The 60,948-nt window shown below is 40.0% G+C and overlaps 2 protein-coding genes and 1 pseudogene across 2 annotated transcripts; 2 read left to right on the top strand and 1 right to left on the bottom strand.

Annotated features, from left to right (window-relative positions):
- The first annotated feature begins 430 nt into the window (after positions 1 to 430).
- On the top strand, positions 431 to 35,090 carry LOC107504120 (prolow-density lipoprotein receptor-related protein 1-like). The gene is given in 33 exon segments (XM_036228313.1): positions 431 to 569; positions 1,708 to 1,847; positions 2,850 to 2,967; positions 5,067 to 5,192; positions 5,774 to 5,977; positions 6,638 to 6,709; positions 6,712 to 6,805; positions 7,119 to 7,287; positions 8,137 to 8,371; positions 9,165 to 9,290; positions 10,727 to 10,951; positions 15,497 to 15,808; positions 16,478 to 16,690; positions 18,035 to 18,229; positions 18,739 to 18,843; positions 18,846 to 18,947; positions 20,534 to 20,772; positions 21,607 to 21,736; positions 21,958 to 22,099; positions 22,101 to 22,140; positions 23,119 to 23,303; positions 23,887 to 24,107; positions 24,499 to 24,682; positions 25,697 to 25,904; positions 25,996 to 26,151; positions 26,331 to 26,531; positions 27,318 to 27,549; positions 27,552 to 27,854; positions 28,274 to 28,399; positions 29,503 to 29,613; positions 31,042 to 31,278; positions 32,821 to 33,298; positions 34,799 to 35,090. Coding segments are annotated over 33 exon segments (5,949 nt in total). The 3' UTR covers positions 34,980 to 35,090.
- LOC118609826 lies at positions 14,783 to 14,901 on the top strand (annotated as a pseudogene).
- A 5,130-nt stretch (positions 35,091 to 40,220) lies between the features above and the next one.
- CLDN23 (claudin 23) lies at positions 40,221 to 43,227 on the bottom strand. Its single transcript, XM_016133113.2, has one exon. It carries the CDS (start codon positions 42,749 to 42,751, stop codon positions 41,873 to 41,875), a length of 879 nt encoding a protein of 292 aa, XP_015988599.1. The 5' UTR covers positions 42,752 to 43,227; the 3' UTR covers positions 40,221 to 41,872.
- Between the last annotated feature and the right edge of the window lie 17,721 nt (positions 43,228 to 60,948).

Genomic DNA, 60,948 nt, shown 5'->3' with positions numbered 1-60,948 from the left:
CCTGGCTGTGTGCCCCACAAACACCACAGACACTGCAGTGACCTTTAATTTAGGAGGGAGAGGTTGGTCGTCTGAAGGGCCCACCAGGTGAGTCTTGTACCCCCCCCCCCCCCCCCCCCGTTTCTCGAGGCTCTCTATTTCTTTATCCTGGGTGGCTGGGAGGGTAGGGGGACTCAACTGATTAATTCGGTGTCTTTCCCTCTCCAGTTTTCAAATGGCTGGGAAAGGGAGCTCTCGGTACAGCCTGAGCGTGGGGCATTCCCTCCCTCCGAGCTCTTCCTGACCTCTACGTCCACTCCGAGTGAGATTCGCTTTCTAGTCCTGGTCGCTTATGGGCCCGGTGCTTAGGGTTTCCCAGGCAGCAAAATGAGCCTCTTGCAGGCCAGGCACCCTGGAAAGCCCTGCCACGCTCCAGAAAACCCTCGGGAAAATGGGGCTTGGGCCTGAGGTGCACTTAGAAAGCCACTTCCTGCAGCGGTTGGTACCATTCAGGCTTCTGCAGATCGCAAGGCAGAGGAGAGCTGAGTTGGGGTCCAGGATGACTGAGACACCCACGGTTTTCAAAGTCGGTAGCTGGTGACATAGCCAGGTGTAGGAGGTGTCCAGAGTTTATCTAACCATCTGACCTCTAGGCCTGCCTATTCCTCCTGGTGCTCTTAATGGCCCCCCGCTGGGCAAAAGGTAGGCTTTAAATCATTTTATCTTAGGCAGACTCTTTCTTGGTCAAGGTGCCACTTAACACCTGAGTTGTGTGTGTTCCAGGAGGAATGCTAACTACGGAGATTTTTGCCTGGCCTGGTGGAGCAGCTCTGCTGCTGCAGGAAGCCCTTGCTCTGTGGGGTCTGTTTGCACTCCTCCTGAAATAGGATTAAAGCCATTTGTGGTTTTCACTAAACGGTGCCTTCCAATGCCTTCTGGTATGAAAACATCTCTATAACGTCTAATTTGGAAAAGCACGTGACCACTGTGCTTTGTATACTGACAGACTATGAGAAAGCGACCGTAAATTTAATACATAAGTGACTGTTAATAAATACATTTCTTGTTACTTCCTAAATTTGGAAAGTTATGTTTGAGACCCACCTGCAGATAATGTATAGAATCTATATGCACATTTGGTCTCCAGGTGTGACTCACCTAGCAGTGTGAGTCTTTGAGGGCTGACTACAACCTGGTTGAGATCTTTCTGGAAGGATCTGCTGGAAGAGGGAGCAAAGAATTAATGCTTTTATGAGCATTTGCATGGTGGGTACTGTGCCAAGTGGCTCTGCGCTCATTTAATCCTTGAATCTTCCTTTTAGGATTCCTTATTTACTAGCTTCATTTTGTGGACAAGAAAACTGAATTAAATCTACAATATTAAATATTCAGATTCTAATATTTTTAAAATAAGGTATAAATCTAGTTTCTTAAGAGAAAACTTCTTTAGGGCTAGTGTTGACTGACTTTCATTCCATTTTATTTAGAGCTATTTAATACTTGTTCAGTTCAGTTTTAATACTATTTTAATCCAGTGCCCAGATGTCTTAACATCTTTGTTTTCAGGTCTTAAGTCCAAATTTTCTGAAAATTCTGCTTAAAAAAATTATTTCTTACCTAGAATTTCTTGTATTATAAAAATATGGCCACCTTACCCACCATAAGAGTTGTCTATTTCTACTCTACCCATCATTATTAGTGAACAAGAATGCTTAACTTCCTGTACAGCTTCCTGTCCAGAAGGCATGATTAGATGTGACAAAGAGAAATGCATCCTAGAATCCCTGATGTGTGATGGGGGAGTAAACTGTGCAGATGGTTCTGATGAGCCTACTACATGTGGTAAGAAACCAATCGCTTGGCTTTATGTGGGAGAAGGGAGAAAGAGAGTAAATAACTCAGTGCCCTAGTTACCTTTGGGGTTCACCCTCTGAGAAAACACTGGGACTAAAAGTCTTACGTAAGCAGTCATCCTTCAGAGATGGATCCCTTACATTTTACAAGTTCTACTCCTTGGCTTTGGTCTCCTGAGTGTGAGCAAATGTTATATGGGCTGTCAAAAGTTTGAGAGTTATTCTCACAGTGTAGCTTTAGGGAAACAGACTAGCTAAATGCCTCAAACTGAATTGTTCCTAAAATTTTGAAATAAAGGACACAGACTTTGCCTCTGAGAAACAGATCATTTGTCCAGACAAATGGCAAATTTCCTAAGAATTAACAGAGAAAGGGCTGAGGAAGACTACTTCCAGGGGAGGAGGAAGACTACTGAGCAAGCAGCTTCAGCTTTTAAACCCTGTGGTTCTTACTGCAAAAATCATTTGGGGCAGAGATCATTTTGCCATTTTTCTCCATTTTTTCTCCCCTGAATTTTGTCTTAGACATGTATGATGAAACCTCATTAATACTGTTAAAAGCTGTGAAAAAAAGCTTTTTCCTAAAGGAACAAAGAGATAGTAAGAATATAAACAATGAGACAAAGTACAGGTTTCTGGTTCTGTACAGATAAGTCATTAGTAAAATATAATGTCACTTTCTAAATTAAGGGTCCCAGTGGCCCTTTAAATTCTATAAATTCTAGAGAAAATAGAGAAGAGGTTGATGGTCCCTCCGGGGGGAAAAATATACCAGTACTTGAAATTGTCCAGACTGAAATGCTTTTCTCCTGCTCCGTGATTCCTAACCTTCCCTTTTCTACAGTCTTCCCCCAAAGCCTCCAGGTTCCTAAGAAAGAGGTTAGGTCAACGGTTATTCTTAACTAGTCATCTATTCCTCATACAAGTATAGAGGGTTTTGACACAACATGGTTTGTAAAGCATTTGTTCTGTACTGTGTTCACCTGTACTACTGATCACTGTCCTGTCTCTACCAAGTAAAAACTGCTCTCTGGCCGATGAGGCTGTGAGGGGTAGTGCAGTGACACAAATTGGGGTGTCCAGTGTTCATGTGGAACTGGATGGCAGTTACAGCTGGACGGTCAGAGCTGTGGAGGTCAGAATTCACTTGGTTCATCTTTTTAAAAGGTTTTCATTATATTAAAATATGCATATCATAAAACTTACCATTTTAATCATTAAGTGTACAATTCGGTCTTATCAACTACATTCACAGTGCTGTGCAACCATCCCCAATATCCATTTCCAGAACTTTTTCATCATCCCAATAGAAACTCTGTACCCATTAAACAATAACTCCCCAGGTACCTCTCCCTCATTCCCTGATAACCTCAATGGACTCTGTCTCTATGAATTTGCTTATTCTATAAGTGGAATTGTATATTATATTTTTCCTATTGTGTCTGGCTTACTTCACTTAGCGTGCCTTTAAGGTTCATCCATGTTGTAGCATGTATCAGAATTTCCTTTTTTTAAGACCAAGTAATATTCCATTGTATGAATATATCACATTTTGTGTACCCATTCATCTGTTGACGGACGCCTGGATTGTTTCTACCTTTTGGCTGCTACCATGAACATCGGTGTGCAAGTATCTGTTTGAGACCCTGCTTTCAAATCGCTTGGGTATATGTACCAGCAGTGGAACTGCTATATCACATGGCAAATTCTGTGTTTAACTTTTTGAGGGACTATCGAACTGTTTTCCACAGCGACTGTACCATTCGACATTCCCACCAGCAGAGCCCAAGGGTTCCGATTTCTCCCTTCGCGCCAATGCTTGTTATCATTCTCTTTTGTGGGACTTGCATGTCAGCAGTTGACTAATGAGAAAATGTTCAATTTAGCATCTTTCTTTTATGAGGTTTCAGGTTTTCTATCATGGAATACCTATACTTGCTACTTCACGGCCATGCCTGAGGTCTATGACAGCAGGGATGGCAGGACAGATTCCGAAGTTAGAGGTCATGATATGTTTACTCTTGCTTGTCCCTCCTTGCTGACTTTCTCTAAGTTGCTCAGTCCTTCGAGTCTCATTTCTCCCCTTTGTAAAGTGGGATTACGGTGCCAGAATAGTTAAAATAAATTTCAGGTATCTTCGCAATTCAGTAATAATCTGAACAAGTTATGGATATTATTTTGTAGCATTTGTCCATAAAAATATAGGACAATATTTTAGGTTAAAATGTGATTAGGAGGGTAAAAAATCGTCTTGATGCTTTGGCCTAAAAGGTAGATCAACTTTGCCACCCTACACCTGGTCGTTGACCCCTATTCAAAAGCTCCCTCTCTCTTCATGAGTTCCACCTGCAGTCCTACCCGCTTAGGTAGGAAGGATGTAAGAAGAAAGGCCCTGGTTTATTAGTTAACATCCGAGTTATGTTCAACAATGACTTTTATATTAAGAATTCATCAAGTATTCTTAATGAGCCTATTTTGAAAAGACAACTAAATTTATTAATTCTTCATTAGAAATATAAAGTCAGTGTCTGGTCATGACCTTGGAGAGGTCTGGGTTTTACACACATGCCTAGACTTTGCGGCATTCTTCTTGGGTTACAGCACATTATAGTGATTGATTGGCTACTGAACTTGACTTGTAGCCATATATTTTTCTCCAGGGCCAGTAAGGCATTATTCTACCTCAGGACCTTGTGGTTTTGGAGGAATAATGTTTTCCTGGCCATGCCTTTAAGGACCTATATTCTTTCCTGCTTAAACAAACAAAAAATCTTTCCTAGTCCTATGACTTATACTCTAAAGTGTCCCTGCCATCTGGCTTTAAAAAATAATAGTACCTTATCTAAATTATATCAGTTATATCTCTGAGCCTTAACTCTTTCCCATCATCTTGGAGGAGATATCCCATGACATAGTAGTGAACTCTAGGCTCTAACTTCGACATTCTGAATTAGGATCTGACTGGCCTGACAAGTGATACATTCCCAAGAGTGTTGCTAAGGTAACATGGATCAATATTCTGTACCAGTCAAACATCTGGAGTCCTTATATTGACATTTTCACTGTATATTCGTGTACGTGGGAATAATATTGAGGCAAGGACTATCTATTTCAGCACCTAGCGCAGTGGCTTCCACAAAATACATGTCCAGTGAACATCTGAAAAGTGGCTTAAGAAAAAAATACTCACCTGGGTTCCTGGACCTTCTCTAACTTTTGGCTCTCTCTTATTAGTTATAGATGAATGCTCTACGGCATATAGTCCTTGTGGCCAGCTATGCCATAATACACCAGGTTCTTACTCCTGTGGGTGTATTCAAGGTCACCAGCTCTATAATGGCATCTACTGTCAAGTTATAGGTGAGTTCTAATACCCAAAGCAAAGCCTAGCTCTTGCTCTATTCTTAGCAGTAATTATAGGTAAAAGTGATCTAAGTGGTTCACTTTAAGGTCCAGAATTAGAGATGACTTTATTCTTTCTAGAAAGAAGCTGCTGTTATAACATTCCTTGGAAAATTTGAGTGTCAGTTTCTATCAGTCTATAAAATGACTTAGTTATTCTATTGGCTATACAACTAGATGCTCCAGAAACCCAATCAATGTAATTTTAACTTGGCCTATGCTTCTTTAATGATGGGACACATAATTTTTTTGGCTGCTATGTATGAGGCTTAGAGAGGACTTCTGTCTAGGTAAGGGGAAGGGCTGGATCTGAAATCAAATAAGGCATAAAATCTCCAAAGATAGTTTTAATGAGCTGGAGTTCAGAGGAGGAGCTGAGATTTATGGTGGTCTACTAGATCTCCTCTGGATATGCCTTATTCCAGACTTCAGGAATAAGTAGATGTTGGCATGGAAAATAGGACAACATCTTTAGTTAAAGAGAATGGTGTGAAAGAGTTTCAAGGTAAGCCACTGCTTCTCTTCCACTTCTATTGCAGACGGTGCTGTTAAAATTCTTACAGCAGCAAATCAAGAGCTTGGTGTCCTACATCAAGGAACAGACATCTATGAGACTCTGATACCTATAAAATCAAGGCCTACTTCCATTGCATATGATCTTGAGAGAAGCATGTACTTTTGGGTGGATGAAGTCTTAAATGTATTTGTCCTTGGAAGGTCAAACTTTGTTCCTCTCTACCTAGGTATATTTTTTGACATTTAGAGCTCTAGCTTCTTAAAGCTCCTTAAATATAGTATAGGAAGCAAATGTATCCATCCAGATAGCTTCCTCTGTGACTCACTCATCATGAAAGTACATAAAATCCCAGTATGAGACACTATATAATTTGTATGCTCTACAGGAGATTTGTAGAGTATAGCTTGAGAACTCAATCACCATTAAGCAGTACAGAAAGTTTTGGGCTCAGGTCAAGGTTAGCCAGCCCCAAGGTTAGTCAGAATCACTAGGTAAGTAATCTTGAGCAAACTGTTAACTCCTTTGAATCACTCTTTATAAGATAAGGGTACTGGCACTTGCTTCACTGTATAAGTGTGGGGATTAACTGATAGCGGTGAAGAAGTAGAGTTCGTAACAATTCACCTGAGATAGCTGTAATAAAGATTGCCCCAAACGGAGGCGACATTCTCTTGCATTCTTTGGTTATGCTTCTGCCAAGGTCCTTCTTTTTCCCTCCTGCCCACTAAGTATTAGAAACACCTTTACAGTCATTCCCGGTGTCCTGTTTGCTTCACTGTATAGCTTGAAATCAGGAGCTGTAGGAAAGTTTTATCTGAGTCTTTTTCTCAAGCTAAGATGAGTGTAGAAGACTACAGGAACATAATACTCTCACCTGTGTCCCCAGAACTTAAAACAGTGAACAATGTCTCTTTGGACTGGTTTATGGGACAGTTGTATTGGGCTAGCAGCTTTGCAAGGTCATCTGTGCTGGTTTAAGAGATGGCAGAAGCTATGTCAAAATCTTGGAAAAGGATCTTGTGCCAGAGCAGCTAGTTGTGTTTCCTGCAAAGAAGTAAAGTGTTTCTTTTGGAATATATCCAAAATCATTGGTAATCTTGGATATTTATGTTGATAAGAGAACACTTCAACTTTTTCAACCTGGATTTCATTTGCTCCAAAAAGGTCTTAACTTTGAAATCTAAATGGAAAATAATAGAGCCAAACTTTTTTTAAAGTCTACCGAGTCTAAGAGCAGAAATCTCCAGTATTCTTAGGACTGAAATGATATGAGGCCTGTATGAGAGAGCTGAGGGAGCCCGGCTATTCAGAATAATGTACATGCAACTAGGGTATTCTCAAACACTTCATGCTTTTGCTTTTCTCAGGTACTTGTATTGGGTAAATCGAGGTCAGAAAGGCATGAGGACTATTGAAACTGCAGGGATGGATGGCTCTGATAGGAAGATGCTTGCAGTTATAAACATGGAGGAACCTGTAGGACTGACATTTGACTATGTGACTGGCAGGCTCTACTGGACCAGTAAATATAAAGAGGTACAGTAGAGAGGTCAGGAGGAAAAGGTAAATCATTTTGGTTAGGGCTTGGGATCACTCTGGGTAAGTACAAATTTCTCTTACGTCTTACATCAACTTGGTGAAACATCTTCTGACTGTGAAAACTGAGAAACCTAAGCTGTAATTGCCCAGTGTCTTTAGGTAGAGCCAGACTGTGTCAACATAGGCTAGGAGACTTAGTGTGACTTTCTTAAGCACTCTACAGTCAAACTTAGCATTGGACTTACCTGGCAGCATAGCTCATGTTCTATGTTGTACCTAGGATACAAAACCTTTTAAAATGGCAGACCATGTCTTGGAAAGCATGCAGATATTAGGTACTTCAGTGTCTTATAATAATTCTAGTTCTTAATATTACAGTTCATGTTATCTCCTTTATGGAAGCATCAAACTAAAGTACCACTATGACCTCATGGCTAAAAGCATAGGCTTGAGAGTCATATTTTTAAGCCTGTTATTTCCAGCTGTAATTTTGGCTACTTATGATGCCTCTTTGAGCTCCCAGTGCCCTTTCTGAAAAGAGATAAAATGCTTATTTCAGAAGGCAATTGGAGAAGGTAGTTAAAGGACTTGGCACAATGTCTGGATGTGACAATATGTTATAGTAGCTTCTTGTATGACATATCAGTGACCCCAATTGTACAAGAAACAGTCCAATCCACTGGGTTTGGCATTCGCTTCCATGAATCCTAAGATGAGTTTATCTCTATCATGTTGCTGTCATGTGAAGAAGATGTTTAGTCAGTGTCCAAGAGACTGAGGTGCACTAACATCATCAGCACCTCTTGCTAATGCTTCCATGCTCTCATGAGACTCTCTAACCCTCAGTCCATAGAGATGGTAAACGTGGAAGGCAGTGGGAGGCACACATTTCCTGAGATCTTCTTGGGAGATGAAGATCCAGTAGGACTAGCTGTATTTGAGAACTCTTTCTTCCGGACAAATAAAATACAGCTGCTTCTTACATCACCCCACACCTCAAAGGAGAGAGCAGTTTTGCTAAACACTTCCGTATCTTCTGTATCTGCTTTCTCAGTTCTCCACAAATCCCAACAGCCTAAGTGTAAGTCGACAGCTTGCTTTTGAAATGCTTATGAATCAGAATGCATACTAAACACTAAACAGAAACTGCCTAGATTACTACCTGGTCTGTTGTTGGAACTTGCTATTTTGAGGCAGGAGGAATGTTCTGGGTATGATTCCAGACTTACACAAGACTTCTAAGTAAGATAACTGAACAAAACCAACCCTGGGAAACTCATTCCAAGCATGTAGCTTCTGCTTGTCCAGTGTAGTTACCATATTTTTAATATTTAAAATATACCAAAGAAGGTAGGAAGATATTTACAAAAGGGTTAGAATAACTTACTTACTAACAATGTCAATTGATAACAGAAAATTAAACCAGCCCAGCATTCTGCTTATAGAAGGAAGTCAAATATTCACTGACTAGGAGTTAAAAGCTTTCATTAATCTGAAATTGTATGTCAGATTCAATTCAGATGATGCCTCTTAAATGGGTCTGAGAAACTAAACAAAATAGAGAGCCTAGACTGTTCTTCTAAGGAAGTCTTCCTATAAGCAAGTTAGAGAATCATTTTGCCTTAATTCTAAGGGAGAAGATACTGTTGGTTGAAGTTTCATTGGCTCGAGCTTATTATAGATAGGAAATTATCATTACCTGAATGATGGGAGACCATAGAATTTCAAAGGTCAGCACGCCTAACCTAGGTAACAAGTATTCGGGGACTCTTCTTAAGGCAAAAATGACTTAGCTTCCCCTGAGTGTTAAATTTTGAACTAGTATGCATAAATAAATCTGAAATCATATCTAACCTTTTTCTATTTTAAAATAGGAAGAGACCCAGAGCGTGTTCCAGGATCTTGTAGCCACTTATGTCTCCTGTCCTCTATCCTTCCCAAGGGCTATAAGTGTGTTTGTCCAGAGAGAATGTTTCTCTTACCTTCCAGTACATGTAGTGGTTAGTATGGTGGTTGAAATGGGTTCGGGTCAAGGAGGCACGTTCTGTGGTGGGCCTGAGAAGAATGTAGCTTCCGTTTTTGGATCAATCATATTTACACTGACAACTTACTTTGGTAACAAGTTTTGTTATCAAAAGACCTCAATTAGTTTTTTTCTGATGTTAAAATATACATACTATAAAATTTACTATTTTAACTATTTATAAGTATATGATTTAGTGGCAATAAGAACATTCACACTTTTGTGCAACTATCACCACCATCCATTTCCAGAAATTTTCATCTTCCCAAACTGAAGTTCTATGTCCCTGAAACAATAACCAACCATTTCCTCTTTCCCAGCCCTTGGCAAACATTATTTTACTTTCTGTCTGTATGAATTTGACTACTCTAAGTACTTCATAAAAGTGGAATCATACAGCATTTTTTGTTCTGTGACTGGCTTACTTCATTTAGCAAAATGTCTTCAAGATTCATCTACATCATAAAATAGAATTTCCTTTCTTTTTAAAACTGAATAGTATTTTTATATTTATAATTAATTTTTAAAGTATAAATAAAATTATGTATATATACATACACATACATACTACATTTTGTTTATTCATTTATTTATCCATCAGTAGATATTTAGGTTTTATTCATTTTAAAACAGGAAAAAAATAGCTTACACCACTCAGTTTTATGTGAAAAAATAACAAGTAAGTTGGTGTAAGAAATCCTCTATAGCCTTATGACTATCGTGTGTTCTGACTTATGTTTGCAAACAGAGCATCTCCTTCAAGGTTGTTAGCATAAGTCTTTCATGTTGCTTTCTATCTTTGAAATATTAAAGGCTATATAATCATTGAACATCTCTATTCAAATTACTTCTTTTAGAGAACATTGAGGTTTTAAGAATGAATGATGTAAATGTGTTTATGTTCTAATTACCTTTAAAAAAACACAGTTCAAGGGTAGCCACAGGATGCAATCATAGTGTAATAAGCTATAGTGCCAAACTCAAGATTTCACCTTAAATTGTATTTGGAACATTATATGTACAGTTAAACACCCAAGTAACTTTTCTTTAACAAGGCAATAGAGTTTTAAATTCTTTGTACTGAGATTTGTGTGATATAAGCAAGAACTTAACAACATTCAATCAAATGGAGTAGCACTCCAGCCCTAAACCCCATGATTCTGTGTTAACCTTTTAGCAGAAATTCAGAAGAATTTGTGCCTTGAGAAAGCTGAACAACACTTTCATTTACCCAAATGACTCCCTTCTCTAAGGAAGACAGGGTGTTTACGCCGCACGTGTGCTTCAGGAGTGAACTTGATTAAGTTCCCTTTCTAGTGGTGCCTCAGCTTGGAAAGGAGCATTGCTCACAGAGGGAGCATGAGGCTTACCTGACAAACGGTAAAACAGTAAATCTCTTCTTTTCCCTTCTAGAGTTAAAACTGGTGTTTTCTTCTGGAAAACTTCTCTATTTGTTGAAAGTCGGTTTTATGGGAACTGCAATAGAGAGAACCCTAGTTTAAGGGCATTCTAGGGAAATCTATCCATTGGATTTTGACTGGAAAAGAAACCTCATCTACTGGACAAATGCCCAGGGACAGCTGTTCTGCTCAACTGGCTATTCAGGAGAAAAGCAAGAGATTTGGACGGAGCATATGGGTAAGTTGGGGTGGCAGTTTTGGATTTTTCCTTTATTTTGACTTTAAAATTAGTTAGCCCAAAATACCTACCTGTTCTTGATCTGAAACAACTTTAATGCCAAAGAGTGGGTTTTAATTAATTTAAATGTTAAATGTCTCTGATTTATCCTTGTTCTTAGACTTTTAAAAGTCTACCTTGATTCGGTCAATGGTAAAGTACTAAAATTCTATTTTTCTGGCCTTAAGTCTGAGTAGGCTAGAAATGGACCTTAAATACTTCAATCTTGCATTGTAGATTTTCTTACACTAATTTAGAAGTAATTCGCAATGCAGAGTTTGGAGAGAGCTAGCAAGGTGTTTTCTTAATATGGTAGCATATACTTTCCCTCCACTCCCACACACTTAAATGCCACACATACCCCACCCTTAGCTCGCTGTACTCAGCCTAAATATAACATTTCTTTATAAAGGAGAACTGAGACTTAAGCTCTCCGGTTGAGTAATTTGATTTCTGAATGTCTGTGCCCTGGGTACTCTAATTACCAAGGGTATCCTTCACTGTAAGAAGTGCTGCACTGAAATACAAGGTCCCAAGACACCCTGCAGAGCAGTAGACCCTACCCAGGGTCCTGTGGGCAAGCACAATGACTGGCACATAGGAATCTCAGTATCTGACCTAGAGGATTTTCAGGAGAAACTGAAATGGGCGGTGGTCTTTGGGATACATCTGATGGCTACCTAGGAAACTCTCCATGGTGAATTTCTTCCCATTTAATTAACGTGTTACTTTACCCCAGCTAGCTGCTTCTTGCCAATTGGTTTCTGTGTTACAATTATTACATCAAGGATTTGTAAGAGGCTGACAATTTTACTTGAGTTTCCTCTTGTGTTGAATATTTAGTCCCTTTGGTAAGTGGCTGTGAAATTATGTAAAAATGTACGTATTGGTCTCTGCCCTGAGTTTCTGGCACAGAGTTCTTAAGACCTTTGTTATTTCCTGTGTGACGGAATCATCTGACAGAGCTCCTAAATCCCTTGAAATTTCCTGGGGGATAGGGGCATCTATTCTAACAAGGTGATTCTTGGTGGTTCCTAGATGGGGACTGGTCATCAGAAAGACCAAGCTATGATTAGAAGCAAAGAACTTTCAGCTCCACTCCCCATTCTCTGGAGAGGGAGAAGAGATGAAAATGGAGTTAATAATCAATCATGCAAATATGATGAAACTTCCATAAAAATCTTCAAAGTACCGGACACAAAGCTCTCCTGGGTTGGTGAATACATCCATGTGCTGGGAGGGTGGTGCCCACCAACTCTGTGGGGACAGAGCTCTTGTGCTTGGGATTCTTCAGATGTTCCCTTGTGTATCTCTTCATCTCGCTGTTCACCTGTATCCTTTATACAATAAACCAGCAGATGCGTTTCTCTGTGTTCTGTGAGCCATTCTAGCAAATTATCAAACCCAATGAGGGGTATGTGGGAACCTTGATTCAGAGCCAGTAAGTCAGCATGCAAGTGACAACCTGGGATTTGAGATTGATGTTTGAAGTGGGAGACTGAGCCCTTAATCTTTGAGATCTGATGATAACTCCAAATAGGTAGTGTTAAAATCTAATTGAATTGCTTGGTGTGGGGAAAAACTCACACATGTGGTTAGAAGTATGTGGTATGAGTAAAAGAGACTGTTTTTCCTATACAGTGGACAGAAGCTTGACAGAGCCAGGCAGACCTTTTATAGGTGGTAATCAGCTTGAGCCATTCTATCTAGACCTGTTTAAAGATCTCAGTGCCTCCTTAAAATCCATGAGCATCAGCTTTCAACTTATCCTGACATCAAAACACACTGACATCTGAGTTGTTTTTTCTTTGGTGTGTTAATCTTGTCCTCATATTAAAAATCTAGGCTGGAAAATACAGATGAAATTCCTAATCGAAAACAGGAAGCCTTCAAAATTCTGTTTTAGAAAAGTGTATGTGTCTTCAAGAACCTGTGTAGAGCTGCTCAAAGAACATTCTGTGACACTGACAATTGGGCTCTCAACCTTGAATCTGTGTAGCACCAAGGTTAAATCTAACTCCAAAGATAGCACAGGTTCTCTGCAGATGGCAGAGCCCACAAAGAAGAGAGAAGCTGAATCGAGTGAGGCCAGTCTGTTCCTAACTTGCCGACCTTATGTCACTTCTTTTCTGGGCAAGAGTGACTTGAGGAATGTGGGAAGAACTCAGAAGCAAAATTCTAGGCAAGTTCCTCCACATGTAAACATGAGAAATAGTGAAGACATGTTCTCACCCTAACACCCAGGAAGCAGGAAGATCTTGTAGCGCATTAAGCCCTATATGTACTGGCTACCACATTTTCCCACCCATGCCCCACTTTCATGCCTTGCCTGTTTGCCAACCTCTCTGGTAGTTGACATTTGAGTTCTTAATATAATACTCAGTGGTGTTCTGGGATATATTTAACAACTGACTCTCTAGAAGGGAAGAGTGTGTATATATACACCTACATATGTTTACAATAAAGCTTATAGATAAAAAAGATGGGTAACACACAATTTATAAATAATAAGAAATATGACATCTCGGTTGTAAATTTCATGTGGCCAACTGATTTTCACAGATTGCCTTTTCATTCTGAATTCTTGGACTCGAAGCCATTTTGTGCTTGCAGTTCAATCAAGAAACAACAAAACCTGATTATGAATACATGCTTGATTTCTAATTTGGCAAAGAAGTTGATGCCATTATTAAGTGAATGTAGTCTTGATGTGAATGTTGACACTTTCGTTTCTATAAATTAGTGAGATGAAAGTAAAGCAATGACTTAGTTCATCAATGACATAAATGACTTATTTATTAGTAGAATTGGGTAATAGCTTTTAAATATTAGAAAAATGTTTGCTTAAGTTTTTGTGGTGTTTAAAGTGTAATAACTATAGACATAGCACTTGCAAGTTTAATCTGCAATATTATTTTCTTTATCACTTTCTTAAATCTAGAGCAAGGGTTGTGAACCTCTTTCTATAAAAGACCAGATATAAATAGTTTAGGCTTTTTGGGCACTCTGCCATTGAATCTCAAAAGCAGCCACAGACAATATGTGAGTGAAAGGCCATAGCCGTGTTCCACTAAAACTTTCAGACCAGAGGCTGGATTGAGCCCAAGGGCTGTTATTTGCCAGTTCTAGATTTAGAAAACAAAATCGAAACCAAATAAACCCCTGATTTTTAGTATTTGTTATTTCGTTAGTGTAAATACTCCCACAATGCCAGATTTCAAGCTACTGATAAAACATCGCTAAACATGGAGTTGGGAGGAGTGTGCAGCAGCCGTCTATGAGCGGTATTTCCTCCGTACAGATACAATTGCCGTCAATAACCAAGATCATAGGTAACAGTAAAATGTAGGAAAATAAATGATGATATGAGTATTTTAGTTTTATTTCAAATATGATTTAAGTTTATATAATTTAGTTTTTAATAATGGCTATACTGAACAACAAGCTTACAGAATTCCTGAATTTAACAGTTGGTTGTTATGAACACTGTTCCAAAATGACAGACACTATTGTAAGCTATTCATATGTATTAACTCTAATTTTCATAACAGCTCTATGAGAGAAGTACTGTTTCTATTAACAGACACCTTATTTTAGAAAAGCATTTCAAACAAGGCAGTATGACTTGCTAGCCTAATATTGCTCTTAACCTTTAAGCTATACTGCATCCCTAGGTGATACCTAGCTTAGAGCCGATTGTGTATCTAGCTATAGTGGGTAGGATAGGAGTAGAGGGAATGCTTTGTAGGTTAGTGCCTAACTCTGTTATTCACACCTAGAAACTAATACCTCGTCTACAGCTATGCTACCCTGAACAAGCCTGATCCCATCTTATCTTGGAAGCTAAGCAGGGTTGGGCCTGGTTAGAACTTGGATGGAAGACTACGTAGGAATGCCAGGTGCTGTAGACGTAAAAAATTAAAGAGTAAGAGATTATAAGCTGAGAAGGTCTTTGCTATCTGTGCGGTTAACCAAGGGTTGCCTCACCTAAAAAAAAAAAGAAAGAAAGAAAGAAAGATACCAACACCTCAAGATTTTTATATACTTGGCCCCTATCATGTGCCTTCTAGTTGTAGATCTTTTTGCTATCCATTCTGCCAATGACCTTTCATACCACTGGCATAGTGTCACTTTAGCTCAATCTCTGCTTTCCTATAACAATTTTAGTCCTAGTCAATTGATGTATACTTGATTGATTTTTATACTTGCCAGTGAAGAAGACGGAATGTGAATCCAAAGTTGCCTGCATTCAAATGCGAGCCTTGCCTCTTGGATATCTAACCTATGAAATTCAGTAAATTGCAGGGATCAAATGAGCACATATGACAAAGGTGCTGGAACCGGAGCAGACATGATGGGACTCATCATGCAAACAGGAGTGTAGGCTTATTAGGGACTGGTCTTTGCATGTCCCAGTTGTCTACTTACCCTTTACCCAAAGCTTAAGACAGGACATGAATATATTTGAGTGCTCTTTCTAATGGGAGTTGCTTTTCTTCCTTACAGTCTGCTCAGCAAATGTGGACATATCAACTGGAAACTTACACTGGCTGCCCTGTGACAGAAGTGCTATCCAAAAGACTAGAATTACTGGCCCAGACACACATACACTCTACAGAACGAGCAGCATTATACTTCATCTTCTTCTCAATTGGCCACAGAGGGTGCTCTACTGGGTAGAAAGTAGGAAGCACTTGCAAAGTATGACCCTTGATGGCAAAAACAGACAGGAAGTCTGGAGAGGCACCTGGACAGCAGATATCCACATGGCCTTAGACCTTGGCTCATCTAGTATCCTCTGGACCACCAAAGGTCTAGGTAAGCACCACACAAACAGTGCAGTTAGTAGAAGCTTTAGGGGATGAGTGAGAGTCTTGCTTTTAATAAAATGATTCTGGTTATTCTTAGAACTAGGCAGATATAAGCTCAAATTTCCTATTTTCATAGTTAAAGTTTGGGCACAAGTCACTTACTTCAACCTTGGTTCTCATCTATAAGTCTAGATTTATGATTTACAAAGCAAAACTTAAGAAATAACATACTTAGTAGCTTTCCACAGTGTTCAGAATTTGTTTCTATTTCTATAAGACGTAATGGAACCAAACTTTCATTGCAAATTAAATACAGGTACTTTAGCTATAACTTGATAACTGGTACAAGTTATATGTTGTAGCCAGATTTAGTGGCCTTCTCACTGAGAAGCCATCCTCGAGGCCTAGCAGCTATGCCAGGTGTTTTAGTGTACACAGGGAAGACGGTAAAGTCTCATCTGATGTGCCCACATGGCAGACCTAAGCCTCTCTTTTTCCTGGAGCTTTACACATTTCATTGGACCATCTTTAACTATAAAACTAAAACCTACAAAACTTGATAGGAAAACTCTGTGCTTATTTTCAGTTCGGGGTCATTGAACCTGCATCAAATGATATTCCACTGTCACAGGCTGTTTTTTCTATATCAGCTCATAACAACCTGATTCTCCCTTAGGGTTGCAAAGTCTGAGTCTCCTAAAAAATAGAACATATACTTTGAACAAGACTTGGAGTGATGGGTTTATAGTGGCCCACGAGCCCTACCTGGTGACTGTGAATGGAGCAGCTCTTGTGCTGTGGAACAGGAGGATGCTGGAGCCCTTCTCAGTGTCAAAAGAGCCACATGTGAGAAAAATGATTATCCTGGCAGAGAACCAGGAAGGTCCAGGCCAGTCTTTCTCTGTGAGATTATTCTTTAAGATCCACTTTACCTGGCTATTCTCAGTGTGTTTTTATAGGAGAAAATCCTGGATATCTTTATGTTTGTACTGGCAGTTGTTCCAACCCACAGCTCAGCAGGCCTTCTCCCTAACTTGTCCATGTCCTGGAAGAGGAAGATTCTAGCATGGTTTTCAGAGTTGCTAAATGGCACATGTCCCTGAGCAATAATCTGAGAACTCTGCGCACCTTTTGAGAATCCTCTTGCACATTAGTGTATTAAAGCTCTTAATCCGGCGGTTAAGAGAGCCACTGATTTTGCTCTAAAGCAGCTTCCCAAACTGATTTGACTAAGGAACTCCTTTTCCCACAGCAGTGGCATCTAATGGAACACACTTTGTGAAGTGGTTCTGGAGCTGTGGATGCCAGGCCGGGCAATGCTCTCCTCCTGTAGAAGCTATGCCTTGTCATTTAGATTAACCCATTAAAACTGGTTATATACACATATATATGTGTGTGTGTGTGTGTGTGTGTGTGTGTGTGTGTGTGTGTGTGAGAGAGAGAGAGAGAGAGAGATATCTTGGATCATGAGGATAAAAAAGAAGAAATCTTATCATAGGATTCATGGCTTTGTCAGCAGAAGTGGCTGGAAGTTCCAAGGGAGAACAGGAGCAAAGAGCAAAGAGGGATGGAAGTATTCCTTTTTTTATGTACCCAATCCACAGAGGTCTCTCATCTCCCTTTCCTGCCTTAACTGCCTTACTTATTCCCTCATTGGCTGGTTTAACGTGTCTTAAGGGTTAAGAAGCATTAGGTATAGGACATAGGTAGTAAAGTATGCCAGTAAACAGTTAACTTTTTGGTAGCAAATCTAGTTTTGATTATTCCACTAACACATTTGCTAGGATGCTGCAATAACTGCTGATGAGTATTAACTGGTAACTTTTCATAAGGTAATTTACACATCTCGACAAATGAGTGTTCACCTTATGCTGACCCCTGTCTAGACTATAAAATGCTATAGCAGGGAACTGCATAAGGCAGGTCCCTGTCTTCAGTACCTTACTTTATTTTTCACTCTCAAGTGGGGGGTGGGGGTGGAAACAAGGTTAAAGATAATAGACCTGAAAGGAGAAATCAATTTGCCCAAATTCAGAGCCATTAGATTATAGGCAAATGTACCACACTTAATCTAAAGATTAGTCTTTGAGTCAGTTTTACTTTTTCTTCCTATAAGGTAGGAAGATGTAGCTACCCAACCACAACGTGGTTTTCTGGGGGTGGGGCGCAGTAAAGCACATCTCCATTGATGAAATCTAATGGACCACTTTGCTGAAGCAGCTTCTTATTCTAGATCCGAAGGTTGAAGGAGCAGCCACAAGCGCCCATCTTACTCATCCCCCACCACTCCCTCTACTTTGTACCCAATCTTCTGTCCTCTGTCAGAATGGGAAGGAATGCATTCCTAAGGAGTACCTCTGTGACGGTGGGCGTGACTGTCAGGATGGCTCCGATGAAGAGAACTGCTCCCAGCTCCGCAGCAGATCAGGTCTGTCACCATTTCCCCTTCTTAGTCTTTTGTTCCAGGTACATGGAGTCAGACTTGGGTGCATGGCGTGAATTGCCAGAGTATTTATTCTAATTATACTTGCTTTCCCTTGATAAATTATCATAGATAAAATTCATAGTCTGTCAGAATACAGATTCTGTGAGGGCTCATTTTATGGCTTCCTTGTTTCCTCCAATTTGCTTTAGCATTCCAATATCTGCCTTTACATAGCCAGAGTCACAGAGTGACCTTGGTAGGGTTCTAACAAGTCGTTAAAGTAACCAACCAAATGTAAGGTCATATTTAAACACCCTAGTTCGGCTTGCTAACCTAATCGACCTAAGCACTTTACTGAAGCTTACATATGGATCAATTAAAATATAGAGCCCAAATAACATGCAGTCTATTAATTTACCCCTCAGACTCCAGAGTGAGGGCAAGTTGATCTACTTCCGAACCTTCAGCATGACTGAGTGCATGATACTAGTTTTCGGCACTTTCCGTTTAAGACGTCTTCCAGTGTCTGGACAGAAGCAAGTGCATTGAGGAGAAATACCACTGTGTTGGGGCTCAGCAGTGCTTGAATGGGTTTGACGAGGTGGACTGCTGGAAGCCCACTGTTCTCTGTGCTGTGACAACAAGACCTGCTGTATCGCTGAGAGCTGGCTATGTGATGGCTACCCAGACTGTTCTGACAAAAAAGATGAACAAGGATGTAGTAAGTTCCATGAAACTTCCTAGAGTATTTGAAACTGTATTTCAATTGATTCTCCTTATTCATGTAGTTATGTTCTATAGTTGCTACGGACACTGAATTAGCAGATATTGAATCATTGCTTCTAGAATAAATACAGAATGAGGTTTCTACAAGTCTCTGGTCACAACGTTTTTGTCAATCAATAACTATATAACCTTGTTTTATATGTTTCCATTTAAAGACAACTTAATGTATATTGTTGACTCATTAATACTGAAGTCACAGCCAATGGCACGATACATCATGCCTGAACAACGACCATCTAGCACACACTTTTTTCTCCATAATGCACATCATAGACTTCTTGCACTTAGGAACACTAGACTGCATTTCAGCATTACACTCATTTTAAACAACAGAATCACCAAAAAGTACAAAAATGTGATAAGTATGACCGTAAAGAGACTGCAAAAAGGACACCCACATATAGTATGAGAAATGAAATGACAGCAGAGCATTGCCTCGTCCCACCTCAGCTGGAAACACATGTGTTGGGCAACTCAGTATTTTTGCCGCTTTGTATATCTTGGAAAATCACCATGGATGTGTGGGAGTATAAATTTTAGCAAGGAGGAGAATGTGCAAATACTTAATCCACGAATGAGGACTAGTTACTGCAGAGTTAACAAACTAAGATGAAAGTTTCAGAGTTAGAGGGGATTTGGAGATCATGCTGCAACATTCTCCTTTGCATGAAAAGAAGATTTCTATAAGTGGAAAACAAATCTACTCCCTAAATCAAGGATTATTTCTTACAGAGCTAAAATCTATCTCCCTGAAGATTTTAATTTTGGTCCTACATCTTCTTCCTGGGATGGGTCATCTCATTTGTAGATGTCATTGCTGTCTCTTTATTTTTATGGGATATGTAATCTTTATTTCTATTCTTAGTAATGACATGTTTCAAAGACCTTAATCATCTTGTGAGAGTAGGATAGAAGAGAGAATGTGGAGAATTGAAGTGGGAAGAAGAGGAGTCTGGGTAAGGTATCATGATGGATTTGGATGTGGAGGCAACTGGGTAGCTGGAGCATATGACTGAACTTGGGCTTATGAGAAGGACATCAGGAGGAAAGAGACATGAGAAGGAAGTAGGGAGGAACCCAAAGTATAAATTACTTTTCAATATGTATTTACAGTTTTGCTGAGGACCTGGCCCTTTTTCTTGAACCAATTCAAGCAACTTCTATCTGTAGGAATTGAGTCCAAGAACATAAATTGTAGAGTATGTTGGGTATTGTGGGGGAATTTCTTTTTTCGTGGATGATATTAAGAGGCCCAGAGGAAAATCCCACTATCCTTCCTATTCCAGTATCCTTCCATCCTTGTCCCTCAGCCTTTGTTCTCCGGGACAGAGAGGATTTTCTGGGCTAGCTTGGTAGGACTTTTCTGGCCTAGCACTGTACTTGAACTCTCTCTCTCTGCCCTAATACGTGCTGAGGCTTAGTTCCCAAGGTGACAGCAGAAGACCAGGAGTCTTCAAACTGCTTCCTTTGCCATTGATTCATTTCTACACCTGAGTTCTTACTTAATGCTTTATTTTTCAGTTCATGAAAAATGCGGCACATCTGAATTTAGATGTGAGAATGGCCAATGCATATCTTATTCTCTGCATTGTGATGGGAACCGAGACTGCCTGGACCACTCAGATGAAGACAGCTGTCCTGTTGCCTGGCCCCTGCGGTGCCCATCGGGGCAGATGAAGTGCCCCCAAAGTGGAGAATGTGTGTTGGCAGAGTGGATATGTGACCATGACTTAGACTGCAGAGATGGAAGTGATGAGAAGGTAGTCCAGTCTTCTTGCAGAAAAATAAACTAGATTTCTAATCACAACAGTAACACACACTTCCCTATAGAAAACTCAGGAAATCAAGAATAGAGAAGTTTCCCATAATTACTGTCCAGAAAACCACTTGTAATTATACCAACGTGTTCCAAGTGTCAAGATCCTCCTGTTGAAAGTTAAACTTTTAAGAGGTTTTTTATTGTAGGTTTGTAAGTGTTAGTCCTTGAAGGCCGTGGCTTAAATGTCCTACCTAGAGAGATGCTTATCTGTTCCCATAAAGTACGTTAAAGTTACCATGTTGTGCAGGATACAGCCTGGGCTTGAAGCCTACTGCTTGCATTCGACCTTAAGAAAGTGCTTACTCCTTAATGCTTTATTTATTCATTAGTAAAATCGGTATAAGGTGTGCCTTGTAGCACCTGAGGGGTCAAAAGAAGATCTAAAGGCTCTGGGATACAGCATATCCACAGATGTCCCCTCCCTTCCTCTTGTACATTCTGCTCCAGACCTGAGTATCCAAGTCAGATTAGGTAAAAAAATATGTTGTAAATATTAATGTACTAGGATGTGAGTTCGACATGGTGAGAAGAATTTTAGAGAAGAGTTTCTGGAGCAGATTGTTTTGCTTATGCTTCTTAAATTAAGATTTCCTGATTTGACAAAATAAGACATTTCTTCCCACTTCCCACCCATGTTTGTATCACCAAGAACTCTTCCTGTAAATTCTAGCTACAGAAAGAGTTTCTTATGATTCCTGCCACATCCAAGTCTTTAGGTTCTACCTGACTTAGTTGCTGAATATAGGCGTTGCTAAGTCTCTCTCTGCCTCCTCAGAACTGTGACCCTGAGGAGCTTCGGCGTGGCTCCAGGCAGTGGTCCTGTGCCAGTGGAGACCAGTGTGTGCCTGATTCGTGGCAATGCGATGGGCGGCATGACTGCAGGGATGGCAGTGATGAGGCTGGATGTGAGTGTGGGGGGCTTGCACTAGGGGGAAGGCAGATAGCTTCAAGAGGCAGCTACCTCTTGCTTCTGCTTAGCATGAGAAACCAGCTCATCAATCAAATGCTACAGGACCTGATACCCATTCCTTTACCAGAATGGAGGCATCTTATACACGAGGGCAGCCTTGCTGTGGGAGGGGTGTTTGAGGAGTAGACCGTGAAAGCAGAAAGTCATCCTCTCCAGGCTCTCCTAAGAAGTGCCAGAGTTCTGAGTTCTGGTGTCACTCCTACACCTGCCTCAACCTCAGCCTTGTGTGCAACAGGAAAGAGGACTGTTCAGATGGCTCTGATGAAGGTGGAAAGTGCTCATCATCAGCACACAGCCAAGCAGTGTTCCCACACCTGCTACCAGTCCCCACGCGGGCCTGTGAGTTCTTCAGTTATTTTTCTAGCATCTCTAAACTTGGTTTAGTGAAAGGGGGCAACTTCCGCATTCAGGCTCTCCCTGACTGCTCCTTAAGTTCTAAGTCAGAGGTCCCCAGCCCCTGGACCATGGACTGGTATCAGTCCTGGCCTGTTAGGAAGCGGGCTGCATAGTAAAAGGTGAGTGGTGAACAAGCAAAGCTTCATCCCCAGCACTAATATCACTGCCTCAGCTCCACCTTAGATCATTGGGCACTAGATTCTCAGAGGAGCACCAGTCCTTGGTACCAAAAAGGTTGGAGACCACTGCTCTAAGTCTTACATGGGAGAGCTGTCCTCATCCGTCCACTGATGGCTCTGGGCTTGAGCATTTCCAGGCTTCTGGAGAGTCCTCTCCAGTTCCTTCCCTATTCTGTCACCACTCAGCCTCCAGAAACTCCACTACCATAGTTTTTCCCATCCCAGCTGTGAGCTCTGGTTGACACTTAGGGCTAAGCAAGCAGGTTTTGTGGAAGTCCCTTCCATACAAGTATTTCTAATGGGATGGGTCTTAAATTGAGGACTGCCTGTACTTTCAACTAGCATTACTAGTTGGCTGAACATAGTGACCTTGGTTCTGATGGGCAAGTAGAAGAAAATTATGTTCTGATGTCTGGTCATAGAAACATTGCTATTGGTAGACAACCAGCTCTGTTAAGTCTATGTACCTCTTCACTCACTGATTATGCTGGGGTTCTATGTGTCCTTGTCTGAACTTGAACACCTTTGTTAACTCAGGACACATGGTGGTGGCAAGGGAGTGAGGTGTGTGGGAGGATTGATAAGAAGAGAGTGACTGTATTCAAAATAAAGTTGGTCCTGAGAACCATCTGAGTTGCTGAAATTGAGTGTATTGCCATGGGCTTTTTATAGCAAGGTCAAGGCCTTTTTATCAATGTTGTACTGTCTTCATTAAGTCTTAATGTTTTCCAACCTCTTTCAGGTATGCGCTTGTAAGCAAGCCTTTGAACTGAAGAGCAGTGGCCGAATTTGCAAGGATGTGGATGAGTGCCAGAGGCTGGGCAGTCGGCCTTATAGTCAGATCTGTATCAATACCGAGGGCTCCTTCAGCTGCCCTTGTCATGCTGGCTACTCACTGGAGCCTGATGGCCATACCTGTAAAGCAACAGATAAACTGGAGCTGGGGACATCTTCTAGGCCCTGGGTCATAAGATTCGAAGTCCTAAATCTTCCAAGAATGCCGATGAAAATCTCTCTTTCTCAGGTCTTAAATGCCCCAGCCTGCTTTACCTGTCTTCAGGGCAAGCCTAGCACAATCCCAAAGCATCCTTTTTATACTTCGTATTTCATACTGAATTTGAGTCTGAAAGTATCTACCAATTAAGGCATTATTATAACTTATTAGTTATAATAAAACCATAACTCTGGCCTCTGTATCCATGGGTCACCTTCACCTGAAGTTATTATAAGTGTTGAAAGTCCTGACAAGCACTTCTTTCCTGCCCACCTACCTCCAAAATATTTAGTTAGAAGCGTGGTTTCTAATTTAAGCTAATCATGCCTTCATACAAAGTATCTTAAAACTGTGAGTATTCACTTAACCAGAGAAGGGCTACCTAGATACCAGATGGCTGGTATCATAGCCCTGGCAATGAGCAGGCAAAGGCTACTTTGTCCTCTAATTCCTTAGCCAATGCTGGGTTTCACTGTTCAACCCCTAAGGCCACATTGAAAGCAGTTCTCATTCAATAGGTACCAAACCAATCCTGCTTGTGGCAATTCAGTGTAACCTACTCCTCTATGGATTGCAGAGCTTTAAAGAAGATATTCTGGTAACTACAGACAAGAACCTGATTATTTCATCGATTGACAATGACTTAGTGGATCGGAAGGTCTTCTGGACAGACCTCAGTGCAGAAGGTATGAAGTGGATAAGCATGGACACAAAGAAGAAAGGGACTGTGGTGAAAGGCATGTCCCTTTGTGTAGGGCAATTTCTCATCTTGCTCTATATTTAGTTAGAAAATATAATGAGTGGCCATTAATGTTCTAAATATTGGTTTAATTATATCTCCTTAGCTAAAGGAATTAAGGCTTGCCAGTTAGTTAGAAATTGAAATATGTATTGTCATCTCAATAGACACAGGAGTCAACCAAACTATCAGCCAGTGACCAATATTTGTAATGGCATCTTCCTCTACAAATAGTGCTTTGGAGCATTTTAAAGAAGACTGCCCTGATGGAGATGCATTTAATAGTTGAAAAACTAATTAACAGGGCATGCTAGTTTGATACCCATGAGCTCAAACCTAGTAAAAGCTATAATTTAAGGTAAGTACACATGTTGGTTTCCTCTCTTCAGGGATAAAATCAGATTGTATAGTGGTAGACTGGATTGGGAGGAATCTCTACTGGATGGATGGGACAGCTGGCCAGATTTTGGCAATTCAGTTGACTGCTAATTGGAGAGAAAAATCTGAGTACATAATTGTCCTCAATGATGACCTGAACCAACCACCATCTTTGGCTTTAGATTCCCTAAGTGGGTGAGCGTAAGCATCACAATTCCTGGTCCAGTCCTTTATGCTTGTTTTTCCTCTTTAGTTCTTCTTTGGTTGAGTTCACTGAACACAGAACGAGTGAATAGAAACGTTTTCTGGCTTTACTTCGGGCTTTATGGTGTTGTGGGTCAATCACACACATAGTAATTTTAAAATCTTCTGGAGAAAGTCCTTTATTTCAGTTAAGCAAGATATAAGTTGCTAATTTGGTGGCCCGCTTATACTTCCTTTGCCAAAATAAACAAATATACTTCTGAATGGAGAATTTTTATGGCTTTAATATTGCAGGAGGGGGGAGAATGGAACTAGAGATAGTGTTTAATTTATAATAATGTGCTTGGTGGTGGGGCAGGGGGTGAATAATTGTGTGTTAGGGTTGAACCTGGGTTCTTCTATCTAGAGTCCTTTCTCTCAGTAAAGAGCCAGGAACTTAAGAGACAACTTTTCCTACTTGGCAGAGCCAAGCCCTCATTGGGACAGCCATATGTGTATTGAAAGAAAGAATAAGACAAAGAAAAACTCAGGATTCAAAGGTAATCCAGATTGGATACTCTACTTCTGCTTCTTAAACCTTTATAATACATTCAACCAGGAATCTGTTAACATGGTCTTCAGGAAACTGGCAGTAGTTTCTGATGTATCTAATAGCTTGTGGCCAAGAACAAGGTCTGGGGCACAAGTCTGTCTGTGGAACTAGCCTACTTTTCAGCCCGGAAAAGATTGTCAGGTTCCCCAGACATTTTCCATGGCTTAAGGAGTACTGTATTCCTTGCCTTCTTGTACAACTGTCATAATATTTTACCCCCAAATGATGATTAAACAACCACCATAAAATATCAAGGGAAAAGTTTTACTGCTTCACAATTATGCTTATGGAACAGACCAAGTTTAAGTTTGAAGAAAAAATAATTAGGCTGCAAATCACTGTTTTCAGGAATTAATTGATGTTATTTTTTGTGAGGTAATACTTTATCTCAAAGCTGACTTTTATCCACATAGGTTAATGTACTGGTCTGAAATTGGAGGAGAGCCCCACATAGAACAAGCTGGAATGGATGATAGCAGCAGAAAAGTGCTCATCAGTCAAGGTCTTGGCTGGCCAACTAGCATAGTTCTTGACCAGTTGAGCTGGAAGATATTCTGGTCTGATGACAAATTTCAGTGTATCGGTTCTGCCAATCTAGATGGTACCAATATTAGCATAAGTGTTCTTTTGGCTTTAGGTTTGTATGAAGTGCTATGCGCCTTGTGTAAAACTCATTGCAGAAACCTCACATTCGCCATTTTAGACGTTGTAGCTAACAGAAATCAAGAGCCTCTTTTTGGTTGCTGTATTGGAAGATGAAGTCTTCCGGTCTCAGATGAAGACAAGAACAGTGCAGCATATGAGGAAGATGACAGGCAAGAACAGGGCTGTCCTCATCAAGTGTTTTGAACAGCCTAATGGACTCAAGGTCTATAATGTACTCTTCAAAATATTCCCCCTAATTCTCTTTAAAAAGCCTACATGTATGAGTTCCCCAAGTACATACTGGTATGACATTCATCTGTAATGGTTAAAAAGCAAGATTTATTCATCTGCTATTTTTAAGGATTTACTAATGTGTGCTGACATCTAGCTGTCTTCTTCCAGATAATGCATGAAGTACTACAGCCTAGGTCTTCTAATCCTTGCCTAGATACTGGATGTTCTCACTTATGCCTTCTGAGCTCACAAGCCAAGGGAAGCTGTCATTGCCCCATTGGATTCTTGCTTGCAGATGATGGCATCAACTGCATTCCTATCAAGGATTCCGCATTTCTATTCCTTGTGTTGCCCACAGTTATCATACAGGTACTGTCCATAGCCTTCATCACATGTCAGCGCTTAGGTTATGTTCTATTGTAGACTAAGTAATTTGAGTTCTTCATATGCAGATATAAGTAGTAGGGGCTCTTTCCTTTGAATATTCTTCAAATACAACTTAAATTTTGGCATTCTCTTTGTGCTGAGAGCTATGATGACCAAAACAAAGTAGCTATGAAATGAAGACCACTCCTATTTAAATTCCTTTAAGAAATGCTTAGTGCATCAGAATACAGCAAGGTTTGTGTAGTTTAGTTTATTTAGACAATGTTGTTTAGTTGTCGGAGCACTTAACCCATGACATAGAGGAATTCCAAATAAAAGTTCAGCTGGGTTCTAGTACATTTTGTGGGGATGGGGTAAGTACATTTTGTGAGACAACTTTTCTTAAATCATAGGATAAAAGACACTGACAAGTAAATCATCCCTAATTTCTATCGTCTAAAGGACTTGTCAATTTTGGCATTTTGAAATGACAAAACAAACTTTGGAGTGGAAGATTGACTTCAATTTCAATAAGATCTTCATAGAAGAGTCTCGTGTAAAAGGGAGGGCCTTTTTAGCAGAGGAGTAATCTTTAAAACATCTGAATTTGAGGAATTTTAAGTGTTTGAAACTCCAGAAAAAGAGAGAAATAACTGCTGTCTACTTTTAGAAGACAGAATATATGAAAAACTAAATTTAAGTATCTTAACATTAATGCAAAATCAAGATGACATATTAGACTAGACTCAACTGGTACCATCTACCCGACTTTTATATATATATATATAGATTTATCTGAAAAATCCAGATGCTTTACTAGGACAAGCAACTTCACCAGAGCATAAGATACTTCCTGTTACCACTGTGAACCATCTGGCATCAATGGACTGCCTTGTCCAGGAGAAGGCACTCTACCTTTCAGAGTTGAGTAACGGTGATATTAGGCAACTGAGGCTCAAAGAATCTGGAAATCTGTCTTGGAGGAGAGTCATATCTGCGCAAGGAACAGTAATCAACCTTTCTGTGGAAACATGTACTGGCTTGACAGCGAGAATCCTCACATCATTGTAGCTTCCTCAGAAGGCCAGTATTTTACTGTCTTGCTCAGCGAAAATCTTTACCGCCCAACCTCTGTTGTGCTCCATCCAGCTACTGCAGTCAGGTGCTTTGTGGATCTGGGTTCCCAGGGTGATGCTAGGCATGACATCAGCATTGGACGTGCCTCTATGGATGGCAGCAGGAGGAGGGTGCTGTGGCAGGAATCTCAGGTCCCTGTGGGCCTGACCTTTTCAGATTCAGGGACCCCAATATACTGAGCTGATACTGGTAAGCAATTATTAGCTATGCTCTAAATGTGAGTCTGAGGGACCTTAGCCAGATGAAATAGTGATATTCTACTTTTTGGTCTTCAGCCATGACTTCAAATAGATTTTCGATCTGAGTTTACAATCTTCTGTGCCACCTTTCAAACAAATACAATCATTCCCCAACCCAAATAGCCTATCATAGACCACAGAGTCATGCAATAGCCCCTTTGTGAAGGAATAAAATTGAGAACTTAACAAATATGCATGAGCAAACCTTCGTGTATCACTATTAAAGTAGAATGAATGAGAAACTGGTCTTCAGAGAAAGCATGGCAGCCAGTGCCTTTCTGGAGGGGAGGCTGGGCGAGACATAAAGAGCTATAGGATAGAGCACAGCTGTTTTGGGCCAGGTGAAGTAAACTGAACCTCTCTTTCTAGGGAGAGGATTCATAGAAAGTATTTAACAAGATGGCTCTAGATACAGAGCTGATCGCAGAGGAATTCTGGGCCTTAACCACTTTACATACGGCAAAGGCATGATGTTCTGGACAACTACTGATGATGGTATGTCTCAATTCTACATCTGATTGTCTTTGTGATCTGAATTTACTCCTCAGCATCTACAGTGAATGTGCTACCCCTTGGCACTGACCATTGGCCGTATTTTTCTTTTGGAAGACTAGTTGAACAATTTACCTGTTCTAACATGTATGTGTAACAGTGATTGTGTGACTTGGGAGAGCTTTAACTTATTTGATTATTCTTTATATGAATATATTTAGTCCTGTTCTGCCTGAGATTTGGGGCATTTATATGAGGCTCTCTACTTTGGAAGAAACCATAGTATGGTAGAGAGAAAACTGGTCCAGAAAGAAGAACTAGGTTGTATAACTTTTCCATCAGTCAGTAGCTAGTAGCTGTAACACCTTACCTGTAAAATGAAGACAGTACCCGTTTCAGTTGACTAAATACATATAAAAGTACTGGATGAATTATAGAGCGTTCTATACTTGTAGGGTATTTCTAGCATATTCAAAGAAATTGTCCTAAACCACAGTGCTCTAGTATATTATTTCTGGCTAGAATCTAGATTTGCTAAAACTGGAAAATGCTGTTTAAGATAAATCTGATTCTTTTTATTTCCAAATGCTGGTCCATTAATCAGTTGGGCTGGCCACATCAGAATTACAAAAAGCTGTCAAGTCCTACTCCAAGGGTGCTAATTTATTAGGTTTGTGGTAAGACCTTGGTCATCCATTTTAAAATCCCCTGGTGACTATCGTTGTAGATAAGTCATTTTCAGAAATGTACTAGAATAATGTTTAAAATCATTATACATCAATTGTATGGATTGCATTTAAGTGTCACAGATCTTAATTTTCTTTAGATATCTTTAGATATCTGGACATATGTGAATATGCTCAATATAGCTTATTAACACCCGATTTTATTTTGGAGAAAGGTATAAAATGTTTTTTATTTATCTTGAAGTTTCTTCTCAGAAACAAGATTTAGAAAAATCCATGCCTCTTCTGTAAAACTCTGGTTACTCAACTGGAGTTTATACAAACAAGTGACTGTTTTCATATTGAGCAATGCTCTTTTCCCAGGAAATCTCAAAATAAAATTTCACTTTTGTTAATGATTGTCCACTGGTTTTGTTTCAGCCCAAATCACTAAAGTTTGGTTCAGCAAGGCAGAACTCTCAGAAAACCGGTGGTTCCAAGTAGATCAGAAGATTGTGGATTTAAAAGTTTACAGTAAACTTTGTCAACAGGGTGAGTAAGCAACCTTGCAGTGATTATGACAATGCTGAAGTCTATTGAATTGCCCTATGGAGGGGGTGCGCCATCCTGCAATAGCTCCTTGACATATCTTTGTGTTTTCCATTAAAACATTGCTCTGGCAATTCCATAGATCTGCATAACTCTCTCGTCTTTATGCAGTTGTATATAGTCTGGTTCTGGTATATAAGTAGTCCTGTTACTTATCTAGGAGACGTAATAATGATAAGTATATGGGCTGGGGTTTGGTAGACCCGGGTTTTATTTTAGTTCTATTATTGCGTATTAATTACAATAGTGTTATAATCAAAATCCCCTTTTAGCTCTAATGTGGTATTAATCTTCATTCTACTCGTCGTCACTTGTACCTACTTGTGATATTTACTAATCCTTGAAATATCAACTTGAGGGATGCTCAGATGTTTTTCTCAACTCTTCTTACAGACGCAAATGGAGTGCCTAATTGAATGCCTGGGGAGGATGATGATGGGCTTAGTTAAAGTAGTAATATAAGAAATCTGTTCCTAGTGGAGAATAACACTATTTGAACAATGTAAGTTCAAATAGTTAACCATACCTGCCATGTATGATGAGTATATTAGTATGATGAGTATATTAGTTTTAAGGGAATGCTGCTCCATTGCTTTGTTTTTGAAAGCTCACCTTTATAAACTGGTATTAGTCATGTTTAAACTCCTCCTGTCTTGGCTTTGTGGGGAGGATAGTTTTAGAATTCTTCAGTGTAATAATGGTCACACAAGTGATGATAATCTATTACTTAGTTCTGAGTACCATAAGGAAGGTCTCTGTCACCATTAAAGTAGATTTTATCAGTACTACACACATATCTATTCCACAATTCCTGGAATATATCAAAAGGTAAAACCTCACGAGAAGTTAAAGTTTACAACATAAGCTTCAGAGAACTATGGGAAGCTATAAATGGCTGACTAAATCAGACTCTTTGGTTTTATTCCTTTCCTTCCTCACCCTTATTTCTGGCAACTATCAATCTGTAATTTTGACTCTTAGAGGGATAATAGAGTCTACAGTCCCCATGTTTTCATTTGAAGAAAGCTTTATTTCTAGGACCCACCTAGTTCTCATCTTCAGTGCTTGGTGTGAGAGGAGAAAACTCATAATGGGGTCTCGAATGAGCCAAAGTTCACCTCCGATTTCCTTAAGCTGGTTCCTTGTCTGAACTCCTAGGTTTCTAAAGCCATCCTCATCCATAAAGAAGAGTCATCATTCACTTGGTACCTAGTGGACTAAAAGGAATTAAATTGAAGAGCTATCTCCTCTGGGGAAAACATCTGGGTCCTATAACTCTAATAGTGTATTTGCAGAAAATTTGCGGAAGACCCTTCTGAAAAAATCTAAATTAATATATATTTTTTTTTTGGGGGGGGGTGAAATCCACAGGTAGTAACAGCTGCTTGAAAGATAATGGAGGATGTGGCCATATTTGTTTACCAAATCCCAAAGGACAGACTTGTAAATGTTCCCATGGGTACTATTTGGCTGACATGAACACATATATTAAAGCTGTCCAGTGCTCTGCACCATCACAATCCTATAAGGATGGTTGGAAGTGCATGTTCATGGAGCAAGTTTGTGATGTTTGGGCTGACTGTCTGGATGAATCTGATGAAATGGGCTGTGAGTAACTCCTAGCCAGGACCCACTGTTCATTACCATGAATGACTTACTTTAAGTAATATCTAATTCTATAAATGTGTTAAGGAGTACAAGAGAATGTGTATAAAGCTGTCATATTGGTATATAACACTGTTGTGTTAGTACTTAAATGCTGACTATAGGTGGTTGTTACAAAAATCCTATGCCCAATAGTGCCTTTGTAGAAAGGTGTTGTCATGGCTAGTCAGCTGACCAATTGTAAAATCATAGCTGCTTGTAACCAAAATTTAGCTACAGCTCCAATGATATCCAAGTCCTGTGAGCTATAGAATTAAAGGGGCAATGGGCTTGGTACTGAAAATAGTGATAACTAGTTAAGAAAAAGATTTAGGAAAGGAATCTTATTGTGAAGAATTCTCAGTGACTTCTCAATTTAATTCTGATCTTCCTAAAACCTGACTAGCTGAAAGACAAGTTATTATCACTAATCACTTCATCTTAAATAGAAAAGATAATGGATTTTCCCAGAATTGATTCTATGGTCTTACAAATAAGGATGGTTTTGTTGAAAACCATGTGTTGGCAGTGACTTAAGGAGGAGGGTCAACAAGTGAAAAATTTATCACCTTCATTACTTGGTTTTAAAAGTAAACCAGAAACCTAACATACCTTCACTTGCTCTTCCATTCTTGATGACTTAAGCCTGAGAGTTGGCTCTACTCCTTAATAATTATTTTACTCTGACTTTTATATAACTTTTTTGGATGGTACTGGGTGTATGAATTTAGACTGGCTTCCTCTGGATGTACCTTACCATTGAGGGACCCTAAATGCCCAGGATTGGACACTCCAGTGATACCAGCTTAAGGCAGATGCAAGAAGTAATTTCATTGCTGAATACTACTGTCTTCCCTCCCCATAGTTTTGGTCTTTAGTGCCCACGTGAGGAATGATACTTGTGCCAACAATAATAAAGCATTGGGTGAAATGCCATAAACACAAACATAACTTCAGGTTCCTTTCTGGTTAGAAGGACACTGTTGCCTGCTCTCTGACTAATGTATGCCTCTCCCACCACCACCACTGGAACTGATTCAATATTTGCAACTTGTAGATCTTGCTAAAGCTACTGACTTTAAACCTGCAACTTACAGATCTTGGACTCAAAAAAATTTTAAGTATTTATAAGTAAACTTACATTTTAAAAATCTTTCTAGTCTATATGTTTACTACCTAGATCTACCACACTAATCCTTATAGAAATAAACATTATTGTAATGGAATTTGCCTTGGCTAAAACTGTGTATCCTACCATCTAATAGTAGATTGTTATGATAGATAGACTGGGCCTGAAACCAAACATTTTAAGTGTTTTAAAATATGCAGTTCTTTTTATATAAACATTTAATTATTTTTTGTTTAATCAAAAGTAATGGTAGTAATTTATGATCTCATACATTCAAATTTATTTGGTTAAGTCCATTACAATTCTTGTTCTTCTGAAATAGCTCTTAACTGATAAATATGTGTGTATACTCACACTCATACCTACTATTTTTATAGGTGCTTATTCAAATAAAATTCATTCAGTACCAACACCTGAAAAGCCAGAAGCTGGAAAAATGGTGAATTTGAAAGCTGCTCAACCTCTGCAGGCTACCAAGCCCGTCAAAGCTAGATATCTGGGTCCAGAAGGGATGAATTATCCTGTCAGAAAAACACTGATCCCTCCAGTTCTCACTAGAGAAAGCAAGACCTCAGAAACCAAGGAAAGAGGGAAGTCTGTTCAGTCCAAGGACTCACAGAGGGCAAAACATCTGCCCTGTAGCAGCGATTTCTGTAATGGGCGGGGAATCTGTACAATGGAAAGAGAGATGAGAAAATGCAGCTGTCCGCTGGAATATGGTCGAGAGTTCTGTGAAGAGGCAGTGCATGGACCCGTCCCTGGCCACATCACCCTCAGCTTAACCATTGCCTTATCAGTTATTCTGGTAGCTCTGGGAGCATTTGTATATTTCAGAAGAGAACATAAATTAAAAAGGTGTGCAGCAATTAATGTCCTTCTGAGAGAGTTTAAATTTTTTCCTCATGGGAGAGTTTTATTCCAAAGAAGTCACTTATAAAATAAGATTAATGGGATTGGAGGTATGAGTTCACTCTAGAAACTTGTCCTCTGGGACAGGATTTAGGTGATGAAGTAGGCTTCCCTGTCAGATAACCTGGAAAACAAAAAACAAAAACAGAGACTATCTCTTTCAGTGAGATCTGGGACAAACAATATTACTGTAAGTGGCAGATAAAACCTGACTAAACCAGCAGTTGGTGGCACAATCTCAGGGATGAAATGAGGAGATTTCCCACCAATGAAGCAGAGTTAGTGCTAATGATTATTTGGAGGAAAAATTAGGTATATTAGTTTGCTAGGGCTGTTATAACAAATGCTACAGATTGAGTATCTTAAACAACAGAGATTTATCTTCTCACAGTTCTGGAGGCTGGAAGTCTAAAGTCAACATGTCAGTGGGGTTGATTTCTTCTGAGACTGAGGGTTTGTTTCTTCTTGAATTGTAGATGCAGACTTCTCCCTGTATCTTTACATGGTCTTTCCTCTGTACATGTCTGTGTATAATCTCTAATTCCACACAGACACCAGTAATTTTGGCTTAAGGCTCATACTAATGACCTTGTTTTAATATAATGACCTCTTGAAAGACCCTATCTCTGAATATGGTCACATTCCGAGGTAGTAGGGTTTATGACTTCAACATATGAATTTGTAGGGAACACATTTCCTCCCATAATAGGAGGTAAAATGAAAAACTTAGGAAAAAATTAAAGCACAAGTATTAAGTTTGGTGTAATAGCAAGAGAGTCATTGGACTGAAGAAACAAACAAGAATAACAAATTGATGATTTAGAGTAGGAATGATTACAAAACAAGCTTTAGTGTGGGAAGATACAGTAGTTGAAGAAACTGATTAAATACACATATCGGGAAGGAACATTAAACAACCTATGTATCAATAAATCTAGAGCTGATCAAAGTTTTGTAGGTTCCATGTCTGTCCAGCCTTCATTTTATAGACAAGAAAAGACCAAGAGTTATGATTTGTCTTTGCCCATGGTAACACTGGTTAATAGCTAACTGGTTAATTATTAAGATGATTGATATGCCACTCTTGGGGTTCTGATTGTCACCTTAGTTTTTTCTACCACATTAACTTGCTTTTCTAACTCACCCGTGTCCATTTGTTAATCACCTTTCCTGTGATTTGGTATTCATTGACTCCTATTATCTAGTTTCCCTTGATTGAGAAAATGTATCATTTTGAGAGTTAAGTAAATGTCCAGTAACAAGTCATAACTGACTCAAGTATTATCTAGTCTAGGTCATTCGCTTTGTTAAAGAGACAATTAAGATGGCATAATTCCTACAAAAGAGAACTTTTGATGGGGGATGTTTGTCCCTTTCTAATCATTCCTCAATCCCAGTTTCTATCTCGAGGAACAACTCTTTTGACTTTGTTTCTTTGATTTCTAGAAATAGTACAGCATCATCGAGAAATTCAGCCAGACATAAGAAAAATGACCAAGAAGAGATTCTAATGAACAGTGAGACTTTTGTCAATGAAGCCTATAATGAGCGGGTATGCTTAGAAGTCTCTTTGAGAAAAACAGATTGTGAGAAACAGTTAAAGAACGTCCCTTCCGAAAAATCCTAGCTGGCCGAAAGTAGGCAGTGCTAGTTAGTACTGAAATCTAACCCTCTCTTAAATTTTTACGTCTTAAGGTAAAGGTCAAGTTTCTACAGTGTAGTAAATGTTCAAATGTTAGTTTCCTACCACTCCCGCTCTGAGACACATTTTACTACAAAATTACTAATTTTTTTTCTGAAAATTTGTAAAAATCAGTGTTTTTTTTTTCTTATGCTCTCATTTGATTCTAAACCTAAATGAAAGTGAACTTGCTTTATAAATACAGAAACTCAGACAAATGATTTGAGTCGTTTGAGGTTAAGTGGGTGAATACTGTGGGCTGAAAAATACCGAGTTATGGGTCTGGACTAGGACTCATCTCAATAGCTCATGCTTGTTGAGGAAACACACAGATGCTACTTAGATCCCAAAGCCCCTTTGACTACTAGTACCTCTATATTCCTGGATCTGCTTAATTCACACCCACATAAAGAATCAAGGGCATTGAATCCGTGATGGGAGACAGGTAACAAAGGAGCAGTACAGTATAAAATATTTCTAAGAGCAGTCTTGGGCAAATCACTTAATCATGAAACTCTTTCTCCAAGGATAAAAATGGGTTTAACAGAACCTACATCAGGCCAATTGGACATCAAATGAAAATATGAAAACACCTGTATGCATAGCATCGTACTTGAGTCTGCTAATGTTACCCCAATTATAAAAACACAGCTTTACTTGGAAGGATTTTTCTTGCTTGAATCTTTTCCAGATATTCCTATTTAGTTTCTGGCAGACTGAGTTTGTATGGGCTTCCAAGCACAAAGAGAAGTCCTAGGCTTATTACTGTAGGTATAGTACATAAAGTAAACTCTGCAATCAAGTATAAAAATTTCTAAGTACAGATTAATTTGACCTGAAAAACAAATACTTGGGGCCCTGCCTTTCCTGAGTCTGGAAGAGTCAGCAGCATTATTGAGTTGCCTCAGGAGCTCAGCTATATTAGGTTTCTCTTGCTACCCTCTCCCAAGAGCCACCCTCACTGTCAAGTTTGCCCCTGGCAAGGCTCTGCCTCTATCTGTGCAGAAGTGCAAAAATTGACACAAAGGAATTCTGGCTCAAAAACATGCACCAATGGTGTATAAACACTATCGCAGCTTTCTCTGAACACGCTTGGGCAGCTGCCTGCGTCTCTCTTAGACCTTATGCCTCCCACAGACTTCTAGGGCTTTCATTCTGGCGTGCTCACTAGCTCGGCCTACTTCCACAGGCTCTGCGGTGGAATGTTTCTCTCAACCTCACCCTTCTATTTCGCAGCCCCCCTTTCCTCTTTGGGCCCCAGGAATACCCCTATTTCCTCTCTCTGGGAAAAGGGGAGCTGACTGCAGCCAAATGGTATGTCACCCCTTCTCACCCACTGCTTATTTATCTTTTCTTATCTTTGGTATCTTATGAATGTACGCCTAAGTATTATCCTTCCTGAATCTGGTTTAACACATCCTGTTATGCTTTCCTTATTTAAGAATTTACAAAACACATGAATGTCCTTTTCACCAGAAAGACTTAATTTTATAAATGGATACTTAAGGTTTTATACTTAAGGTTTTATTCTTAACCTTCACTCTAAGAATATTTATATTTTATAATTTTTAAACATTCCTATCCCCTAAATTATTTTTCATATGGTAACTTCATAACCTTATCTCTTTGGAGCAATGGGATATTTTCAACTATAAGAGTCTTCTATTGTGATATTCTCTATATAAGTTATTAATTTCTTAATTTCTCTCCACCTAACCGATGGAGCAGAAAGTTTATAGCAGACATAAAACTTGAATTCCCTAGGGTGGCTCCATAGTGTAGTGGCTAACACGTCTGCTTTACATGCAGAAGGTTCTGGATTCGCACCCCAGGTGGAGCCATGGACCATACCCTGGGTGTGCCAAACCCCCAGTGCACCGGCCACTCCCGGGTGTGGCCTGAGCAGGTAGGAGGAGACACTTGGCCTTCAGAGAACCAGGGAGGAGATACTCCGCCTTCAGAGAACCAGTGCTTAAGGGAAGACTGCAACTTCCCTAGGTCAGGGGTGGAAGTGTGTGTGTGTGGGGGGGGGGGGGGAGGGGGGGGGTCGGTGAAGGGATTAAAGAAGGGAAAAAAATAAAAATGAAAACTTGAATTTCCTATAGAAACTCAAATTCTATAACCTTTTAATCGGTTTGAGTTTTCTTCTGGAAGAACAAGGAGCTTCGGAAAAGTTAATTGGCTCATGCATTAGGCTCAAAAGCCCTACACAAAACTCGACCTTTTGTATCTCTCCATAGCAATTGAGTTAAATGAAGTGCTTTGTACTTATGCGAGGGGGGTCATGGATGATGAGAGGGATATACCAAGTTCCTACTATTTTAACTGGTGGGAGGCTTATGAAATTCAGGGATACCTAGAACTAGTACATGGGTTTTGTTGCTATCAAACCAGTCACTAATTTGAGAGGTCAATTAGCTTCCCCTGCTTTCGCTGTTCAAATTTCATGTCTTTCCTCTCAGCCCCATCTAATTCTTAACCTTCACTCTAAGAATATTAAATTTAGACAGGCCCTCTGATAATATCTAACAGTCTTCCCAGCTGTACAGATGCGGAAACTGAAGTCTAGCAAGTGCAGAGCTTAGGCTATTAGGAAGCATGTAAACTCTAGAAAAATTTCAGTGACTTGTTTAGTTTTCCTCAGCCTTTCATGTCGGTGTCTCTCAGAGAGCTGCCATCGCTGTAGGGCATAATCCAGTTCCCAAAGTTGCTCCTGTGGCCCAATCCCCACCAGTGTCAGTGCTTCCGCCCTGGGTTTCGGGCCAGTGGCCTCGGGCTACAAATTACTTTCTATGTACATGACAATTGTGTATAAGGCGAGGGAGCATTTGGGTACAGAAACAGCTTTTAGAAGTAACGTTAAATTATTAAATTGCTAATAGGCAGTGTACCCAGTCTAGAATTACACAAATAAATGGAAACCATCCCTGTCCTTATTTTCCATATAGAGGTAAAATGGGAAAGTATATCAAGAAAAATACACATTGGACACATATATATGTTCAAATACGACCCCTCTAAGCTGATGGGGGAAAGAAGTAGTCTAGAGTACTATGTGTGTGAGAGAGAGTAATGAGGGTGAAAACCTAGGCCTTGGCCAAGTCACGAATGGAATTTAAGTTGAGACTTGAGACTGGATGATACATAGGAAGATCCTGAGGGTTTTAGAGAAATGAATGACAGACCTTTATTTTCGAAAGGTCAGAGTAAAGCTGTTTGTGGGGGGCGGGGTACAGAGCCTGGTTAGTAACCTTTTTCCAGCACTCTGGGGTTGCGATGAGGCTCTGAGGGTTAAATTCATCTTCCTACTACATTGTGGGGCTGTTTATACATTGGCGGAATAGAATGTTTCTCACCAGTTATTTGTATATCAAGTTGTTTATAATAGATTCTGAAAACATTCTATAAAACGGATCGAATTTATTCCAGACTAAAGAAACTATTAGCCTGATAAAGTGTAGATGACATACTTCGCTAGCCTCATTCAATTGTACCACTACCATCTTTCTGTCCTCAGCACCCTGACCTAGAGAGAAGTAGAAGGAAGCGAAACATGCTAGAGTCGAGATTGCTATACCGACGTGTTTTCACCAATATTTTGTTTAGTGGGAACTTGGAATGTGCTCTTCTCTCTGCCTGGAATGCTCTCTTCTTTAAGTTCCCTGCTGGAGTATCACTTCCATCCTGACCACCTTTCCTAAAATCTCATCTTCTTCCTCCAGCCCTTGACCCTAGCTAATTCTTCATTTTTCCTTATACATATCTCTCACGCTAGAGTATGTTAGTTTCACAAAGGCAGGGCCTGGAAATAGTTTTGCTTTTCGAGGTGTCCAAAAATGTGCCGACAAAGTGACAGGTGCCCTTACGCTTCCTGGAGGAATGATCTAGGTGATGAAGAGGAGGGTGGTGACTGCAGCACCTCTGACAGCACCTCCTGCAGCCCAGCCTCCGTGAGGGATGGATAGCATGTGTGCCGCAAACCTCACCCCTCCTCAGTGAGGGCACGCCTCCAGATCACAGCAAGACGGCTGAAGGAGAGCAGGAGCTGAGTTAATGCAGTGTCTGCTCTACCTTCACAGATCCCTTGGTCCTCCAGGCATAACTTGAGTAATCTTGAAAAGATTTCACCCATTAAATGACAACACATACTTTGTAGGCAATTAAGATTATTAAAAATGAGTGGTGATGGCGTATTATGGGTGTGAAGAGCTTTAGGCAAGGTGGCCATGCTATTTCACATTAGTGTTTTCACTGCGGTGTGGTTGCTTGGCTAGTTGGTATTAAGTTTAGGGTGAGTTCTCTCCCACAACAGCAACTACTGAGGCTCTGGCTTCCTCCCGCATCCTGAGTCTCAAGCCCATCTTCAGTGTGTGCTGCTGTGCCAAGGAGAGCCCTCAGGCCTAAAACAGATCAGGCCTGATGGAGGAATCTCTTACCACACCGTCCTGAATATTTGGTACAACAAAAAGAAGTTTGTAATTTTTAAAGTGCTGTTGGTTTTATGTCTGTCAACAGGACAAAAACAGAATTATCTTGGCATCAAATCTTAATTACCAGAGAGGAAGTGTTTTGAATATAAGCCAGTGGAGAATAACTGGGAAGGAAGGAAAACTAAAAACATACAAACATCAGGCTTCCCTAGAAATATTTGGAATTATGATGCAGAAAAGATTCAATAGATTCAGTACTTGCCAGAAACCCAATATCTGTGTTGTCTGCTCAGATCTGGCTTCTCAGCCATTTAATCCCTGCTCTTTGAGGTAGCTGAAAAAAGCAGTGTTGCCTTTTCTCCATTCTGGCTTTCTTCCCTAGAGGAAGGCCCCTAACTCAGCTCGAAGGCAAGCTTTCTAAGGTCTGATTATGTGCTGCCAGTTAGGACTGAAATTTGAGTGAGGCACAGGCCCAGTGAAAGCCTGACAGTCCCAAGCAGGGACCATTAAGTGCTTGTCATCTGGGTGATCTTAGGAAATCAGTTTCAGGCCTCACTCCAGACCTTCAGAATCAGAATTTGCATTTAAAAAAGATCTCCAGGTGATATGCCCACACTTTAAAGTTTGGTTGCAAAAAGACAGGAACAGGTAATTCCAGTACAAAATGGCAAAGAAAGTGAATCTGTATTCCTTCCACTGCAATGGAGCAGCATGCACAATTTAGTTAGTTTTGTAGTTCTCTGTTATCAGCACTCACTGAACTGACCATTCCAAACTCTGAATTGTCTACCAAAAGCGGGTTTTAAAGATGAAACTCAATTCAATAAAGGCACCTTGAAATCAACCACTTGGAATTAGGCCTGCTGGGGATTTAGTCCTGCTCATGGGACACAGAGCTGCCTACCTGTAACTTTAGGCACCACTATTACAAGAGGAAAAGATTTCTAGTCTCACCTAGAAAACTGGTGCTTCTAGTTTTTTCAACAATAGACTTGGCTTAACATAGAAAACAGCATGAACCTGAAAATAAAGCAGTTAGGAATTTAAGTGGGGTCCATTGGCATCTTTTAGTAATCTTATGCTACGAAGTGTGAAGATGTGAGCGCTAGATTTCAGGAACAGTGCCTAGGCACCCAGGAAATTGTTAGAAATGAAGGCTTAAACTTCCAAAGGTTGTACTGGAGATGAAAAAGTTTTGTCTGAAATTCTTGTTTTCAAATTTTATTTATAAATGAGAGATACACACACGTGTACTTTAACCTAATGTAATTAAGAAGCTCAGTTTTGCACAAATATTTAATGTGTAGTCTTCTATGTCTAGGGTGAGGTAGACAAAGGACAAAACAGTATAGTATTAGTCCATTCATTCTTTCTCTCCTCTTGAAGAGAACACTGGTGTGACCTCAACTTTCACTCTAAAAATAAGTGATTAAAAAGATAAATTCTATTTACACATGAAGAAATGGAAATATGAGTTAATCAGGTAATATCCATAAAAGCCACTAAAGCTGTTGGTATTTGCATGGCTTTACTTTTAAGAGTTTTATAGTCAGAAATATATTGGCCCTTGAGAGTTTGCATGAAAATGAAAAAAATACTTACCTTGATACAAACTTCATCGGCATTACAGAATGTTTCAAGGTGACAGACAAATCGTTTTTGAGCCTCTATTTGCTGATTTTGAGTTTTTGTTGTTATTGTCCTGGTCAACACAATGCAAAGCTGCTTATCTCCTTCAACCCAGTTATGAAAAGCCTGTCACCTTCTAAGAGTTAGGAAAACTAAACTCTAAACTCGAAAACCAAACCCAACCTGAACTAATCATTCAAGGAGTCTAGCTTTGATGCAGAATGGGGCAAACTACCCACAAGTGGGGCCCTAAACCAAGAGAGGCAGGGCCCTTGACTCTGTGTAGGAAAGAATTCAAGCCCCAGAGTTAGAGACAAAAGGAAAGTTTATTAGAGAGTGGTCTCCTCTCAAAGCCAGAGAATGAGACCCTAAGTATTTGAGAAATTGGGTTTTTATATCCTTTTTTTTTAAACGCTTTTCCTTCCAGGGTATGGGTATACAGTGTTAAAGGCATGGGGAAGTAGTAATCTCAGCAGGAATCTTCCTGCAGGTTTCCCGTGGTCTGTCGGTATGCAGATCAGCCAGGTTCCTATGTCTGAATATAACCTGGTTTAATATTTGGTCAATTTGTGTAGCTCTCATGTCTCTTTCCTATATGTTGGCCACAGAAGAAGAATATCGCCCTTCGAACCATTTACAGGAACAAGAACACCTGTCCCAGGTTCCCACTTCGAGCCAGGTGTTTCCAGCATCAAGGTAACAAACAACTTCAAGGTTAAACTGTGGTAAGGAGAGTCCATAACCACACACAGCTGACCAGAGCAGGCTGGGGGACACTGTCTACAGGTCGGAGTCGCAGGGCAGGGAGCTGTGGCACGGCCGGGTGCTGCGCGAGGAGGCGCCCTGAGAGTCCGTCACCGTCTCCCCGTCGATCACGTCCTCCGGGTTGGTGTAGGCCTTGGGCGGTGGCCGGGGCATGGGGAAGCCCACCTTGGGCCTGTCGGTGGCGCCAAACTCGGCGGGCCGCGGTCTGTGTTGGCCGTCGCTGTAGTATTTGATTGCCGGGGTGAGCGCGGGCTGGGGCCAGTCGACATGCACGGTGCTGATGCTGGGGCGGCGCGGGCTGCCAGCGGGCTTCTTGTGGGAGCGGTAACAATACTCCTCGCACCAGGGCGCGAAGCTGAGCGCCAGCGAAAAGCCGCCCAGTAACAGCAGGCAGCTGCCCAGGTAGCCCAGTACCAGGCTGTAGCTCACCTCCACAGTGACCGGACTGCCTGGGGCGGGCAGGACGGCGCGGTCTGCCAGGAAGTGGTTGTACCAGGAGACCGGGATGAGGCTAAGGAGGCCCGCGAGGAAGAGCACCACTCCCGAGACGCCCGCCAGCAAGAAGCGGGGCTCGTCCTGCCAGCAGCGCACGCCGAACGAAGCCAGCAGCAGCCCCAGGGCCGTGGCGGCCAGTGATGTGACCATGAGTCCTCGAGCCACGACCACCGGCGTGGCTGCGAAGTAGCCCCACTTGTCCGTCTGGCCGCATTCACGCTCGCGGCTGCTCTGCTCGCGGCACATGTCCCACAAACCCTGGTACAGCACCACGTCCACAGGCTCGTTGAGGAAGCCCTTCACCAGCCGCCAGCCGGGCGCCAGGGTGCTCGTCAGGTTGAGCAGCAGCGCGCAGGGCGCGAGCACCATGCCCAGCGTCATCACCACCGGCGTCCGCATCTCCGGGCGCGGCGCTGCGCTCCCGCGGGACAGCGCACCTGCTGCCTTCTTAGCAGACGCCTTCTCGGCCCAGCGGCCTCGAGATCTCCGGCCCAGGCGCGTCCGGAGTAACCCCGGGCTTCGGCCCCCGAGGTTGGCACAGGCGCCGCCGCGGACTGGGGGTCTGCACACCGCCCTCTCCGGCTGCTCTCGGTCTCAGGAGCAAGACCGTCTCCACTACGCGGATCGCCCCTAGTTTCTTCTTCGCGTCCCAGCCGCTCCGCCCTCCCCTTCCAGGCCGCTGTCCTCAATCGAAACCACTCGCGGGCGGGTCTGGCCGAAACCGCGGTCCAAAGTGCGGGCGCCCAGAAACGACGGCCCAGGCCAAACCCGTCCCGGTGGGAGGAGCGAGAAGAAGAGGCGCGCTCCTGGGAGCTCAAAAACCTGTCTCCGCGGCAGGCGACTCTGGGACCTGGCAGAGTTCGTCCCGCCCTGGCTCCTCGGGTGGCTCCGCGGGCCGTGGGCGGAGAAGGAAAGAGGCGGTGCCGCGGCGCTGTCCGTCCCGGGCTGGGTCAGTGCGCAGCTTCCCTAGTTCTTAGCGGGTCTTGTTGCGCAAGTTTTTCTCCCCTCCCTGACTGCAGGCTTCGCAGTGGACCCTCTCCTCCCTTCACTCCCAGCCGGGACCCGCTAGTTTCTCCCAGTTTTATGCTGTTGACCTGCAACCTTTCGCAGGTGAGTGGGAGGCGCCTTCTCTCCACGCGCTCCTGAGATGTACCAGGGTCTACTTGATCGCGAAGCGTGCCCCAGGATAATTTTGTTAAATAAAACCTCGTTTAATGTGCTTGATAAAGGCTCCATACTCCAGATTACGTTTCACTCAAAAGAAACAAAGCGAATGTGTTTCTGGATGAGGAGTTAGAGTGGATTTTCTTTTTTTTTTTTTCAGCTTTGCCAAAGATATTGGAGCGGACCAAAAAAAAAAAAAAAAAAAAAAAAGAGGGCCGCTGTGGGGTGTCCTGTCTAGCACACTTTTCAGGTTTATCTAATTATATAGGGTCTTGTGGCCTTTTATTGTTTTTGAATTAGTTTACAACTCTGTAAATTGCAGAAAACCTGTAGTTGTGCAAATAATTTTTGCCCATGGAATGCAATTAAGTTTGTTAGTAGAATGTAAACGATTACTGCCCATTACTGACCAGTGTGGCATTGATTGTAAATTTTAGCTCTCCTATTTGCCTGCATGAGTGTTTTTTCACATTTTCTTTTGAACCACTGTAACATCGTAATGGCTCCATTATTAATAATGAATGAAATAAAATTTTTGGCACATGTTCATTTTCTATTAAGTCATGATTTTACATTTTTAACAATATTTTTCTCATATTCCATATGTCTTAAAATGGAAGTGTATTACCTTATAATTAGTTAAAATCAAAACTTTCTGAAAATTAAGTTAGCATTGGTTTGAAATAATTTTGAACACTTTAGGGTGGACAATAGGAATCACTACTTTTCTGAAATTTTTTCAGTTTAAAAAATTGTGGCAAAACAGGCATATATAGAATTTACCATCTTAATCATTTTTAAGTGTATAGCTTATTGGCATTAAGCTCATTGTTGTGCTGCGATCACCATCATTCATCTGCAGAACTTTTTCATCTTCCCAAACTGAAACTACCCAGTTGATCCCAGTTTCTACCACTACCCCGCATATTCCCAAAGCCCTTGGCAACCACCATTCTACTTTCTGTCTCTGTGAATTCGAGTACTTTATTAGATACTTCACATAGGTGGAATCATGCAGTGTTTATGACTGGCCGTTTCACTTAGCATAGTCTCTTCAAGGTTCATACATGTTGTAGCCTATGTTAGAATTTCCTTTTTTTAAAGGCTGAATAATATCCCATTGTAGGTGTGTACCACATTTTGTTTATCCAGTCATCCTTTGATGCGAACTGCTTCCACCTTTTGGCTACCGCAAGTAATCCTGCGTGAACATGGGTGCACTAATATCTCTTGGAGTCCTTGCTTTCGGTGCTCCGGAAGTGGAATTGCTGGATCATGTGGTAATTCTATTTTTAATTTTTTGTAGAAACAGCCTACTGTTTTCCATAGCAGCTGCATGGACACTATGTCATAAATGAGAGTGCTAGTTCTCGTTTATACTCTTGTCAAAAACAAAATTCAATTGAGTAAATTTGAATATCCAATTGTCTTTATTAAGCTATTCATAAACCAATCAGACAGCATCCCACCCAGCAACTAGAAGGGTACTTTGAGGGCTTGTACAAAATGGAAAGTTTTTATAGGAAGAAGGGTGGGGCAAGGGAGCTATTAGCAAAAGAAAAGAAAGAATTGTTTTGGGGCTGGGATACCTTTGGGGGAAGAAAAGGGTGTTTAGCAAGTAGATTGCCTTTTTTTCCCCTATGAAATGGGCCCATGAGACAGATTGTTTTAATGGTGCTTGATCTGAAAACGACTTACTAAGATTATGTTCCTTGGAGAGGATGAAACTACAATTAGATGAGGCATTAAATCCAGGTTTGGTATCATGGACTTTTAGCACGAGTGACCCCATTTTGGGCCTGTGGGGTTTTTTTTCTTTAACACAGTATACTGCAATATGAGGTATAATTGACATACAACACATTGCACATATTAAATTTGCTAAGCTTCTATATATCAATACACCATAATCAAGACGATAAACATATCCATGAACCACAAAATTTTCCTTCTGCCCTTGGTAATCTCTCATCTCTCCTTGCACCCCTATTCCCAGGCAACTACTTATCTGCTTTCTGTCACTATAAATTAGTTTGTATTTTCTAGAGTTTTGTATAAATGAAGTCATACAATATAGATTGCATGTAAGAACATCAGCATGTCTTCCACAGCCTATCAACCCCCTAATTTGTCTAAGCATAAGGATCTCCTGGGATGATCATCGCGGGAAGATACAGATTCCAGCTAAATGGAACCCCCCAGGAAACTGTGCTGGGAGTTTGTGTGTTTACAAGCGCCCAGGGGCTTCTTAGGCTTAGGGAAGTATGGGACATTTTTGCTTCGAATATACTTTATATTTTGTCTCTACTTCAGAACCTAATGATTGTCGTTTGGAACAGCAGAGAGACTTCATAAAGACGTTATAGACTCTGAATCCTCTTCAGGAAATCATTTCCTTCTCACTTAGATTCCTGTGGAGTGAACGAAGCCCAAGTATTATTTACCTGTGAGGAGGAAGGAATCTTGTATGCAGACCTTTTAAATTTCACCAGTCCTTCCACTTCTTTCTCGCCTATTGCCTTTAATTAAGCTCAAATCATCCTCTCATCTTTTGCTTTAAGCTGACTCTTAACTGGTTTCCTATATCCAGGCTTTCTCTCTCCCTTTCTATCGCCCACACAGGCCCTCAGGGCTGCTGTTGTCCAATTTAAATCAAATCTTGTACCTGCTTTAACCCTTTACAAGACTTTCTGTGGTCTAGCCCCTGCTGCCCACTCCATCCCATCTCCCTGTCCCCTCCCCAGTATCACCTTCTCACCCCATAGCCCACGTGCTCCCTTGTGCCTCTAGATCTTTGCACATTCTGCTTTCTTTCTCTAAAGTTCTGCCTGCCACTTCCCCACCCAATACATTCTTCAGATGTTAATTTTTCCAGTGCGTACTTTAGTAATTCCCTCTTCTACTATAATGCTTCTATCAATTCCTTACTACTTGAACCATCTATTTTCTGGCTAGTCTGTAAATTCGCTATGACAGGGATTACGTTTGTCTCTTTCTGTGTTGCCCTGAAATCCATCTTCGTGCCTGGCCCACAGTAGCCATTCAACAAGTCATTTTGATCTCTTTCTGTCCTGTATTCTCTCACGCAGTATCTAAAGAATTCTCCTGGAGATGACTGCCTGGCTAAAACAGATGGTTATATGAATCTCAGTAAACAAGTTTGTTTGTTTGTTTTTCCTCAGCATAGAAAATAATGAGATCTATATCTCCAAATATCTGGTTAGCTCCAAATAGTTTTGACAAATCGTAAGCTGGTGAAGATAATTTTCTACAGTAATAAGACAAAGACATCTTAAATGTAGCACCTGATTGTGGACCTAGGCTCTTTATTCTATGGACTTCCAAGTTCATCCTAAGGTTGAAAGAGAAACAAAGCATGAATCCTAATGTGGGAGGAATCAATTATTGCTGAGATTAGTACCTGTCTGTGTAAGCCGATCCCTAGGCCCTGTAATAGCTTTCTTTTCTGAAGAGGGGCCCTAGGGTAAAATAAGAATCTGTTTACTGTGCCCCAGGTTTCCAGATGAATAGTGGCCCCATGACTAATTCTAAAGGGATTAATGTTGGGGCTCTTGTTAGCCTGCACTTGCTGGGTCTCAGCTACCACCTAGTACAAAAGTCCAGGATTCTGCAGTGACTTTATCTTGGAAATCATGTTACAAACTTTGGTGGGCCCACTAGGTCAGTGTGCTCTTATGAGAAGTCTTCAGAGTCCCTATACCAGGGCTTTCTATTTTACTCTCTCCATAGAATAAGGCCCTAAACATGGTCACAAGTCTTGTAATGGCAAATCCAGTTTGGTAGGTTATAGAATAAAAAATAAACTATAAAGAATTATACTGTGATCGTGCTTCATTTAAAAATGGCATTAAAACAGCCTGAATTGAGCTAAGCCCCTTCAACATAGCATTTGCTTTCTTTGTTGGCATATAGCCTCGATAGTGATTTTTCTAGCCTTGTGTCTAATATTGCAGAAAAGAAATACGTAACTTTCAACATCCAATTTAAAATAGTCCCTGGTTAGTTCAGTATCATATCACCCTAATTTATCTTATTTATAGAACTTATTACTACCAAATATTTTCTTATTATGTATTGACTTGTTTGTATTCTGTTTCTCCCACTACATTGTGAGTTCCAAGTTCTAGGGACCTTGCTGGTCTTGTTTGTGGCTATATTTTAATGCTGAAAATAGTGCCTATCTCATAGTAGGTGCTCAATGAATATCTGTTAAATAAAAAAAGTTTTGTACAATTTTTGCATAGTAACACAGAGATACAGCATACATCTTTTTTTAATTATAGTAAAATACACATAACAAAATTTATCATCTTAACCATCTTTAAGTGTATATAGTTCAATAGTTTTAAGTGCATTTACACTGTTGTGCAACCAACCTCCATAACACTTTTCATCTTGCAGACCTGAAACTCTCTGCCTAGTTAAACAATTCTCCATTCTCTTCTCTCCCAGCCTCTAGCAGCCACCATTTTACTTTCTGTCTCTATGAATTTGACTTCTCTATGCTACTTATATACATGGAACTACACAATATTTGTACTTTTGTGGCTTTTTCTTTCAGCATAATATCTTCAAGGTTCATCTGTGTTGTAACATGTGTCCGAATTTTCTCCCTTTTTAAGGCTGACTAATATTCCATTGTAAGTACATATCACGTTTTGTGTATGTAGTCATCTGTTGATGGACACTTGTGATGCAGGACAGGGCAAATTCCCCAAGTTGTGTGTGTGGTAGTGGGGGTGGGGGAGAGCGGAGAGCACGCAAGCCCTGCACCCTGGGAGAGTGAGTGCGAGTGAGTTCTTGGCTGAGTACAAGAAAGAATTCAATCACACGCCAGAGTTAGAGTCAAAGAAAAGTTATTGGAGAAGGGATAACACTCCATAGATAGAGCATGTTCTCCTGTCAGAGGCAGAGTGAGAGAGCCTTCGAGAGAGACTCAGAGGGACAGAGACAATAGAGAGAGACAAAGACAGTGAGAGACATAGTAAAGACACTGAGAGGGATAGAGAGAGAGACATTGAGAAGGACCTGGAGTATTTGGGGAATTTAGTTTATATGTCATTCTTAGCTTCTATGAGTTACAGTTTAAAGACTTTATTTACCCATTTTCCTGTGATGGATGGACAGATATTGTGAAAGGATGAGTATTTAGTGTGAAAAGGTAAGAATACATAGCCTGAAAGGTCTGCTGGCAGTTCCCAGCCTTTGGTCCATAGGTTCCCCATGGTTTTAGCCAGAGAATGAATGATTTTATTTTGTGTAGGGAGCAACTTAAAGATTCTGTTTTTCTGTTTTCCCTTCATAGTGTGGAGACATTGCTTGTTAGCAATCCCAGCAGAAATCTTTCTTTGTTCTGCAGGTTTCCTCCTGGTCTGGCTGCAGGGCTGATCAGCACATTGCAGCCTCTGAACATAGCTTGATTTAACATTTGAGTTCTCTTGCCTCCTCCCTACATTACTTGGTTTGTTTTCACCTTTTGGCTATTGTGAGTAATGCTGCTAAAAGAGTCTTACATTATTTTTAATTGATTTTATTTCATTTAGCCATCTAAAGCAAGAATTTATTTGCCATTTCTCTCCTACCTATAAGAAGTTATCATATGATATCACTGCAGTTGAAAAAAGCAAACTTGCTTAAATTTTATCTTCTGGAGGCTTCAAACCCTTCTTGGCTTAGCACCATGGCTGCCTCCTTTTCAAAGGTAGGAGCGTGTGGTGGGGGTAGGGTAGCTCCCAGGAACTAGCTGCTGCTGCTGATTACAGAGCCTGTGTCTCTCCAACCCGGAATGTTCCTGTCTACTTTAGGGCAAAAAATATTTACCACTCCATGGACTTGGTTTATTAGGGTTTTGAGACAGTTTTCAGTGTAAGTATGGTATTTTTTTAAATTTACAAGTATTTTTTGTTTGTTTTCCCAAAATTTATACTACATGGCAACCATGCTAAATTCCTAATTGGAAAAACCAAGTACTATACTGATAGTGATGCTTTCCAAATTAATGTTAAGATTCAATCAAATTCCAATAAAAGGTCATACTGGGATTGAATATGATAATTTCAAAGTTCATCTGGAAAAATAAAGAAATAAAACACATCAAGAAACTTGAAAAGACCAGTAATGGAAGGACAAGTACACTCCAGCTGTTACATGTAATATAAGGCTGTAATAATTTAAAGTGTAATATTAGTACTAGAATAGGAAGGTAGAACGATAGAACATAGTCGAGCCTATAGAGAAGGAAAAATATTTTTCCTCTACCCTTCTAAGTTCTTCTGGCTTATCTAATAATCAAATTGACATGAGACAGATTAAAAAGAGAAAATAACCAATGTATTATGTATGTACCTATGGTGTTCTGTGAGAATATGGGATCTGAAGACAAACCGGGCAGTTGAAGGTTACATGGCAGCCTGGACTGAGGAGAGGGAGGCAGGGATCTGGGACTTCAAAGGGAAAGTAGTCAATTCACAGGTAGATGAGAAGGAGCAAACGTGGAGATAAAATCTTTTTGGGTCCCAAAAACAGTAAGACACAGAAGGGAGTCGCTCAAGCAAAACTTACGGGAGAGTAGGGTCCTCTCCCAGTACATTGTCCAGGTTCTTGATGTCTCGAACAAAGAATTGAGCAAGATACCAAAATGCAGCAGAACATAAAAGCTTCATTAGAAAGGAAAGTACATTGCCAGGCGTGGAAGTGGGCTCGAACAAGAGAAGGGTGGCTCAAAAGGCCTGGTGCCAAAGCTTTGGGAATTTTTAACCCCTGTTTGCTGTGGGTGGTTATTTTTCTTAGAGGGTGGGCTTCCTTGATTGACAACTAAGATCGACAGGACTCAGTGATTCATCATTTGCTTTCTGTGTTTGTTTGTTTCCAGAATTCAGCCTGTTATAATGATATTAATGAACTTCAGGACATATGCATCGTATTATAATGATGATATAACGAGGCTCAGGTGAGTCGAAGGTCCTTGGGGGGGTCTTCATTGCGCAGATGTGAGTGACTGGCTTAAACTGGTACCTAATTCTCTATTTCCTTGTTTCTATGGGTGAGTTAAAAAAAAAACAATGCCTTCTGGCTTACTTAATTGTGGGCAGATGAGGCAGACCCCTTCTAGGACAGGATGACCTCAGTGTCTTTGCAGGCAGACCCGAACCCCCCTAACTAACTTTCCTGCTTAACTATTTTCTAAGAGCCATGAACCCCGTTATTATTAGTATGCATGTTGAGGGACAGAAGGTTTCTTCCGTATCTGCTTCCTTCCGAGAAGGGTCATTGTCCCTGCCTTTTGGGGTTTCATGGAGCTCTTTCCCTTTCTGCCTTAGTCAGGGCGGAGTCTTGGGTTTCCTGCTGAAGTGCCACTTTAGTCCCTAGACAAGGAAAAGATACAAGCTTGTAATTTAAATTATTTCTCTTAATCTCTGTTATTGATTTGCCTATTAAGGGAGTAAAGGGAAACAGTCTTGGTTAATATATTTCTTAAAGAGTAAAAATAAACCTTTGGCCTGAAGTCCCCTCCCCTATCTGACCTAACATTATTATTGCTAACAATGGGCCTCTTGACCCTTATCAATAGCTGAAGGACCTGAGTCACCAGTTTCCAGTCACCAGTTTCAGGGCAATTATTGGGATTTCAGAGAGAGGGCCTTTTTCCCAAAGAAAGGAAGGAAAAAATCTTAACTAGGTTTACTAAAAAGATTAAGAACTCTGCAAAGGATGTCCGGTATCAAAACTTCGCAGGTTTCTCCATCTGTCACACTTAGTTCGCATCATGACGTTAAGGTGATAGTTCTCTTCCTTTGAGCATTTTTTTTTCTGAATTCCTTCAGGCAGGTAAGGAAGAGGGCCTAAGTTTCTTTCTGAGTCTTTTGTTTCTTAAAAATAACCAGCTTAAAATGATATCCCAAAAGGCATATTTTGGGGTAGCAAACTATGCTTCCTCCCAAGGCCAAAAAGTAGACCCTAGATATGTGCAAATTTGCAATGTGATAAAAGGGAATTTTGACTCTAGTGAGAAGCATGAAGATTCAGCTCATAGAGAAAAGCATGGTAATCGCTTTGGGAGGAGAAAAAAATGTTAAGTCCCTACATCAAAAAATATATTTTAAAATGTCTAAGGGGACCGCATAATTACACATAAAAAAGAATCTCGAAAGAATAAGAAGTAAATGGCGAGATAAATCTATGGGATTGTTGTAGCTGCCAGCCCCCAAAAGACACACAGACCACCAGAAATCAGTGAGTTATAGGAAACATGTTCTTTATTCAGCCAGCTGGGCCTGCCAGGGGTACACAGACCCCAAATTGCAGAGGTACAGGGTTTTTAAGCTCTAAACCCCATTCTTCATTCTGTTTGAACGCACGAGTCTATTTTTCTTCTTTTTACTAATTGTCAACTCACAGGTCAGTTGTGCGAGCGGGGATACAGAAGCAGAAAGCTTATTTTTAGAATGTTATGTTCCTATGGATGATAGCCAAACAGTAATTTTCCAGCCAGCAAAGGATGTGGGATAGTTTTCTAAGTAAAACATCAAAGAGGCAATCATAGAAAGTTTGACAGATTGAACAACATGGAAGCTTAACATTTTTTATTTTGCTATGACTTAAATAAAATTAGGACAAAGCTTTTTAGTTTTGTGCCAAAAAGAGATTAATATTTCATATTTATCAAAATCAATATGAACACTTAATATCAATGAAAAATGGGCAAAAAAATGCATAATCACAGAAGAAAATAAACATTTAATAAACATTCAAAGGTAATCAATTAAATGACACTGTTATTCATGTAAATGCAAAATAAAACATGAAGGATTCATTTTTTTCTTTTCTTAAATTGGAAAAGGTTAAGGAGAAAATGCTCTTCAATTTTGGCTAGAGTTGAGAAAAAGGTCACTATTGGAGGTAAATAGTATATTTATTTCAGAGGCGATGTTGCAATTTGTTTTTAAAAGCCTTAATATTTGCCTTCTCTTTCATTTGTCAACCTTCTAAGTATTTGCTCCAAGGAAATAAAGTATGTAGAAAGTTTTAGCTACAAGAATATTCACTATAGTGCCTTTTATAATAAGCAAATTATAACATAGTGATGCAGGACAGGGCAAATTCCCCTGGGTCGGGGGAGACTCAAGCCCTGCATTAAGAGAGAAGAGGGTTCTTGGCGGAGAGCATAAGAAAGAATTCAAACACATGCCAAAGTTAGAGTCAAAGGAAAGCTTCTTAGAGAAGGGGTAATACTCCGTGAACAGAGAGTGTTCTCTCAGAAGCGGAAAGTGAGAGGGCCTTTGAGAGACTGGGGGGACAGAGACAATAGAGACAAGGACAGTGAGAGAGACAGAGTAAAGGCACTGAGAGGGACTGAGAGAAAGACCCTGAGAGGGACCCTGAGTGGAGAATTCAGTTATATGTCATTCTTTAGTTTCTATGCATTACAGTTGAAAGATTTGTTTACCCATTTTCCTTTGACATTGACATACGTTGAGGAGGGTAAGAATATGTAGCATGAAAAAGTAAGGATGTGTAGCATGAAAGGCCTGCTGGCAGTTCCCAGGCTTTAATCCATAAGTTCCCCATGGTTTTTAGCCATAGGGACGGAGTGATTTTATTTTATGTAGGGTGCCACTTAAAGACTCTGTTTTTCCTGTTTTCTCTTCACAATGTGGTGAAATGGTTTGTTAACAATCCAAACAGAAATCTTCCTTTGTTTGCAGGTTTCCTCTGCTCTGGCTGTGGGGCTAATCAGCATGTGCCAGTCTCTGAATATAGCTTGATTTAGCCTTTTAGTTCTCTTGCCTGCTCCTTATGTTACTAGTATTACAGCACAAAATTAATTAGTCAAAAATACGTGTATAGAAAAATACTGGAAGGAGACATATCAAGACATTAACTGTTCCTGAAGTGATGGGATTTACAAATAATTTTTATTTTTTTGAACTTTTATAAATTTTCAAAATTTCATTTCTCTAGAATTTTTAAAATTTGAAAAACATTACTTTTAAAAGTTTATGGCCAGTTAAGTTTCTCTATTTCTTATGACACAAATTCTTCTTACATGATTCTGAATGTGGTCTTTTATGGCCATAACTAGGCCTAATCTTATGTGAAAAGTAGAAGAGCCAAATTTTATTTTGATGTAACATTAAGTCATTTACAGAAATGTGCACACTATAAACAATATGCACATATTCCAGAAGAAAATTGGGTGACACTTTTCTATATTTGCAAGTATTTTTCATGTTTATGTATGATAGAAACATTCCTTGCATAGCCACAAATAGGGAGTACGAAATTTAATATATAAATCAGTCTTGAGCCTCCAAATTCACATTGGCATTGACTTTGAACTTCAAGAATATATTTGCAAAAATGATAAACAGAATAACAATACATTTTATTTTTTCATTTTTATATTATTTCTTTTTCCTGAAGGTCATTTTTAATTATATCATGTTCATAATCATGGTGAGTGCTATATACTTAAAAATAGTAAGAATCATATTTTATCTTTTCTTTCCTGGAACTTCGAATACACTTCCTTGTGGTTGCTAAGCAATAAGACAATTCTGTGGATGAACTAATGTTTACAATATTACGCTATATGAATTCTGAATACATGTGAAAAAATGTATTGAATCTTGTTACACAGATGAAAATTATATACTGGGTGAGGGCTAAAAAATTAATGCTTTTTCTCTCAGTTTCTAAGTTCTTCTAGCTGGGCCACTATTCAAGTTAACAGAGATGGGTCAACAAGAGGAAATCAAAATTTTAACGTAAGCCCCCAAATTCCAAAGATAGAGAGGCAACGTTGGGTATAACATTTCGGTCAAAGGAGAAAAGAAGAAGAAGGTGGTATTAGATTTCAGAAGTGAGAATGGGCTATTTGCAAGTAGTTGAGGAAATGCTGAAGAACAGTGGCAGCAGCAAATTCTTGCTAAGCAACTCAGAAACAATGGGACATTGGGGGCGGGGCGGAGCGGGAAGGAAGGTGGTAAATAGCTACTTGTCCCCTGCCCATGCTTTCTTATTTACCTTCTGGAATCAGGTTTTTCTATCTGAATCTTTTGGGCAGGAAAGAGGAGAGGGTCAAAATTTCTTTCTGAGTCTTGCTTCTTAATAAACAGCTTAAAATCACTATCCCAAAAGACAGGTTCAGGGTGGCAAAACTTTGGTCACATTCAGCTGCTAGTTCATAAACTTCAATTAGGAAGTTAAAATTAGATTAAGGGGGAACATTTAACTTGAAAATATCAAATAGAGCTATGGTGGCTTTAAGGGGAGCTATTGCTTCATCCCATAGGATCTAATTATTTTGGATGAAGTAAAAGTTATTAAGTTTAACAAGAAATTGTTTTGACTAGTGAATCCTCTGTACTTGAGAGTGAGAACAGTATTAAAAATAGTGTCTCTCTCCTTATTTTCAAAGCAAGATAATCACCCTTGGCCCAGACAGTTGTAGGACAAGTTGGTTCTCTGACATTTATTGCCAGGAGTAGACAACAGTGTAGAACTGTATTGGAAAGTTCTTTGTCCTTTCTTGTTCTGTTCATGGTTATGTTTCACAGCAACAAACAAAAATGAGATGAATTTCACTGAAACAACTACAGTCGAGAAATAGACATCACTAACATCTAGATACTGATTTCACAAGTGCATCATATAAAAACATTCAGAAATGCATATTACTCACTTTATGGTAGGCGTGAGATTTGTTTAGTCTATTAGCTAAAAAAATGACCATCATAAAATAGAGAAATGTCTAAGTAGAAGCTTTGAGAAAGAGTATTTTCTCATCAGTTCAGCATTCTGCTCCACTTCCATCAAAGCAATTCAAAAGGAAACCTGTTAAACTTGCAAAACTTGTCAGTTGTTTGTGAAGCTTGATGCCATCAGTCAGGCATTTTATCAGTTTTTCAATTCACCTGGATCAATAGCCACACTTAATGTTGGCAGCTGAACAGGCATTCTTCAGTTCCTGACCTTGTTACATAGGGGAGAGACCTGGACAAAACCCAACAATAGAGACATGGGCAAACCTGCCATGGTATGTCCAAATAAACAAATGTTGGGGCTGGAAAGACTATGAGAACATGGACTTTGACCTTCTTATTTTCCCAATGTGAATTCAGAGATGCAGAGAAGAAAAGCAACTTTCAGGCTGATGGAGTGAAGGAAATTAGCGGCAACTTTGACTCAGAGCAGACCTGATTGTAAACCTGGCTTTAACGACTGGTTTGCCTCTGGCAAGTTGAATTCTCAGAATCTTAACTTTTTTCTTCAAGTGTGCAATGGAGCTGTTAGTTTCTATTCAATCAGATTGCTGTAGGGATGAATGAGATAACCTTTATAAAATATGTAACATGTAGTAGGCACTTGAAATTAATGTTTTTAATTAATGTGAACAAAAATGGATTAATAGATATTTGAGTGATGCCGAGTTTATACCTTATTTTACTTTCTCTGGTGTTTCTAAAATTTATGATAAAAATTGGAACCTGCAAGTCTAAAAGCATAGTGGAGAGTAGTATGTTCATGCTGATAATGTGGTTGTGACTTGAAGTAAAAGGCGATATTTAGGTACACCTAGCTTTCTGTAGCTGTGGGACATATGACAAAGAATCAGCATTCGATGCGGTGGCATTAGTGCAGTGTGTCCAGTGCACAAACCGAGGTAAAGCAGGAAGCACGAACAAGAACCTGGACCCTTCGTTCTTGCTCCATTTGTCCTTAGACCTCAGTTTTTCGCCTTGTAAGTCAAATTCAAGTGTCAGATTATTCACTCTGTACATCAAATTCAAGTGTTGAAAACCTGGACACTTTTAAAATTGAGTTAGTTTTGCAGAAGGAATTATATAAAAATCTTAGAAGTTGGTTCTGGCCAATTTTGACACAGAAACCTAAAGCTAATTAAAAATATTTTTTTTTTCTCAGTCATTGAAAATGTACTAAAAGTAGAATGTAATTGGACAATTTGAATGTAAAATTCTAAATTGGAATAATATTTTGTTAAGAGGATATGAAGTACTTGGTATAATGAGAAAGATGGAGAATCAAACAGCATGAATAAATTAGGATTGGAATCTCTCTTTAAGAAACCCAGAAGGATGGCCAGTCCATATCCTATGCTATTATCAGACCCCAGGCACATGTCATTAGTGTTGATTTAAATATGTTTCAAATTCTTTGGACAATTGATTTCCTTAGAGTGCGACTTATGAATAATTTTATTCATGATGTTACTTGGCTGCTGGCTCTGCTCTAAACCACAGACTGAATTTGTTGGGAGACATGCTCCCTCTTTTACCCGCTGACTCCGTTGGGAGGAGGCTGGCTTTAGAGGATTCTCAGTTGGCAGACTCCTGGAAGAAGGAATGGCTTAGGATTGAGAAGTCCTGGCTATGCCACTCCTTGGCCACATCACCTATGAAAAGTTGTTTACTGTAGGGGCAAGAAAACTTACCTCAGGGAGGCAAAAGGGCTTATCTCTAAATGGTAAGGAAGAGAGGAAGTTTCTTGAGAGAAGCCTATAAATATGTAAGTTTTGAACTGCATAATAAGGCAGGTAAAAGTAGGAGGGGACTTTGGTAAGAAACGACATACTGGTGACATATTCGGCTAGTTTAAAATCCATTTGTAAGAAACTTTAGAGAATTTAGTAATGTGTTTTACATTTACATCTGATTAAATTTAATTGTGACCAGTCCTCACTGTGTATATACGGCAATTTCTCTCTTAAAAGACTGAAACTATTGGACCAGATGGACTTTGCTGTATAAAAATTATATCAAAATTTCATGGTTTAAATCAACAATTTCTCTCTTCCTCCCTTCACCTCCACTTCCTTTCCTTCTTTCTTTCGAGTCTGTGGCTGGGCTGAAGGATACTTCTACTGGTCTTTTCACATGGCTACGGTCTGCCGGCACTAGGGCTGGGGGCTGAGCTCTTCTGGGACAGCTGGTATGCCTACTACCACTGCATGCCCTCTCTTTCCTCAGGATCTTTCATTTTCGAAGAGGCTGCCTGAGGTGCCTTACATGGAGTTTTAGAGTTAAAACAGCAAGCGAGGCTGACCCTAATTTACAAGTCTCTGCTCAAATTAGCTAAGTCACACAGCCAACCCTAGACTGAATGTGGGAAGGGATTTTTCGGGGCATGGATAGAGAGAGATGAGAATGAATCCAGGCCATTACTGCAACTGTCTATCATAAATATGTTCAACTATCTTTGAATAAAAATATCAAAATATATTTTTAAAAAAATCAAAATATGTTAGAAATAGTTACAACCAAAGAGGAGAATTTGTCTAGATCAGTGCTGTCCAATTGAGATATATGGAATTATGTGTGTATATATATATGTGTTAATATATATAAAAGTAATTTAAATGTTCTAGCAGTCACATTAAAAAGAGATAAAAATAACAAAAGAAATTAATGTTAATACTATATTTTATTTAACCCAATATACCGAAAAAATGTCATTTCAACATACACTCAATATAAAAATTACTAATGAGAGATTCCGTTTTTTTATGCTAAGCTTTCAAAATCTAATATGTATTTTACCCTGATGGCGCAACTCAGTTTAGACTTGTCTCATTTCAAATCCTCAATAGCTCTGTGTGGCTAGTCACCATTGTGTTGGACAGCACAGATCTAGATGTTAACAGAGGGACAATAGGGCAAAGCCGGACTAGAGGGCTGAGATTAACTGACAGTCTCTATGCAGAGCAGTCATCCCCTCCCAGACATCAGTGAGTCCTGGCACCAGAGGTTAGGGGGTGGGGTGTTGAGGAGGGAAGTTTTGTATAAGAAATGGAATGAATGCTCAATAGTAGGAAATCTATCAATATAATCTATTATAATAACAAATCAAAAGAAAAATAATCATACTAAAAATTATTTTTTGTTAACATTCCACATGAATTACTAATTACAACAAATTTTTAAAACCCCAACAAAACCCTTATGGAAATAAAAGATGGAGTGATTTCCCTGAGTGCTAAAAAATATCTACTTAATATCAGTAGCCAACATTATAAATGATGAAATAGCAGGAACATTCTCAATAGGTTCAGAACTATTTTTCAACATTGACCTAGAAGGGCTAACTAATGAAATTAGTTAAGAACTTACATTGAAGGGTAGAAATATTGGGAAAAAAAAGAGGTGAAATAGAAAAAAAAAAGGTCCCATTCATGATAGTAGCAACAACAAAAATAACTTAATAGGATGTCTATGACACTAAGATAGATTAAAAATGACTACAAATTCTTTGCCACTTTGTAAGTTCCTTCCCACATTGCCTCGGCTTGGCCATTTGACTTGCCTTGGCTAATAAGACAGCAGCATATATCACATAAACAGAGACTTGCTGAGCGCTCCTTCAATGGAGCCTGTCCTAGTTAGTAAGCTAGTTTATTGGGTCAAAGATGAAAGGAAGTTTGGAAAAGAACCCAAGCACCCAGCTGATAGCTAGCTCCAAGCCCTGTGACATTGAGTGAGACCATCATAGACCTTTTATCTCAGCCAGCTGAACATAGTTGCATGAGTGAGCCCTAAGAAAACCAGCAGAAAAACCAATAATTAATGTTTAGAGAAATTTTAAATAAATCATTAATTCTTGGGGTGGTTTGTTATGTAGTGATATTAACTGATAGAGAAGAACACTGCCATGAAATTGTAGAGTTGTAGTTATTTTAGAAATCATTTAATTGTGTTTTCTATGACAAAGGAATACTGGGAACTAGGAGTAGAGAGGTTATGAGAAGAGATATCAGCAGGTTTTCATCTAGAAATGTAGGTTTTATTAATGCATTAATTTATTCATTTTTTTTCACCAGACATTTATTGATACTCTCTGAGCTTGATGTTCAGGACAGAAAAATGAAACCAACTCTGTTTAGAGGGAGAGGCAGAATTATAAGTAAACAGTCATAATACGGAGAGATAAACACTATAAGAAAGACATGTTCAAAGTGCTGTTTTCAGAGACACAGGGTCAAGGTGGGAGGGTCATAGAAGTGACATTTACTCTGGGTCATAAAGAATTAGTCAGAGAAGTTTGAGCAAGGACATTCCAGGGAAATACAGGGAGAGCAAAGGCCCAGAAATGTCTGCATGCAGGCCTGGTCCAAGATATGGTGAGCACTTTCCAGTCCGGTGATGAGAGGGCTTGATTCGGTTTGACTTTGGCCTTTCGTGGGCTCAGTTCTGGAAATCTATTCTGGATTCCCTTCCCCCCAAAGAATTCAAAGCTGCAGCTAACTCTTCACCATCCTTTTTGCGAGAAGTTTCAGCAAGGGTCTGTAAAGCTAAAAGGACACCTCTTGTAATATTTTGCTAGAGGGTTCAAAATTTATACTTTGTGTCCTTTTTTTCTCTCCCTTTTATATGATATAAGTTTTACCACTGATTAATTTTATTCTAATGGACAGATGAACATAGTTTTCGCATGACTTTTGGAGATAATCTGTATAATTTGAAATGAACTGATTTATTATTCCTTCCAGGCAGATAAAAAAGGAGAACTCTAGTAATTTATATCTGGTCTTCTTCACCACATGCCCCTTTGTCATGGAAACACACCCTTTAACTTCCTTATAGTGTATCTGAGTACCATTTTTTGGAACTTGGCCCAGAGTCAAGTTCAAGTGTTCCTCATTGTCTACATATGTAACTAGAGTTAAGTGTTTTCTGGGAGTCTTAAAATTCCATTCTATAGTCTAGCTAATATTTTTATCCCTTTAGATAAATAGAAAAAAAAATGTATCAAACATTGTTTTTATTTTTACACCTTCAGAGGTTGTACTGTTGACAAAATTAAGGAAATCAGGTTACTTTTGAAACATCTGAAAAATTACTCATTCCTGGGGAATATAGAAATACATGGCTCTTTTAAAAAGAAAAAAGGCTGTATTGTACTATTTCAGTGCTTAAAGTAAAAGGAGGTAGATTATCATATCAGGCCACCTGAAAATAAAGACCTGAAATCATTTTGTGTCCTTATTTTGTAAGTTAAAATTATGTACACACTGTTACACATTCTTTCTTCTCATCTCAATGACTTTTCTTATTCATTTAGTTCCATTTTTATCATTTAAAAAATATGTCCTCATGTATATTTTCTTGAGTAATATAATGTACCCCCCGCCCCACCCCCATCCTAGACACACACATTTATTCTGTCAGGTATAGTGCTGGGACCACAGGAGAGACAATATGCATCACACAGTCTGGTGAGCTCTCTTCCCGGGGGGCAAGGGAGCAGGGGATGCCTTGTGAAAGCTACTGAGAGGACACAAAGTGAGCTGTTCCTTGAAAAATGAGACTTCACCAGGCACATAAAAGAGACAAGGGCTTCAGGCAGAGGAAAAGGTAGGAGCAAAACCACAGAAGAGTGATTCTTGAGAATCATCA

This window comes from Rousettus aegyptiacus, unplaced genomic scaffold (genome assembly GCF_014176215.1).
Source record: "Rousettus aegyptiacus isolate mRouAeg1 unplaced genomic scaffold, mRouAeg1.p scaffold_m13_p_11, whole genome shotgun sequence".
Classification (NCBI taxonomy): Eukaryota; Metazoa; Chordata; class Mammalia; order Chiroptera; family Pteropodidae; genus Rousettus; species Rousettus aegyptiacus.
This window is presented reverse-complemented; position numbering and strand designations above follow the sequence as displayed.

Excerpts from the sequence above, each read along its gene's own strand:
- CLDN23 (XM_016133113.2), bottom strand. The coding sequence starts at position 42,751 with ATGCGGACGCCGGTGGTGATGACGCTGGGCATGGTGCTCGCGCCCTGC.